This window comes from Dermacentor variabilis, chromosome 4 (genome assembly GCF_050947875.1).
Source record: "Dermacentor variabilis isolate Ectoservices chromosome 4, ASM5094787v1, whole genome shotgun sequence".
NCBI classification, from domain to species: domain Eukaryota; kingdom Metazoa; phylum Arthropoda; class Arachnida; order Ixodida; family Ixodidae; genus Dermacentor; species Dermacentor variabilis.
Window position 1 is genome coordinate 169,357,139 of NC_134571.1, and position 72,089 is coordinate 169,429,227.

Genomic DNA, 72,089 nt, shown 5'->3' on the forward strand with positions numbered 1-72,089 from the left:
CTGGTCAGTAATATTGTCTATCTCTCAGTACAATACACAGTCATCTGCATAAAGCTTAGCCATAACAGGAATATCATGCAGCATATCATTAATGAATAAAAGGAACAAGAGAGGCCCAAGGACCGAGCCCTGGGAAACACCAGAGTCTACCGGAAGTCGTTCAGAAGAATGATTATTAAAAACAACAAATTGTTCTCTGCTATCAAGGTATGCTGTGAGCCAATTAATTAGTCTGGAGTTTTTCAGTAGCTTGCTCAATTTGTAAAGTAGTTTTTTGTGAGAGACCCTGTCGAAAGCCTTTGAAAAGTCCATGAAAATAGCATCTATTTGTTTTCCATTGTTAATTGCTTTCGCAAAGTAGTGCACTGTTAAAACTAATTGGGTAATTGTAGAGTAGCCTTTTCTGTATCCGCGTTGATGCTTTGTTAGTACATTATTGTTTTCCAAGAATTCTGAGATATGATTATGGATTATGTGTCCCAAAAGTTTACATACTGTAGATGTTAAAGAAATTGGACGGTAGTTTTGAATGCAGTGCTTTTTTCCTGTTTTATGTAATGGCTTCATTCTGGCTGTCCTCCAGTCACTCGGTACTTGTTCCTCGCACAATGACCTTGTGAACAGAACGTGCAAGTACATTGATGTCCATTCTGCATACCGTTTTAAAAATGTGTTTGGAATGTTGTCCGGGCCATAAGATTTTTTAGTGTTGAATTGTAAAAGCATGTTGAGTATACCTGGTTCGCTTATTTGAACATCGGGTATAGGCGGCACACACATTGCGAAAGGTGGTATTACATCATTATCATTTGTATAGACGGACATAAAGTGTTTGTTAAACGCATTTGCTATTTCTTTGCTTTCGTGAACTGCCTTACTATCAACATGAAATAAATCACATTCGTTGGAGGTCGGAAAAATAGAACGCCAAAATTTCTCTGGAGCCGTGGTTATGAAACTTGGTAGCGATTCACCATAGTAGCGTTGTTTATCGGCATGCACTTTACTTTTGAGCTGAGAAGAAATGTCGTCCATCTTTTGTTTTACCGACTGCATGTTTTCGATTTTAAATTGTTTCTTTACACGTTTCAGTTTCCTTTGGAGCCTCAATTTCTCGCGGGTGATCCAGAGATTATTGCGATTTTTCTTATTAGTCGACAAGGGGACCAAACGACCAATGCACTCTTTAACTATTTTTTTAAACCTGCACCACAACGACACTACGTCTTCCATGCTACTTGAAAAGTCGTCGAAATTTAGCGAAAGTATATCAATAATTGATACATCATCGGCTCGAGAGAAGTTTCGGTAAGATGAACATACAGATACCTTATCTAACACGGTGTCTTTAACGATGAGTAGTAAAGCCTCGTGATCAGATATGCCAGGTACTATCTCGCAATTCGTTTTGGCACTAATGGATACGCTGACAAAAAAAGGTCAAGCATTCACTGAGAACTGCCTTGAATTTGTTGTTTTATTCCACAATTTGCAATAAGTCAAAAGCAAAAGCAATGTCCAGCATAGCTTCCCCTAGAGGGTCATGTTCTTTAAGTGAGAATGTTTGCCAGTCGACATTAGGCAAATTAAAATCTCCGGATAATATAATACGATTACCGGGTTTTACATTCGCATACAAAAATTGCCTAAGCGCGTCAAATACGGCAATGGTGGAATTAGGGGGTCGGTATATTGCTGCAATAACATATTTAACATTTGCATGGTAAGCTGTACAGAAAATACACTCTACATTGGGTATTTTCGGCATTAAAAAATTCGCAAGGATGATTTAAAAAGTATGCTAACACCCCCACCTCTACCATCACTGTCTTTTCGATACGAACTATAGCCAGAGGGAACGAACTCACTGTCAAAGATGGTGTCATTAAGCCAAGTCTCAGTCAAGACCGATATATCTGGGTTGTGCAAGACCAGAAGAGCCTCCAAGTGAGTGGTCTTGTTGAGTATACTCCTACAATTGACATTTCATACTTTCAGGGTTCGAGATGTCTTAGTCAAAAGTCAGTTTGAATGTTTTAAGCCTGTAGCGAGAACCCTTTGATACGTCCCAACCAAATAAGAGGTTATCAATGCTTAGTTTGTCGAAAATTAGCTTTACCTTGGCTCCGTCTGCTTTCTCTTTCTCGCAACTTTTCCACAGTTTACGTGTCCGCCGAACTCGCTTTGAATAGCCCTCGGCTATCGATATTCCGGAGCCTTTAAGCTTATGACATGATCGTAATATTGACATTTTTTCACGAAAGTCGAGAAGTTTCAGAATGACTGGTCGCACTCGGCCTGCTTGCTTTTTCCCCAGTGTATGGCATCGTTCGAAGCCACTCACCGTTAAACCAATTTTTTTCTGAAAAACATCATGGGTTAATTTCATTTCCAGTTCCTGACCAGACTCCATGCTATCTTCATCTATACGATAAATGATCAGGTTATTTCTTCTGCTTCTGTTTTCCAAGTCGTCCATCTGATTACTAACTGAAGTAAGCTGCCCTGAAGTTCTGATATTGCGGCTTCCATATCTTGTACCTTCGTGGCTAAGACTTTCAGGCTGGATAGCTGCCTCTCAATACCGTCAATCCGCTCAGTTAAAGAGGAAAGTTTGTCCTGTATTTCGTTCTGGGATACCTGCAGGTATTCCAAGGTTGAATTCATCTTGGTCTGGCCAGATAGTATTTCCACTAGCATCTCTTCTTCTTTCGGACCAGGATTTGATTCAATATCGCCGCAAGACAACAGATCTTTCGATAATGAAAAAAAAACAGAAGACAGAAAGCTCTGAACACCCAGTGGGCAGGACAGCAGCACTAAAAACGGTCGTCACTTCGGTAACAATGCTCACATTTAAAATCACTAACCTGCAGCGAAAAGCAAAAATGATTGCTCAGCATGTCACCGTGTCTGCTGCTGCCATGCCCACTGGCGAAGAACGGCTCCGACGGTACTCTTATAGTCGTTGGAAGTGCCACGTGACATGACGTCGCCGATGTCGACAAAGGTATAGTCGCTGATAGCCAGGGATGATCCGGTCCTGAGATGACACCGTCGTAGAGCAGTGTCACTGATACAGCATCAAATTCTTGAAAATGGTCGCCACGTGTTCTTTGATGAAAATCATGCGGCACCAGCAGAGCTCCGAGAAAGACCTGCAGCGCAAAGCAAAAAGGATTGCTCAGCATGTCGCCGTGTCTGCTGCTGCCATGCCCACTTTGATCGCTTAACGCCTCTTCTAGTTCCTGACTAGCTCTCCAAAGAAAATATTTGTTTGCTATTATGCATTTTAGTGGCTTAGCGAGCTATGGGGGGGGGGGGGTGCAGAGATTGAAGACTTATGTTGCGTGAACATTTCTTGCTTGCTATCATGTTCTCTTGTAGTGCAGTCAGAACTTCGAATAGGCGATATAAAATGAGGACCTTCTGGTGCTCAATTGGGTTCTTCCAAGACAATCATTATAGTTTTAGCTATCATTAAAGGCAATGTGTTTTTTACCTGCATTTAACCGATTGACGTTGCGGCGAAGACTTTGGTAAAACTTTCATTTGGTTTTGAGCGAGAGAAGTCAGGTAAGGAATGCAGTTTTGAACCACGAAAATGTTGTTGCTTCGGTAGCAGTGCTGGCCATGAGTCATGGAGCCCTAACAGGAAATGTACAGATTAGACTTGACATATGAATCTGCTATACCCTGCAGATGTAGCAAAGTGAAGCTAGTTCCATAAGCTTAACCATAGTTACCATGAAGCAGCTGGACCAACCTAACGAAAATAACGTAGCACAGATGAAATAGCTAAGTAAGATGTAAGGCAATCTCGTGGGCATTGTAAGGATGCAGTGTACATGAAGCTGGCCCGAACTAATGTGTTGCCTCTTACGAGTCGTTTTAAAGTTCTAAACTCTCAGCCTTGACTGCCAACATCATTCCATTTTCCTCAGCAACGGCTGAGCCGCTAGCGACGGCCGCTGCTGTGCACAGCTCTGAGTTGTTTGACTAGGCAATGATGAAATAAGAGTGAAGTACAGCCATAAAATGCGCGTCATAAAGATCATCTAAGGAGCATCTTCGTTATAAACATTTCTCTCATTTTTCAAGAGATCGAAGCATTTGGAAGAGTACATGAGATAAAATTTGCCAAATATTAAAGTCATGCCATAGCTATTACTAGTTATTTATTATTTTCCACACTACAGATCACATTCCAGACAGGGCTCCTGTGGCCCCACCATAGGCCGCAGTCGCCAGAGTAGAACGCCCCATTGTAAGCATTTCTTACTATCGAAATTACCTGGCGTGGTGTCAGCACGCACAGTCAAACAAACACTTCACACTCGATCTCCATGACCGCGGACACTCGCTGTCAAAACGCCGCGGTGAGGAACCGTGGCAGCAGCAGCGAGTGAAGTGACCTTCGTGATGTATATTGCTTCAATGCAAACACCGGGGAGTGCACGGCGCAAGCAAATCTATGAGCCGTCTGCCCACCTAGACTGTACTCCAAAGCAGATAGCTTTCAAAATAACAGCCCACGTGATCGCGCGCAGCTGAAGTATAACAGCCCCCTACCATCCGGAATACAGCTCGCCTCCTCCTCTTGCGCACGCGAGATTCAGCCGCCATCGGCGGCTCACCTCACACGCTTTCACTCGAAGACACAGCGTATGGCGCGCGAGGACGATGTTATTATGAGACGAGCCGAGCAAGTATATATCGCAAAGAGAACCTGTAGCAACTGCCAGAGGCGGTCAACCCAGCGCGCCTCCTCCTACCTTCTTCTTCCACGATGCTTCGCCTAGTTTCTACATCCCCGCTTTTCTTACCGTTAGCTAAATATTCCTCTAGGTGAGGTTACTTTCCCCAGCGCGCAATCCTTTTTACCTCCAGGCGCCATGAGCCGTCAAGGCAGGGAGGTGTGGCGCTGGCTAACACTCTCTGGTTTAGTTCTAGAAGACAAACATAACACAGAAAGTGGTTGATAAAACAGTGCCCCGGTAGCTCATTTGTTAAGAGCATCGCACGCGCAATTCGAAGACGTGGGATCGTGCCCCACCTGCGGCCTGCTGCTTTTTCATCCACTTTCATTTTCGTTAATTTATCATTTATTTTTTCCAATTAATACGTGAACGTCATTTAAGCTATGCTGTCCTTGCTGCCCTAGTCTGTTGGCTTCTTATTGTATGACTGTTAACATAAAGTGGCAGAAAGGGGAGCTGAAGAACAGAGCAGGGGCTGCCATTGAGCCAACGTGATTTCATTTTCCTCAGCAACACCTAAGCCGCCAGCAATGGCTGCCGTTTTTCACAGCTCTGTGTTGTTGTTTCTTTTTTGTTGGTGTTGTTTTTCGACTAGGCGCTCGTAAAATAAGCAGTACAGTATGGCCATAAAATACCCGTTGCAGAGACCAACTAAGGATTTTCTTCGTTATAAACATTTTTCCCGTCTTTCAAAAGTCGAAGTATCTGGAAGAGCACGTACGAAAAAATTTGACAAATTTTATTATCCTACTATAGCCATTACATAGAACAGCAGCTGCAGCATGAATGGTTGGCCAGCGTAGCCTTATTATTCCGTAGACCTCGGCATGAATAAAATGACACGATAGACAGCGATTTGCATCACTGTTAACAACCGCCGGGGTTAAGGGCCAGATGAAACACAGAGCAGGTGCTGCTATTGAGCCGCAACGTAAACCATAGCAAGTGCGTTAGATTTTCAAAACTAAAGCATAAAATTAAAATGTCATATTGGTCCGTATAAAGCACGTCAGACGTCCCTTGAACAGAGTGTTGCGCATCTACGCTGTCCTGCAATATTATTCTCATCTGTACACTTAGTGCTAGCAGCAAATAGAAGAATATGTGGTCGCTCCATACCGGCATGGCACTGGTTATTGCTACAGCATTACTTAGTTCCAGTGACGCCTTTCCTGATCACAATCCTGCACTCGGCGTCTATCAAGACGATGGGAAGGTGATGTCTTGTTTAGTGTTTTCTTACTCCGTGAAATGTAGCGGTCACAGACAGAGGAGTTCGTTTTGCGAGTACTAAAATAGATTTTATGAAGTTCGTAACTACAATGGGTAAACACCTAAGAGTTAAGAAAATTTTCTACCAAGAAGTTGTGTGTTCTGCTCCCTGCTTCACCAGTCGCAAAGTGTACGCGCATATGTATAATACCGTAGTAGTGAGAACGAGGTAGCGAATTTAGATTTTCGTCGCTGCAACCGTAACACCGGGCAGGCAGGCTACGAATAACGTGCGCTACCAAGCACATTTGTGCGAAGTTTCTCATTACTAGGTCCAAGTTATCTTTCATTGCTCACTCACCTTCCCTCAAGGTATAATATTCATGTGCTATCACTCCTGCGATATTCCATAGTCACTTACGAAGAAGTGAAAAAGCGCTCTAGTATGGTATGGTATGATGAACTTTATTTAATGTCCTGAAGATCAACCCTTAGGTTGACGCAGGCGGCTCCCACGTCGGGACAGTAAAGTTTAACTTTACCGCCGTATCATGGGCCTTCTGGACGGCCTGTACTTGATCGAAAAGACCTCCACTGTGTAGGACTCGCTGCCACCAGTCTCTCTCCTTGTCACAGTCTGTGAGAGTCACAGGACACTGCCAAAGCATGTGATCCAGAGTAATGATGCCATTACACTTCTCGCAATTGATTGGTATCTCTCTTTCAGGATATATCTTGTTAATAAAGTTTGGACTTGGATAAGTTCCTGTTAGCAACAATCTCAGAGTCACCGCTTGAGCTCTATTGAGCTTAGCGTGTGGCACTGGGAATTCCCTTCTGTTGATGTAATAATGCCTCGTGATTTCATTATATGTTAGTAATTGGTCCCTGTTCTCCTCCTGTATATTATTAAGGTTCTGGTCGCGTAGTGCACGGATAGTAAGTCCTCGTGCAGCTGCGTTAGCCATCTCGTTTAAATTCTTCCGAGATGGATCGACAGACCCCATGTGCGCAGGAAACCAGCGGATTTCGATCTCCTGGCTGTCCAACTCACCGATCAGCTGGGCAGCCCTTTTGGTTACAAAGCCATTGGTAAAGTGTCTAATAGCCATCTTAGAGTCACTGTAAATCTTCGTCCACTTATTATTCCTTAAAGCCAATGCTATCGCTACTTGTTCCGCGACATTCGTGTCTTTAGTCATGATTGTAATAGCATCCCGAGTGAGACCATCTGCATCTACTACTACTGCCGTAAAGGCTTTCTTTCCTCTGACCCACGCAGCATCTACAAATGCCGCATGTTCTCTGTCGTGTTCTATCTCTTGCAGGAGAGCTTTGGCCCTTGCCTTTCGTCTTTCCAGGTTGTGCACCGGGTGCATATTTCTGGGGAAAGGAGTCGTCTTGATTACCTTTCTTATGCTATCTTTTAGTTCTACTGTGCCTTCACCTGAAATTTTGGATTCGGTTGGGCACCATCCTACCTCTTCTAGTATTGCTCTACCTGGCCTTGTTCCAGAGAGCCTCTCTCTGTGGGCAATTTGCTGAGCTTCAATTATCTCGGCTATTGTGTTGTGGAGCCCGAGTTTCATTAATTTGTTATCCGGAGTGTTAATCCGTAACCCCACTGTTGTTTTGACTAGCCTTTTAATTAATCTGTTCAACTTGTTTATCTCTGTCTGTGTCCAAGTGAGCATCCCAGCTACATATGAGAAGTGACACAAGGCGAAAGCGTGGACCAGTCTCATGGCGCTCTCCTCTCCCAGCCCTCTGTGTCTGTTAGTGATTCTCCTTAGCAGTCTTATTACCTCCACAGTCTTACTTGTGATGTGTCGTATTGTTCTTCCATTTGCCCCGTTTGCCTCCAGGAATAACCCTAAGACTCTAATGGATTCTACTTGCTTAATAGATTCGCCTGCCTTCGTGGTGAGTACTAACCTGGGTTCTTCCTCGGGAACGTATCCCCTCGGTTTTCTACCCCTTCTTCTGTTCTTGAGTACAAGGAGTTCAGACTTATTAGCAGAGCATTTGAGTCCCATGCCTTCTAAAATAAACTCTACCTCATAAATGCTCTTCTGAAGTCTGCTTTCCGCATGTCCCATACTTCCTTCAGCGGTCCATATAGTCACATCGTCTGCATAAATGGTAAAGTGAATGCCCTCTATCCCTTTTAGTCCCTTTGCCACTTTTGACATGGCCAGGTTGAAAAGCATAGGTGACAAGACCGACCCTTGTGGCGTCCCTCTGTCACCCAGATCCATCTTCTTTGATTTAATATCCCCGAATCTAAGGTGAGCTGAACGATTGCCAAGAAAGGTTTTGTCCACTTCGTAGAGTTTTCTCCCCAATCCCAGTTCGGAAATCACTTCAAGTATTGCTCTATGCATAATTCTGTCAAAAGCTTTTTCGACATCCAACCCCAAGAGAGCTCGAGTGTTTTTTGGTTTAGCTAATAGCAGTTGATGTTTGATTAACAACATGGCATCTTGTGTGGACAAGCCTGATCTGAAACCAATCAGATTGTACGGTAGGATGTCATTGTCCTCCACATATTTCGTTAACCTGTTCAATATGACATGCTCCATTGTCTTCCCTAGACATGATGTTAACGAAATTGGCCTCAGATTATCCAAGTTGAGTTGCTTGCCCGGCTTTGGTATTAAGATAGTACTGGCCGTCCTCCATTCTTCTGGATATACCCCATTTTTCCATAGGTCATTAATGTATGTGGTCAGATATTTTATTGAATCGTCGTCCAAATTCTTAAGCAATCTGTTAGAGATGCCATCCGGGCCAGCTGCTGACCTACTATTCAGATGATACAGTGCCGTGCGTACCTCACTTTCGGTGAATTCCTGATCCATATATTTGCATTCTACCCCTAAGTAATCGGGATAACTCACATCCTGATCTTCTTTCCTGAGAGGCAAGTATTTAGAAGCCAATCGCTCCATTATGCTCTCTGCGCTTGCAGTCTGACTCTCCTGGTGTACCAGTTTCGCCACTGCCGTACGTCTATTCGATTTAGTGCCTTTTTCGTTGAGCAGATGCCTCAGCAGACTCCAATTGCCTCCACGTTTTATCCTTCCGTCTAGACATTTACACACCTCATCCCATTTTTGTTTCTGCAAATATCGTGCGTGTTCCTCTATACTCTTATTGAGCTGAGCAATTCGTTTTCTAAGTCTCCTGTTAAACTAAATTATAGAGAAACTGCCGAATGCTTTCTTGGCACATGCGACTATTGCGTGTGTTCTTGATTTGCTCACTCCCCCCCCCCCCCCCCACTCTCTCCTGCAGGCGTGTAGAGGCCATTTGCCTCTGGTTTCCTCTGTGCGCAGGCCTATTTTACCGAGGTCTGAATACATATGCTCAAATATATTCTACACTCGGCGTGTCTCTGAGACTGTGGGCTTCTTTAGGACATTGCAACCAAATATTCCATCAGCATTTGTCGTTAACACAACATTTGGCCGCAGAACCATGAGCGTGTGTGCATAGAAATGGAGCAACTCAAACATCTCAAGTTTGAAACATCTTAAATGTTTCTTTCAAAACAGTCCCTTAATTTTCAAGTGCTAGCTTTAAAAGAGAAGCGTTGCTTTTGTTGTCAGCACGTTTTTTCGCCTTACAACTTACAACACCTACGCTCGTATAGCGTCCGGCGGGATATGCCGGGTGATCATTTTCAAGTGTTATGGAATTTTTAAATATCTGCTGTTGCAGACGACACAATTCTAGTCCTTGATCTCGATTATTCTGAGACATTACATGCACGAGAACTCCAAACATATTCAACAATTAAGCAGAAATTTACTAATCCACATCTTTGTTTATTACTTGCCGACATATATTGCAATTTAAGAATTGTAGAATGACACCAATTTGGAGATATGCACCATCAAGCTCGCCATAAAAATCGTCTGTTGTCCGACACATTTTTATAACAAAACGCTCTTTATGCAATCAAGCGCAAAAGTAACTGGAACGTCCATGTGTACCGACCAAACTTTGTGAAATATTGTGCCGGAACTAATGTCATCCTGGAAATTCATTTCAAGCGGATATGTCTTGCAAGATTACCGGCTAGAGTGCTTAAATCGGATATGTGCCAAAAATGATTAAGGTAATCAGTGAACTTTAGATGATTACTTGAATATGTGTTGATAGGGTCCCCCTCTTCGAATATACCAGCTGGACGAATTAATGTGAGCATGAATGCCACTGAGTAGTCGTAAATATGATTATACGCGTGACTATGAACGTGAGTACAAGTTTGTGTGAGTTAGCGCAGCTATAAACGTGAGTACCAGTGACACCGCATGAACGACCATGGCACTACGGTTGATAGTGCGAATGGCGCTAAGTGCTCATGATTATCGACATAATTTTTAATCTGCCTGTGAGCACCAGTGTTAATGTGTGTGAATACACATGAGCGCAAATCAATAGTGTAATGGAATAATGGGCATTAGTGCACACTGAATGGATGTGGCTACAGATAGCCAGCCCCTGATAAGACTATCAGCCGCTTGTGAATCAGGCTGAGCGAACTCCATTGCTATCAGTGTCAGTGAAAGTGAAGACCAGGCCTTTATGTATTTGAGATAGAGTTTTCTGAATGAGTTTAATGACAGTGGGAAATAGGACTGTAAAGGGAAGTTTCTATTTGTACCATTCACATATTTTCTGGATACAGCATTATCAAAGATTCAACACAATGCTAGTTTAAACAATTCCCGACTTAGAAAGAAATTTTAACAAAAGATGAGATCCGTACATAAAGGACACCATCTCTTTAAAAAATCACTGGCTCGGTGCTCCCTGGTAATGAACTGCAGGTTTTGGTACGCAGTTCAACATGTGACTGCTTTACACTGCGGCCATGGGAGGTGAACTTATGCCTGCCCCCAGGCTGATGTAGCTCAAATATTGATCGTTGTCCTCCAGACGAACCAGCTCCATGGGTGCGCTATGCAAGTGCCTGCAGGGCCCTGCAAAAGACAAAAGGCTTGCTCATTTTATTTTATGTAATTGTCAGAGTCCACAAGACTACATGAAAGTATGCGCACTACGTGATGTGAATTTTACTGTATCATTAAGTGGTTTGCTCCAGACTCAAAATCTGCAGTGAGCACATTTAGGCGAACGGCTTATGCCCAGTAATTCAACGCTAGCAGATCTAAGCGGCTATAGTACGTAGCAGATTAGGCAGATACATTTTTTCGTAAAGTTTACGTTCATGCTGCAGTAGTGATCAGTACTTATGGAGCACCATGTAACGACAGAGAGGATACCGACACCAGTGTTGTCCTGATCGAACACTTCCTTTTTTGTTTTGTTTTCGTGAGCATCCCTGCTCGCCGACCGTTTCTTCCTCGTCTTTCCTGGTTGTGCGACGCATGGCGCTTCCAGCCACTCCTTTTCCGCACTAGGCCCAACATCCTACAGGCTCCTGGTGCGGTTGTTTGCCTCCAATGTGTACAACTGCTGAACAGCGCTTCTGACTTCCTGGCCATTTGGGAAGGCGATCTTGAAATATTTCTCGATTCCAACCCTGCTCGTAAAGGCCTCGAGCACTCTGCCAAGTTTCCACTGCATCGCCGGCACGTAGGAGGCCTTGACAATAACCAAACCCCAATGCGCAGTCGGCACAAAGGCAATTGCTGGCATTGATGAGCGGGGCGGAAGAATATTCTTTCTTCCATTGTTTCTATAATCGGTGCAGAAGCTTGTTTCTGAACTTCATCTGCCTTCGCAAATCATGCGTGGTGGAGCTAGGCAAACAGCCGGTGGCTCTTGCTGGCAGTCACACTATGCTCCTGCCGGATAAGAAGTGTGAGGTAATTAGCGCCTTTGCCTCCTCGGTGTCCTAACAGAGCTGGATTAGGGGGCGCCGTTGAAAATCTTCTCTGCCTGAACCAGCACTGTGAGCAATTTTTCGTAATTCAAGCTGCTTCGTTCAAGGCAGTGCTTCAGCTCATCCGCAATTCTCCATATCACGTGCTAAAAGAAACTACCCCACCACAGAGGTGGGTCGCCGATGAATTTCCACGTGACGCAGTCAACACTAGTGTGTCGTTGACGGTGTCGCTGAGCAGCAGTCACAGTTGTTCGGAACAGCTGCGCAGTGTCATGGTGTTATAAGAATAAACTGTAAATGCAATGCCACGCCTAGATCTAAAACAATGGAAAGCAAGAATGTATGCTCGAGCTGTCATGCTCGAGGTGATTTCTAGGTGCAGTGCTGGTGTCACCGCACAAGAGAAAACGGTGCTATAGGGCTTCTCAGACTGCTGCGTACAGCGGCAGTAAAGTGGGCCGCAATAGTCCATTCTCGCAACGCCGAAGGGTGACGTTCCTTCTATTCAGTCTTTCGGTAATGGTGCCACCGAGACCAACGCTGGAAGCAAACGTCGACGGCTACACAGCAAGCAAATCTGAATCACCTTATTAATATTTTCCTTCTCTTTAAGACCTAAACCGGAGGTCCAGAAGCGCAACTTGAGCTTTGTCGTGTAGGAGACGGAGATGTGTTGCAGATTCCAAGAGGCGTCTAAATACCTGGACACTTGGTAAGAGGATTGCGCGTTTATGCTCAGGCCCATCGAGTTCCTGCAGGCGAGCTCTAACTCTAAGAGACCCGCCCTGGTCAAAACCGGCCGTAAGGTCAGCATACTGAAACCTGATGACAACGGCAGGCCAGCGTGACATGCGGCCTACTCCGCTGCGAAGGCGGTTTTCTGAACTTCAGTGAGTACTACTCCACATTATTTATTATCAGTGACGTCAGCGGCCCAAATAGGGATGCCTAGTTTCGCAAAACATTGCCAATAAACCTTAATATCGCCATGGTCACCCTGATAAATCTGGAGAATGAGCTGTGGTTTTCGAGGTCCAGCAGTGGTGCCGATGGACGTATGGCTTGCTGTGAAACTGCGGCTGGGCATCCGGATGTAAGTTTGCTGTTGCGGTCATGCAGTATCAGCGCAGCGCAAGGTTTGAAAAGCCAGTTGCATATGGTTCGGCCAACCACGGAGGCCCAGTCCATCACTTCGTTTCTCGTGTTAGAACCACTGCTGCTACTCCGCGCTTCAGAAGTTCCGCCGGGTTGTCTGGTCTCACGCACTGCCGCCAAGTGTAGCCTTGGGTCAAAGTCTCAATCTCACTGGCATGATCCGTTAAGAAGGTCTGCAAACGGTTAGCGTTGCCGGAGACCCAATGTAATGCTGTCGTTGAATGAGTCCACAATGAGGTAACATACAGGAATTCTATAGCATTAACGAGAGGGTGCCAGGTCTTGTTGTGAAACTTAATAAGAGGTACAAAATGAAGGTGGTACAGGTCTACGCCCCTACATCCAGTCATGATGACCAGGAAGTCGAAAGCTTCTTTGAAGACGTGGAATCGGGGATGGGTAGAGTGAAAACAAAATACACTATACTAATGGGCGACTTTAAAGCCAAGGTAGGAAAGAAGCAGGCTGGAGACAAGGCAGTGGGAGAATATGGCATAGGCACTAGGAATAGCAGGGGAGAGTTATTAGTAGAGTTTGCCGAACAGAATAATATGCGGATAATGAATGCCTTCTTCTGCAAGCGGGATAGCCGAAAGTGGACGTGGAGGAGCCCGAACGCCGAGGCTAGAAATGAAATAGACTTCATACTCTGCGCTAACTCTGGCATCATACAAGATGTGGACGTGCTCAGCGAGGTGCGCTGCAGTGACCACAGGATGGCAAGAACTCGAATTAGCCTAGACCTGAGGAGCGAACGGAAGAAACTGGTACATAAGAAGCCGATCAATGAGTTAGCGGTAAGAGGGAAAATAGAGGAATTTCATACCAAGCTACAGAACAGGTATTCGGCTTTAACTCAGGAAGAGGACCTTAGTGTTGAAGCAATGAAAGACAATCTTGTGGGCATCATTAGGGAGTGTGCAATGGAAGTCGGTGGTAACTCCTTTAGGCAGGATACCAGTAAACTATCGCAGGAGACGAAAGATCTGATCAAGAAACGCCAATGTATGAAAGCCTCTAATATTACAGCTAGAATAGAACTGGCAGAAACTTCGAAGTTAATGAACAAGCGTAAGACAGCTGACATAAGGAGGAATAATATCGATCGAATTGAACATGCTCTCAGGAACGGAGGAAGCCTAAAAGCAGTGAAGAAGAAACTAGGAATTGGCAAGAATCAGGTGTATGCGTTAAGAGACAAAGCCGGCAATATAATTACTGATATGGATGAGATAGTTCAAGTGGCTGAGGAGTTCTATAGAAATTTATACAGTACCAGTGGCACCCACGACGATATTGGAAGAGAGAATAGTCTAGAGGAATTCGAAATCCCACAGGTAACGCCGGAAGAAGTAAAGAAAGCCTTGGGAGCTATGCAAAGGGGGAAGGCAGCTGGGGAGGATCAGGTAACAGCAGATTTGTTGAAGGATAGTGGGCAGATTGTTCTAGAGGAAATGACCACCCTGTATACGCAATGCCTCATGACTTCGAGCGTACCGGAATCTTGGAAGAACGCTAACATGATCCTAATCCATAAGAAAGGGGACGCCAAAGACTTGAAAAATTATAGACCGATTTAGCTTACTGTCCGTTGCCTACAAACTATTTACTAAGGTAATCGCAAATAGAATTAGGAACACCTTAGACTTCTGTCAAGCAAAGGACCAGGCAGGATTCCGTAAAGGCTACTCAACAATAGACCATATTCACACTATCAATTAGGTGATAGGGAAATGTGCGGAATATAACCAACCCTTATATATAGCTTTCATTGATTACGAGAAAGCGTTTGATTCTGTCGAAACCTCAGCAGTCATGGAGGCATTACGGAATCAGGGTGTAGACGACCCATATGTAAAAATACTGAAAGATATCTATAGCGGCTCCACAGCCACCGTAGTCCTCCATAAAGAAAAAAACAAAATCCCAATAAAGAAAGGCGTCAGGCAGGGAGATACGATCTCTCCAATGCTATTCACAGCCTGTTTACAGGAGGTATTCAGAGACCTGGGTTTGGGAAAAATTAGGGATAAGTGTTAATGGAGAATACCTTAGTAACTTGCGATTCGCTGATGATAGTGCCTTGCTTAGTAACTCAGGCGACCAACTGCAATGCATGCTCACTGACCTGGAGACGCAAAGCAGAAGAGTGGATCTAAAAATTAATCTGCAGAACACTAAAGTAATGTTAAACAGTTTCGGAAGAGAACAGCAATTTACAATAGGTAGCGAGGCACTGGAAATGGTAAGGGAATACATCTACTTAGGGCAGGTAGTGACCGCGGATCCGGATCATGAGACTGAAATAATCAGAAGAATTGGCTGGGGTGCGTTTGGCACGAATTCTAAGATCATGAACCGCAGGTTGCCATTATCCCTCAGGAGAAAAGTGTTTAATACCTGTGTCTTACCAGTACTCACCTACGGGGCAGAAACCTGGAGGCTTACGAAAGGGGTTCTACTTCAATTGAGGACGACGCAACGAGCTATGGAAAGAAGAATGATGGGTGTAACGTTAAGGGATAAGAAAAGAGCAGATTGGGTGAGAGAACAAACGCGAGTTAATGACATCTTGGTTGAAATTAAGAAAAATAAATGCGGGGGGGGGGGGGTGCATGGGCAGGACATGTAATGAGGAGGGAAGATAATCGATGGTCATTAAGGGTTACGGACTGGATTCCAAGGGAAGGGAAGCGTAGCAGGGGGCGGCAGAAAGTTAGGTGAGCGGATGAGATTAAGAAGTTTGCAGGGACGGCATGGCAACAATTAGTACATGACCGGGGTTGTTGGAGACGTATGGGAGAGGCCTTTGCCCTGCAGTGGGCGTAGCCAGGCTGATGATGATGATGATGATGACGACGACGACGATGATGATGATGATGACAATGAGGTGACACATCGTGATTCCTCGGGCATTTTCAAGACGTAATGCCATATTCTCGCCGCCAAAAGACAGGCAAGAAGCTCCAAACGTGGTAGAAAAATCCTCTTTAGTGGTGCAAGGCAAAACTTACTAATAAGTAGCTGGACGGTAAAACTGCCGTCGGCTGGGGATTGGCGTACAATCACTGCGACTCCATACACATGAGACCTGGCATCTGCGAACAAATGTATTGTCGCGCCTCTATGATCTTGCGACGCCTTGACAGGCAATGTAGGATGCGAATGGTAGATAGTACAGGCAGTTCCGACACATCGTTCTTCCAGAAGTCTTCAACTTCAGGTGGAAGACGCTCGTCCCAATCGATTCTCACCCACCCGCCGCTATGGAACAGGAGTCGAGCTATCCATTAGAAGGGATCGACGAAGCCCAATGGGCCGAATAGCCTGGCGAAGGTTTGTAAAACGGTCTTATTCGTCGATGGTTGAGTTGGAATGTATGAGACTAAGGTTTTCTTAGGGAGGTTCATGTAATATATTTTGTGGTTCAGAAGCAGTCTTGGGACGATGGACTTGCAGCTCTGCTCACTAACATTCCCAATTAAGAGGGCGTCGTTCAAGAACTGGGCGCAGAGGAAGCGGGAGTTCGAGTATCATTTTCTCAATTGCATACCTGCATCGGTAATGATGGCGTTCGCTTCCCGGTAAATTTCCAATGCCTCCTGCTTGGAAGACGCCCTAGGATTTTTCTCCATTTCATACGTTCATCGACAATAATGCCATTCGCTTCTCGGTAAATCTCCAATACCTCCTCTTTGGAAGACGCGCCTAAGATTAGGTCTCCCACGTAGAATGACCGTTGTAGGTGGGATCAAATGTCGGGGTGTGTTGTCTTCCATCTTTCAAGGTTGTACTGCAGGGTTGCTGACTGCAAGAACAAGCTAGAAAACGCTTTGAAAGGGGCCCGGGTCATACGCCACTCGACGATTGTCGAGACAGCATGCTCACAGGTCGGTAGTCAGTCAATCTTTCGGAAACCGAGTGTCTCTGTCTTCTGATCGGATGCATATCTATAGGAAGGCCTTGCGGATATCAGCGGTGAGAACGAACTTGCTCCAACTTGCATCTAAACTGCAGGAGTTGGGGACTAAACCTGATGCCTTTATCGAGCATGTCGTTTAAAGACGGTGGACTGTATTCATGCGAGGACGTATCGGATGCGACATCGGCATATGTAGTCACGGCTTCGCGCCAGACTACTGTATGATGAGACAGGAAGTAGACATACCTGTCCATAGGGTTCAGAAGGCACTACTCTCTCCGAATGGCCTCCCTTAATGCACTCGCTGATGGCGGCATTGCATTCCTGCAGAAGTTCTGAGTGTAGTTTGAACCATGAAGCTGACACAGGAGCCTGCTTTCAGCTACGGTCCGGTTCGCACATGACGTGAGACCTGGCATCTTGACCATCAGTGGTACTACATAACGTCCTGTGCTCTTGTGTACTACGCTGCGAAAACAGCTGCGTGCAGGGCGCTTGTTGATGTCGTGACCTTCATGTCGTGACGCGTCATCATCGATTCCCTTCATGACGTGCTTGATCTTTTCCGCTTCCGACCTGGCAACGTTCACGCGCCTGCACAAATCTAAAACATCTTCTATATAGCTGGTGAATGTCTCACCCGTGTCCTGTGCGCGTGTACACAAACGCTGCTTGGCTCGGAGTTTCCTGACGGCGGGTCGGTCAAATACTTCGTTAATCGACGTCTTGAACACCGACCACGTTCGGATATCCTTCTCGTGATTTCTGAACCAGCGACTGGCCACGCCCGCGAGGCAGAATGATACGTAAGCCAGTTTGTCCTAGTCATTCCATTTGCTGTGAGCGCTCACCCGTTCGTAGGACGACAGCCACTCTTCAACGTCGTTGTCGTCGGTTCCGCTGAAGATAGGAGGCTCACGCTGGCGAATGGTGCCAGCGCAAGGGACGGGTGGCGATGGAAGAGTCTGCTGGTCGGCGTCCGACATGGCGGAGGGTAGCGTCCGAGAACGGAGTTCCAGGGTGGTAGAATGGAACGTTACCCAGCACGGCTCCACCACTTATAAAGGAGATTTATTGGGGTTTGTAGCGAACGCCGGTTCTAGCATGCACCGAGCAGTGCCCGAGCTCGAGCCTCTGCCGCGCGCTTGATGGCGCCGATGCTGCTGACTCTGTGCGCACGCTGTTTATCTTCCTTACAATACATATAATTCTTCATTTCCAGCACAAGGCAGAGAAAGCTACTGCGAGAAATTTTTAAGGATAAAGGTCCATTGGCTACCGGCATCAAGCAGTAGCCTTACTGGCACGCGGCCACGGTTTACTGATCGCCACACTCTCGCTGTTTGGACCAACGCAGATTAAGAGCGCGTGCTGCTTACAGAAGCTGTTCTTACCTGCTTTTCTCGTCGTGTGGCTGCCTCCCGGTTTTGATCTCCAACAATAATAGTTGAGTGTGGAATTTATGTTTCTAGTCCTCCGAATATGTCGCATACTGCAGAAATGTGTTGTCTTAAACATCCGTCAGACTTACGCCACGCTTAAGGCGCTTTTACTCCGTTTATACGGTGGACCAGCAGTCACGCTCCACATTCATGTGATGCCGCAGAAGGGACACATGGTCTGCCAGGCATCGAAGTGACATCTGGAGATGAAGACCGTGTCTCAAATGTAGGAGAAAACACAAGGACATTGTCGAGGTAACAAAGGCAAGTTGACCATTTTATACCATGAAGCAGAGAGTCGATCATCCGTCCGAACGTGGTAGGGGCATTGCATAAAGCGAATGGCATAACTCGGAATTGGTAGAGGCCATCTGGAGTGTCGAAAGCGGTCTTTTCTTGGTCTTGCTCATCGACGAAAATCTGCCAATAACCAGATCGAAGGTCGATGGACGAAAAGTATTTGGCACTGTGAAGGCAATCTAGAGCGTCGTCGATTCGTGGTAAAGGGTAAACGCCCTTTTTAGTAATTCGGTTTAGGTGATGGTAATCAACGCAGAAACGACACGTGCCATCTTTATTGTTAGTGAGCACGACCGGCGATGCTCAAGGACTCGACGAGGACTCAACAATACCTCTGGTGAGCATGTTGTTTAGTTCCTGCTGAATAACTTGCCGCTCTGCCGTGGACACGTGATATGGTCGGCGGGTGAACGGGAGCAGCATCACCAATGTTTATCCGATGCTTAACAAAGGACCTCTGAACACGTGGTTGACTGTCAGTGTCAAATATGTCGCGGTAGGAAGCAAAAGGCGATGTAGGGCGGCTGCTTGGTGAGGTGCGAGGTCCGGAGCAACCATGGGAAGTAATGGGTCGTCGAGGTTCAAGGCATCCTGCGGGTATTCAGGAGGATCTGGAGACGCGTCGGCTGCAAACGCAGTGACGTGGTCGTCTATCACTGACCGGAGCGTGGTCACCGCTATGCCTTCAGGCAACACTTGCTTCGTGAAGCGAAAATTGATAACGGGGAGACATCAGATTAGCGGCAAGGGTTACGACGGAGTGTTGCACCGAGATGTCGCACGGAAAGAGGACATCATGAATAGGTGCGACGACATAGACGCCATCAGGCACGGTTGCCATTGAGGGCAATTCGACAAAGATTAGGGCTTTTGGAGGTAAGCGAAGAAACGCTATTAGGCACAGGGTGTCAGGTTGTTTGGGGCGACCGTCTGATAGAAAAGGAAGCTCGAGGCATAGCGTACCGGTGGAACAGTCGATGAGGGCAGAATGCGTCGTCAGAAAGTCGAGCCCGAAGATTAGGTCATGAGAGAAACTGGTCAGCACGGTGAACAGGAGTGGAACTTGGCAGCCAGCAGTTCCTATGCGAGCAGTGCATAGACCCCTGACGGCAACAGTGGCGCCATTGGCGATGCGTATGGCTCGAGTGTTGAAGGCGTAAGAACTTTTTTGAGGCGACGACATAGGTTAGCGCTCATTATGGACACTTGGGGCCCAGTATCAATTAATGCCGTCAACGGAACACTATCTACCTCTACTTCAATTAGGTTCGATCGTGTTGCTGAGGAGCATCAACGGAGGATTTGAACAGGACAAACAAACATGATGCAGCACTACCTCCCAGAGCTGCATGGCCTAGTTTTCCGTCCGTCCGGGATAGTCCATAATTGGTCGGCGACGAATAGCGGCCTGACGGGGGTGACGGGGACCGATGGCGCTGAGGTGAGTGTGAGCGAGCAGGACGACTGACATCGACGGATCCGCCAGGCGTAGGAGGCATGCGGCTAGGCGAGTAACGGCGCGTGTTGGCATATGGGCGAGGAGACGGGGAAAAGGAGCTCGAATACGGCGACGTCCAGGAGGTGCGGCAGTGGCGAGCGACGTGGCGAACGCGGAGGCAGCGGAAGCAAATGGGCTTGTCGTCCGGAGTTCTCCACTCGGCAGGGTTGCGGTATCTCAGAGGGGAATACAGATCGCCGTGTGGCGGAGCAGTCGGCACCGGTCGGGTGTCAGGTCGGGAGACGGAGTAGGCAGCAGGAAAACTTAGGTTTGCAAATTCTTGCCGTACAACTGCCTGAATGAGGCAGATCGCTGGGGCTGGTTGGTCAATGGCGGGTTCAAGTGGGTGATAATGGAGCGGCGCAGGACTTGCATCCTCGATTTCGCGGCGAACAATACATGTGGCGCGCTCATTTAAAGGTGGTGAAGCAGTAAGGTCAACGCAAGACGACGTCGCAGCCGTGTTAGGGAGCCGGGAGAGCTCTGGAATGACGCGGCGGCTTTTGGCGAGCTCAAAGCGGCGGAACTCCTTGACAGTGACGTCGATGGTGGACACATTGCTGAAGACCAACAAGTCGAAGGCGTCGTCCGCGATTCCTTTAAAAACGTAGCCGAATTTGTCGGCTTAGGCCATTTTCTCGTCGATATTCCGGCAAAGAGCGAGCACGTCTTGTATGTACGAGACACACGACTCAGTAGAAAAGTGAACTCAGGTAGCAAGCTCTTTTCTAGCAGCCAGCTGCAGGCCGGTGGGATTTTCAAAGAGGTCGACAATCTTCCGCCGAAGTAGAATAGGACATTGGCAAGCATAATGGTAGGGTCGCAGCGGTTCTTTTGGCTAACACGCTCATACAGGTTAAGCCACTCATCAACGTCAACATTATCTTGGCCGGAGAATATGCCAGGATCGTGGGGATATGTAACCGTAACGTACGTTGATGTCGGGGTTGCAGGAGTAGAAGGAAGCGAGATGTCGTCACCGGCAGTCATGGCCGAAAGCGGGACGGTGTGGCCACTGCGGAGCTCCTAGGCGAGGACGGGGAACGGCACTCTCCACCACAATGTTACGCGAAGGATGAGTCATTAAGACGAGCAACTATTTACAGGTTTTATATGCAGCAGCGGTTGCAGCGCTGACCGGTTAAATTCACAGCGCGAGCCCAGTTCATTCTTCCTCCTCTTTTCTCGAGTGATGGCGCCCACGCGCATCGTTCAAGAACGATCAGATATCACACGCGTGTAACAATATCATGACATGAGTGCCATGTAGGTTATGAAACAGCCGCCTACGTCTTACTGCTCTCATGGTCGTTTCGTTAATTTGGTATACACCACAATTGGGATAATATTGCTGCATCAGGCGGCGGAATTGGGGTCAGCGAGATGATTGGCGACGAGACAACGGCGAACGGACCTGGTGGCCACTTGGGGATGGCGAACAACGATACGGCATGGAGGGAGCGTCGTCGCCGGTGCTTTGGGGAGGCTCGCGGTGGGGCTGAAATCGGCCATGATCCATGGTAGGGCGACGATCGTATCCATAGGGTGCCTGATGCCAATACCACCAGCTATTACAATGGCGGGCCACGTGTCCAATACGACGGCCGTCGAAGCAAATGGAAGGGTCATCAGCAATCTTTTCACTCGGCTGGATTGAAAGTGCGGAACGGCGGCCTTTGACCTTGGGCATGCGAAAGTGAGGAACGGTGGTCGATCGGCTGGTAAAGCACTGCGACGCACGGAGTCCAGGCCAGCATTGGATAGCTTCTGATGAACGACACCATGAACTAGTGGCACCATCGGGGAGCGCTGGTCACAGGTACGGCCGCCCGTAGAAGCAGGAGACCCAGCGTCGGATGATCTTCTTCGAGTGTTCTACGGTGAACGGTGCCGACGGCTCAGGTACGTCCACGTTGCTGCCGTGTTCGGAAGTCGAGCGAAATGATGGGCAATGCGTCGACTTTTGGCGTCCTCAAAGCGCTTGCACCCTTGAATGATGGCATCGACGGTGTCGCAGTCTTTGCAGATTAGCAGATTCAAAACATCATCTGCTATGCCCTTTAACTCGTGGTCCACTTTCTCAGACTCCGTCATGCCGTCGTCGGCTTTGCGGCAAAGGGCAAGCGCGTCCTTTATATAAGTCAGGTATGATGTCGCTGTCTGCGCACGAGATTCCAGCTCCTTCTTTTCTGCTGCCTTTCTACCTGCAGACTTGCCGAACAGGGAACGCATCTTTTCCTTGCATGCATCCCAGCTCCCAATTTCGTCTCCGTTATTCTCAAACCACACCTTCGCTGTTCCTTTGAGGTAAAATAATATGTTTGCAAACATGATTGTCTCATCGCAGTGATTATTCTTACTTGCACGCTCGTACAAGAGTAAGCAGTCCTCGATGTCGACGTTGTCAGTCACGCAGAATGTGCCTGAGTATTTTAGCTGAGCCCGGACGACCGTTGCCGTTGTAGTCGCCTCGGTGGGCGCCACCCCTCTTCTGCCATCGTGGATAAAGCCAAACGTCGGCCGCTGCGGAGCTCCGTTGTACCGTGTGGCTACGCACCACCTGCACCAAATGCCACGCGGATGAGAGTAGCCAAAAGGGATAAGAAATTGTATTTATAAAATATATACAGAGAGATACGGCTGCAGGCTAGATGGTAGACCAACACGAGCGCTACTCTGATCGTCATCTTCGCCGTTTTTCTAGCGCATTCTTCCAAGTTCGGAAGGATGCGTGCTTCAGTGCGCGGGAATAGCGCGTAACAAGGAACACCCGCCAGAGAGAGCGCTGTCTCGGCGCTTAAGGAGCAGTAGGATTGTGTCCGGCAACATAAGGCTTAAGTCGGGAGATGTGCTCGATATCAGTGCCGGACTCGGCAGATGATCGACAGCCCAATGAAGCAATTTCGTACGTCACGTCAGTGATCTGGCGTAGGACCTTGTAGGGCCCGAAGTAGCGAGAAAGGCGCTTGGATGACAATCCAACGTGGCGGCAAGGTGTCTAGAGGAGGACAAACGAGCCTGGAAAGTAATTACCGACACTGTGATGACGATCATAGCGTGCATTCTAGGACAGCTAGGAAGCATAAAGACGATCCCTTGCAATCTGGCGAGCCGTCGCAGCCCGAGAAGCTGCACCGCGGCCGTATTCTGTAACAGGGTGCAGAAGGGATGGTAAAAGAATCTCGAATGGCAATGTGGGATGGCGGCCAGGGAAGAGATAAAAGGGGGAAAACCCAATGGTGTCATGGCATGACGAGTTCTAGGCAAATATCACATAAAGCAAGGTGCTGCCCCAATCACGGTGTTCTGAGGAAACATACATGGAGAGCATTGTGTTCAGCGTGCGGTTGAGGCACTCGGTAAGCCCATAGGTTTGCGGATGGTAGGTAGCGGTTAGCTTGTGACGTATGGAACACGAACGAAGAATGTCGTGGACGACTGGGGAGAGAAATGAGCGACCAAGGTCCGTCAGCTGCTGTCGAGGAGCGCCGTTGTGAAGAATAATGTCGTAAAGAACAAATTCCACAACGTCAGTGGCCCAACATCTTGGCAGTGCCCGCGTGGTACCGTATCGTGTCGCGTGGTTGGTAGCTACAGCAATCCACTTGTGCCCAGTCAGAGATGTTGCGAATGAGCCGATGAGATCAAGGCCAACGCGGTAGAACGGAACACCGGGAATGTCTATGGGCTGAAGAGAACCGGCTCGCAGCAAGGATGGATGCATGTGGCGCTGGCAGGACTCAAAAGCGGTAACGTTTCGGCGCACAGAGCGGTGGAGGCCTGGCCAAACGAACCTACGCCAAACGCGATCGTACATGCAAGTTGCTCCGAGATGTCAGCGGTCGAGACGTCATGAAGCTGTTTGAGAACAGTGGAACAGAGTGTTTCGAGAACAAGCAGCAGAAGCTCTGGGCCATCGGAGCTGGTGTTGCGTCTGTATAAGGGTCCGTCACGAAGCACGTATAATGCTAGGGACGGGGCAAAGTGATGAGAGCGTAGACGGTAGATAATTGACAGCGAATTCGCGTCGTGGAGCTGTTGACTGCGTATGTCGCTAAATGGCATATCACGAAGGTACAAGCGTCCAAATTGTGCACTCACAAGTCGGGAGGAACCTATGAATGATGGGATAGGTAGCCCACATTCTGGTGCAGTCTGCGAGAATTGTAAGTGACGTCACAGCTGTATTCTTGCAGTTTCAGTGCCGACCGACCAAGTATTCCAGTCGGATCTTTGAGAGCGGGCTACCAACAAAGTGCATAGTGGTCTGTGATGACCGAAAAGATGCGGCTGATCAAGTATGGTCGAAACTTGCCGATGGCCCAAACTAGTGCGAGGTACTCGCGCTCAGTGATAAAAAATTTGCACTCTGTAAGGGAAAGAACTCGACTGGCATAGGCGATGGCACGGTCTCGTCCTTGTTGCTGCTGGGCGAGGACAGCGTCGATTCCATGTCCACTGGCGTCGGTGCAAAGTTCAGTGGGGTCTGACAGGTCAAAATGGACCAAGATGGGTGGTGACGTAAGTAAAGTGGCGAGTGTGTGAAACACAGTCGCCTGTTCAGGGCCCCAAGAAAATGGTGTTTCCTTCTTCAAGAGTTGTGTGAGTGGACGGGCAATGTCCGCGGAGTTATTGAGAAATCGTTGAAAATAGAAGCACAAGCCGACAAAGATCCGTACGTATTAGGGGAACGTTGCATAGGGAAGTCTTGGACAACGCGTGTAATAAGCGATGTGGAGCAGCAGCAGCTTTTGCAAGATTCATTATTGCCCAAAAAAGAAGGGTTTATGTAGGCATGGTGCATCGCTTATCGGCACACTTGCGATGGATATAAACACGGAAGACATGCGCACAATATAGCCAATTCAGTCACATAACTCTGTTATCACATCCCTTCCCACCTAGTAGTGAATGCCATAACGAAGCACTGGTCGACGTACACGAGTAGACAGAGGGCATGCTTGCGGAACTTCTGGCATAGGCGATCTCTGAATTGCAGTTTGCATCGCTCTAAGTATAGGCAATCTCTGCACTGCAGCTTCAGTCGCTGGAAGCTTGAAGCAGGGGTTAGCGTGATGGAATATCGGCAGAGCATACCACACTCTCCTTACGTGGTTGCGATGACGTCGGTGTACTGAACCATCCGAAGTCTGTATTTTGTGACGTGACCCAAGCGACGCAGTATCCGTGCGGCCAGCCACTTCAGACCACGAGAGAAATTTCGCACATACACGGGGTCACCGTGTGGAAACTCCCTCGAGGATGACGGCTTGGTACATCCAGGGCGTTTCACGTCAGGGTGGAGTCTCGACAAGACAGAGAGGAAGCTCGTGCCCAGCATGAGTTCTGCTGGCGTCCTCCCGGTTTGCGAGTGGGGCGTGGTTGCTGCTTGAATAAAAAACAAGAAACTTTGCACGCCACTGTGCCTTGTCTGCTTTCGGAGCTCACACTTTAGCTCGCGAACCATGCACTCAGCTCTTCCATTGCTTTCGGGATGCTATCGCGCTGTGTACATGTAGCGCACGCCATTTTTGTTCAAGAGAGATTGCATTACATTGCTCGAGAAGGCTGTGCCGTTATCAGAAACAACTAACTCCGGCAATTCATATGAAGCAAGCATTCTTCACAGTTTTTTGATCAAAGCTGAGGAGTGAAGCGATGGCATTATCTCGATCTCGGCCAAGTTTGACAGCGCGTCCAGGACAACAAGAAAGAAAGCGCCCTTAACCGGCCCTGCAAAATCTACGTGAATTCTGCTCCATGGGCTTTCGGGTTTCGTCCAGAAATGCACAGGTGTTTTAGGTTCGCTTCGCCTGTTCTCTAGACCGAGTTTGCATCCATCCATCTGCGGCCACCACACATATGACTTGCCAGAGCTTTCATGGCTATTACCCCAGGGTGATTTGCATGCAGAATGGCAAAGACATTTTCTCTCAGTTCTTCTGGCAGTATGACTCTATTACCTAACAGAAGGCAGTCATGGTGAAAAGACAGCTCTCCTCACCTCACCTGATAGGCGGCATATTCTGGGTGCACACCTTGTTCTGGCCAGCCAGTTGCGATGCATTTCTTCACCCGCGACAGGCAAAGATCGCTCACAGTGGCTGATGCTACATCTGCTACACGCCCAGGAGGGTACTCCAATGCTTCCAGCAAAAGGACGTCACCAGGAGGCTCGGTGTCACTTCTGTCACCGGGTGTCGGTGACCTGCTTAGACAGTCAGCGTTTACGTGATCGTCCGTCGTTCTATATACAGTTCGTATTCGCAAGCAGATAACAAAAAAGACCACCGCAACATGCACGCTGAAAAAATAACGGCAATCCGCTTGTCTCGTTGAACGATACCGAGTAGTGGCTAATGATCTGTCAAGATGCGCAATTCTCGCCTACAGAAGCACTGGTGAAATTGACGGACGCCATAGACAATAGCTGGAGCCTCACGGTCAATCTGGGCGTAATTACGTTCCGCCTTAGTGAGTGTTCTTGAGGCATAAGCAACAGGTTGCTCGCGTTCTTGGGCATCGCTGTGAACTAATACAGATTCCACACCCACGGGTGATGCATCACAAGACAGGATTAAGGGTGCATCAGGGTTGAAATGCACTAAAAGTTACTCTGACGTCAGCAACGACTTTAGTCTTTCGAAAGCTCGTCACCCACCTTCCACGTACTGTCGCTGTCCAGTAGGCGGTAGAGCACTTCTGCAACTTCCAAGCGACCCTTTAGGAAGCGATTGTAAAAATTCACCATACCTAGAAAAGCTTGGCCGTCCTTCTTGTTCTTTGGTGCAGGTGCTTTGTGAATCGCCTCGACTTTAGCCTTTGACGGGTAGATGCCGTTTGAGTCTATCCGGTGTCCCAAGTACTACAGGTTCTCTTTGAAGAACAGACACTTGGCACCTTGTATACGCAGTCCCGCTTTTGACAGTCGGTTGAGAACCTCCATGAGGACTTCGTGGTGCTCCTCTGCCATTTCGCTGGCCACAAGGATGCTGTCGAGCTATGCCGCTACATGGCATAGACGTGCAAGCACTACATCAATTGGTCTTTCAAATAATCTGGGTGCTACCGACACACCAAACCGCAAACGTCGCAATTTGTACAGCCCCTTTACTGTATTTATTGTGAGCACTTCTGGTGAAGCTTCATCAACTGCAAGTTGCTGGTACGCTTGCGCCATGTCAATATTAGAAAAAAAATACGGCCTTTTCCCAACTTTGCGAAAAGTTCCTCGCTAGTAGGTAAAGGATAAACGTTGTTTCTTGCCGCTTGGTTGACTGTACTTTGCTAGTCGCCGCATATTCCTAATGACGCATCCTTTTTACGGACGATGACCACAGGGGTGGCCCACTCGGAGCACTGCGTCGGTTGCAGAACGGCTTGACGTTCCAGTTTTTCCAGTTCTGTGATGACGTCATCCTTGAGTGCGAACGCAATGCTGTGGCATTTTACAACCTTGGGCCGGGCGTCCTGCTTCATCTCGAAGTATAGTGGTGGCAGAGTGGCGCCTGGAAATGTTTCGCCAAAAACATCCGGAAACATTTTGATAAGGGCTTCTACTTTTTGTTCGATGCTGTTAAGCCCAGTGACATTAATGTTCAAGACCTTGAACCAATCCCGACCTAAAAGTGTGCTACCTTCGTTTCTACGAGTATCGGCAGCTGGAAGTCTTGTTCTTTGAATTTAACCGGAAGTGTGGCTGTTCCGACGACGTCCAATCCTTCCTTAGTCCAAGTTACGAGCTTGGTGTTCGCTTCTTCAAGCTTAATGTGCCTTGCCACTTTCAGTTTCATGAACGCATCTTGACTGATAATCGATCTAGCTGCTCCTGAGTCGACTTCCAAGGGCGCTATTTCACTACCTATACTTACGGCCACCATAAACTTGGGGCAACCGCTAGTCACTTGACTAATATTTATCATGTCATCATATTCAGTTTGCACCGAGTTTGGCATATTTTCCAACTGGTGGTTAACCTGACCTCTTTGTTTCTTCCGACACGCTTTGTCCAAGTGTCCTCTCACGGTACAATTGAAGCATACTGCGGTTTTAAACCTACAACAGTATGCAGCGTGGTTTCCCAAACACCGGAAACACTGACGTTTCAACTGCTCACTTGAAGTTTTTTTCATCTTGCCCATTATTATGATGCTTCATGTGTTGCCTGTCTTCTTTGGCTGTAAAATCTGGGAGTTCATAACGCAGGCCGCCCATAACCCTTTGATGTTTTCCAGCAGCCTCTGCCGTGACTGCTAGATCGTAGGCCGTCTTAAAAGCCAGGTCTTTCACGGCCAATAAACGTTGCTGCACAATACTGTCGGAGATTACAAAAACCAACCAGTCCCTCAGCATTACGTCAAGAGGAAGCTGGTTGTCATTGAACCCGCAGTTCTCGGTTAGCTTACGTAAAGCTGTAACGTAATCGGTGATAGATTCGGCGTCGTGCTGATCTCGTTTCGAGAAGACGTACCTTGAATATAGCTCGGATGGCTTCGGGTTGGTGGGGTTCTTCACGGCTTTCACGATGAAATGTAGTCAGCGTTCGGTGGTCGGAGGGGCTTTACGAGGGTAACTATTAGGGAGTATGTATCCTCCCCACAGCAGCTCAGCAATACTGCCCTCTTGTCTGCGTCTTCCTTGAGCTTGTTTGCAGTGCAGCATAGCTCCATACGCTCGACGTAATCCTCACGTGAAGAGTTGCCATTTAAGTGAGAATCGCTTATACGAACGCCAAAGGCCATCTTGTCGGCAACGCCCTCACCGCACGGGCGCAACCGTGCCTCGTCGCCAGTGTACTAACCGATGTGGACGCAGCAGCAGCTTTTGCACGATTCCTTTACTGCACAAAAAACAAGGGTTTATGCAGGCACTGTGGATCTCTTATCGGTGCACGTGCGATGAGTTTAAACACGGAAGACATGCGCACAAGATAGCCAATTCAGTCACATCACTCTGTTATCGCAACGCGAAATTTTTCTGGGTCAGCTTGCACGCCTTCAGCACTCACAAGGTGGCCAGGCATAGCGATTTCGCGGCGGCCAAAACGGCATTTGGCATATTTGAGGTGAAGGCTTGCTTGCCAGAAAACTTCAAAAACTGCTGAAAAGCGGCTAAGGTGGCTTTCAAATGTCGGTGAGGAGACGATCACATCGTCAAGGTAACAGAGGCATGTTGACCATATGTATCCACGAAGGAGGGAGTCCATTACCCTTTCAAATGTGGCTGGGGTGTTACATAGTTCAAAGGGCATTACCTTAAACTGGTAAAGTCCATCGGACGTAACAATATCAGAAGAGTATATGACGAAGATAAATGATCAGTCATTACATGAATATCATGACACGTGTGTTACGTAGATCATGAAACAGCCGCCTGCTTCTTGGTGCTCTCCAGGTCGCTTCCTTAACTTGGTACGTACCGAAATTCGCATAGTATGACAAGAGTGTATGACGAACATAAATAATAGGTCATGATATGAATGTCATCACATGCGTGTCATATATGTTATGAAACGTCTGCCTACATCTTGGTAAGTACCAAAATTGACTTAGTACGACAAGAGAGTAAGACAAACATAAATTATACGTCATGACATGATTGTCATAACGTGCGCATCGTGTAGGTCATGAAACAGCCACCTAAATCTTGATGCTCTCATGGATGTCTCGTTAAGTTGGTTGGCTCCCCGCATACTGCTTCGCATAACATCTATTCCCACAGCGCGGGGGGTCTGACGGCTTTTTCCTGCACCTCTAATTTGTCGATTATCTTCGCGAAATTTAGTAAGCTATTCCTCTCCTTCTGCGCCAGTGACATCGATGGACTTCCAGATCTATTCATTAGATCTTTCGAGTTGTTCGATATTCTGGCCAAACCACTTTTCACAGTTTTACAAACTTCTAGAGCACGAGACTTCAAGGGCTATCTGACTCGCCATTGCTTCTTATTAGAGCGTAAGCTGTTATGGGCTCATTTCAATAGCCGTTTAGAGAGAACGTCGCCGCCGCCACAAGTGTCCGACGCAGCTATTGCCAGGCTCCTTCCTACGCACTATGGGTGATTGGCCAAGAAATGGTTTGATTGTTCTCAGGGAAAAAAGAATATTAGGGAGGTGTATAGAACTGAATTATCGTCATCAACATCGGTATTATCGCCATCGAATCGCTCCACTTGTGACGTGATGTGACATGCGCACCGCGTAGCGTCCATTCGCGCAAACTTTGCATTGCAGTTACGTTGTATTCCTCCAGGTGTCTCTACTTGTAGGAGTAGCATGTTGCAGGTAGCTAGACCTGGTTAGGTCAAGCAGGCCAGGTGACTATTTGTCAGTGCCCCCTATCAAAGGGGCTTCCAATAAATCTTCATCAACAGCATCGTATCGTGCCGCGGGTCAGGGGATGTGGCATGTGCGCCGAGTAGTCTGGAATACCAGTGCTTACTCTTCAGTACACTTCATGGCGCCTCTTCGCAAGGTACTGACCACTGCTGAAGAAGCCAATCGGGGAGCTACATGCGTGCCAACCAGGCAACGTCGGGCTCAACAGACCACTGTTGCCCTAGCCTTAGCCCTAGCTCTAGCCCTAGCAACAGCCCTAGCCGTAGCTCACCATCGACGCCGTGTGGACAGTTCAGATCGTTCTGTGAAAACGACACAAAGAGACTTCGCCGCCAAAACCATCTAGTGTGTGCTGGCGAAGATGGAGCACCTATGGAGCCGCTCGTGCAGCTTACGCTGTGACTGTGCTAGGTGCACCGCACGGGCCTTTTACTTTTATAGGCAACGATTAAACCGGGCTCGCTTCCACGGCTTGTAGCGCCTATGAAGCCACTGTCAGCTGACAGCACGTCGCTCGCACAGCGGCTACGAGCCGTTGTGACGCTACCTCCTCTCACTCCACCTCTGTGAACCACATCGGCGTAAAAGCAGTGCTGCACAAAAATGAAAATGGCGTTCTCGCCTTATTGGCCAAGACGTCCTAGTTGACTTCAAGGAGGTTTCTTTGTTGTCTCTCTTCCATGGAAGGCCAGAGTGCCAGTATGCCGAGTGCTCTCGCATTTCTCACAATGCAGATTCGAGGTGCTAATGTCAGCCCCGTACTTAGGCACAACACACTTTTAGCAAGTCACCGGTCACCGAGCTGCTTTGGCTCCGCCTCTGGAACTTGTGCCACTTCTGAGGAGTTCGAATGTACGGCCATAGGCGCATCGTCATGCGCCCTGTGTATACGAGGGGGGGGGCATATCTATATTTTACGGACTCGGACTCTTTCAATATCGCCTGTGGCAGATAGCATAATTATTGTACGAGAATTAAATCGAAAAACATAATCCATTTTTTACCCTAATCCACTAACTGCCTTCTTAACTTGCGGCACGTTACGCAATTTCCTAATTGCAGTTAGTGAGTTTGCAAGACGTATCCACTTTGAATAAATCTTTAAGTTAACACAAGTTTCGAGATATTATTTCACAAAGAGTGGGAAAAAATACATGGGCGTTCCAGATACTTTTAGGCTTCAATGCATAAAATCGCGTTTTGTGCAAAGAAAATGTAAAAACAGTGCATTTTTACGGGGAGTTTCATAGCGTATATCTCCAAACCGCTGTGATTCTGGAAATTAGTTCCCAGTTCATATACCTGGCAAACTCACCGGACACAATTCATGAAATGACATACGTGTCTCCTAGTAAATATTCAAGATGTTAATTAGTAAACTTTAATTAACTGGTTGAATATCTGTTTCGATTTCTCGTACAAGTAATGTCTGCCTCTCTGAATAATCTAGAATAAGAACTATAATAACGGTATGTGATTCCTAAAAATTATGTAAAACTTCAATATGATGACCCCTTAAATTATAAAGTCACATTGAAGCCAACGGCTTTATAAATACAAACTTCACTGTTCCTTTATAAATACGTCTTTTGTTCATTTCGTTTACACAGACTACAGTTTCCAGTCGCCAAGAAATACTTCTTTTTCTTGGCGACTGGAAACTGTCCGAATCCCATCTTCGTCGCCACTGATATGTCGCACTAGGCTATAAACACTGACATCAGTCAGACATAACGCCGCAAGCACCGCAGCTTTATTGCAGCCTGCGTTCGTGTGTTCCGCTGCTCACGTGACATGATGACCATGGCAGTGCCGATGAAGGCACGATGAAGATGACGATGAAGTTGGCGATACAGCACTGCTTGAGATGTAAGTAATTATGCGCAAACACCATGCGACAGATTGTGTTGAATAATCGAGTGTCAGGCAAGTATTCAATAAAGTAAGGCTGACAGCTTAGGTGCCTGCAGCGTGCACTTTCAAAGTTGCCACTGTAGTACGCGGCCCGTATCCACAGGAAGGTGTGCCGCTTGCGATTCTTCTGTATAAGCGTGCGCGAACGGCAAAATTATACGGTAAGCTTGCGATATCTCAAAATCTGCAAATCTTCAAAATAAATAATGTAACCAGTTTCTGCTGCTAATTTTATCCCCGACTTTACGTACAGCTAAGATTACAACTCAAGAAACTTCGAGAGAATGTGGAAGTTGTGGCCAGCAATAGGGCATGCTGGGAAGGCAGTGCCAGCTTCTTGGCGGCACGTAGCCGGTACGAGAGAATTTCCCCAAGTCTGACTAGACGCTGGTGTCTTCCGTAGCGTTGAGCGTTGCTGCGGTCAGCGGGATGAGTCCCGACAAGATTGCCAGTTGAGCCCCGATAATATGGCGACAATCACGAGGAATCCTCTCTTTGTGCCTCATATTTAAGAGGTGGTCACCCGTCTACTTTCGAAACTTGAGGATTAGCGCTGCCATGCCCCTGGAGCGTCTTGTTTGTGTGTCCGCACACAAGCCGCCGGGACACTCCCAGCCCTACCAATACGGCGGTCACGAACTCTGCAGCACCGTATAAATGACCCTCAAAAACCGGATATTCAGTGGCCCACTTATAACGCCATCCAGACGATAAGGGCATAGGGGGTGGTTTCACAGGCTCGTGTATTTGGATACGTTCGCAACACTGCAACAGCCCTGTACTGACGTCGTCTTAGGCGTAGACATTATTACCTGATATCCTGCAACGATTCATATTTATTTCAATCACTCTGGCCAGGCGGTAGCGCACGCGCTCTCTACCACGTAGTGCTGGCTCTTGACAGGGGGCAACAAATACCACAGAATGATTTTCTTTTAAGTTCAATATTTCCTAAGTAAGGTACCTACAGTTCATAACATATCCCCAAGCAGGTCGATAGGACACGGCTCTTGTATTTAACGCGACAGCGTTAAGGAGCTCGTGTCGCAGAAAAGCCGGTGTCGTCGGCGTCGGTGTCGGTGTCAGCCACGAGTTCGATGCTTAAAAGCGGTACAAAAGCGCCTCTAGTGAATGCGGTGTTGCCTTAGAAACGAGCCGTAGAAAGTTATACTGCACTGTATATCGGTAATTATGAACATGTCTCTTACAGAAGTCGCAGTTACACGAGTAGCGAAGTGCGTTTCCGCTAATTTTCTTTTCATATAATTTATTGCGACTGTCAATAAAAAACACAATAAATTGTTGCTATTTGTGTATGAGGCCTGTCCGCAACAGAGGGCTCCAGTAATTGGGGTCGGAAACTTGTGGTTCTGATTGAGGATGTTTATGGATGATGCGACCATGGATTCAATAAAGGAGTTTCTGAAAAACATATGAATATTTAAAAATTCTCATGACATTTATTTATTTAATATTAGTGGCCAAAAATTGAATGCAATGGATTGTCGAGCGAAACCAGAATTTCTTCCTGCTTGAGAATTCGTGCGAGTGGGAGCCGCCACTGTAACCCTATTAAAGTGCAGAAACCCACTTTGTCTTCTCAACGTCGTGGCTCAAGATTCGACAGATTCATTACGGGAAAGCTGTTAAGGACTACTTTTCCCACTGTAGTATCTGCGTGTTGAATAAAATCCCGAAGATAGTGCAATGCCGAGCCGACCCGCGGCGGTGGTGCAGTTCGCAATTAAGAGGCCCACATACACAGCTTCACTAGTCATTCTCGTTCACAGTATGGAAGCGCACTGAATTTTGTGCTTGCTTTCTCTTTAGGTATTCTGTAGCATGGGACTGAATTTAGCATCCACAATCCTCCAAGTACATTGATTGCGCCATTTGCGCTTACAGTACACCTGCTATATAATTGTGAAAAATATTTTGCGTAAGTGATGAGTAGAAAGGGAATATTCAATATTACGAACATTTTTCTGAAGCGAGAATATTACTGGCCAGTTATTGGTTCTTATCCTCACCCTGCAAGAAGCACGAACAAAGGCGAAAATTATTCGGCAGCATCACCTCGACCGATATTATCTACGAAATGTATGTTGCTGTCGCAAGTGTATAAGAAATACGAACGTTGCTTATCAATGCGCGGTGGTGACCGAAGCAGCAAAATAAAATATACAATAATAGCTTTATTAAGAAAAACATTTCCTGAGGCGCACCTCCGATTAGAGGGGCTCAGAACCACTTTCTATCAAAACGGAGAAATGCATTTTATGGAAAACTGGCTATTTCAGAGATACTTGCCGCAGAAAAGCACTTCAGTGCGTTCAGCAGAGCCTGCGTTATTGGCAATGAAACGCGTCTTTCGCGTGATTCCACTCTTTGTCCAATGCCTTGCACTGCGATGACAACAGCGGAGCGGGGAGTGCCCACAATGATCCGCTTACTGAACGTCACTATGTCGCGCACCTTAAATTTCATTTTGGATGTTAACCTGGGTGCCACTACTTCCGGTGTTGATGCCCACGACGCATAAAATAAGGTTGTCCTCAGCAAGTCGCAGCCAGTGATTTCGTCGCGGTACCTTGCGGCGGCCGCGGTCTCTACGATACGAAGCAGACTGCAGCTAGACGCAACTGTAGGACTGTAGGACGTATGCGCAGCGTTTGCTTTGTGTACGACAGGGATTGGGCGCTCGCGCTCATATCCTTTAGTTTGGCCGTACTACGGACCGGCTTTGGCCTGCACCTGCTTGACCGACGGATAGAAGCCACATCGAACTTGCGCATTTTCGAGTGCTATCACTAAGTCTACCGAGGCGTCTAACCAGGAGCGGCCAAGAGTGAGCGCGCGCTGGCAAGCGCGCGTGTTGCCTGACCATCAATTTCGCATGTTTCGAGGCCAGCTCTTCAAAACTAGTCGAAACTAGCCAGACTCCACAGCTACAACTGCGATAAGCAGGAAGGCCGAAGTTTAATTCCTACGTAGGTAGCCGCAGCCAAGCGTGAGCAGGCGATAGCAGACTTTTTCCAGAAGTACGGATCATCGTAGAAATTAGAGAGCGCATTTTCGTTTACTTCACCCTGTTTATTAAACTGCGTCAGTAAACATACACAGTAACAGTAGAAAGAAGCGCACTGATCCAGATACCCTTCTTGATTGCCGTCAGCTATTGGCCAATAGCAGTGGCGTATTGGAATCCACTACAATACGAAATCAAACGTCTAGGAAATAGTGAGGAGCAGGCTTCTGTTGAATAGAAAGCGTTTAAGAGAATGGACAGTTCGCACTCCTCTTGCGAGCTTCATGCGCCGCGCATGGCTGCAAAACTTGGCTTAGACGTTCGCAGCAGCGTATGCTATCCGCGGATTATGTCTTTTCACCATGGCTGAGGCGTAATTCAGGGTCCCTTCAAGGACATCTTCCTAAATATGTTTGTTTGGGCGGTGCAAATGACGTCGCCGTTTATATATTACTCATCAACGTCGTGTAAACAAAACAAAGAAACAAAGTGTGTATTTCCTTCAGCACGGGGCTCAGGGCGTATGTAAATGACTCGCTTTCTCGGCTAACGTATTCGACAGATTTATAACGAGGAAAATTCGTCTTGTAACCAAGGAACTGTACGTTACATTGTCAGTTTTGATATCTTCGTTCTAGTAGGTAATGCACAAATGTGATTTCGTTGACCCAGTGAAAACGTACTTCTATGTTACTAAGTATCTCCTATTCTCTTGACGTCACAGTTTATATATTACTCGTCAACGTCGTGTAAACAAAACAAAGAAACAAACTGTATATTTCCTTCAGCATGGAATAACTAACTGCTCAGGGCGGATGTAAATGACTCGCTTTCTCAGCTAACGTATTCGACAGATTTATAATGGTGAAAATTCGTCTTGTAACCAAGGAACCGTACGTTACATTGTCAGTGTTGATGTCTTCTTTCTATTAGGTAATGCACAAATGTGATTTCGTTGTCCCAGTGAAAACGTACTTCTATGTTACTAAGTATCTCCTATTCTCTCCTTCCAGTGCATGAACTGGAGCGAACCCTGGTATGTAGTATACAGAAACTACAAAGTAGACCCGTTGCACGGCGATAGTACATATTGCGCCTATTCAACTGCAGTAATGAGTGACCCGGACAGCTCAGTCATATGGACAAAGGAACACGGGGAAACAACACGGTGAGTGATGGTAAAACTTCCTGACAGTAATGGAATAACTCTTCAGTGTCTGGCAGCCAATGTTTGGCATGGTGTTGTTTCTTTCTCTGGAAAATTACACCACTGCAAACTAAAGAAAATTGAAAGGGAGCTCATTTTCTTCCCGAACGGGATGCAGCAAGAAATCGCTAGCGCATCTTTGAAGAATCAAGGTAAATTATTCCTCCTGGTTAATCTGCCCTTTTCACTTAATTCTTATCCCAAGAGGTGTACCTAAAACGCTTCGCAGTACTATTGCGCCAACACGTTCCTCCTGGAGCTTCTCAGAGCTACATTCTTTTAAATCTGCTTAGTTTTGTATTAAGATGTGTTTGCACATACACGGTGCTCTTTTCACACAGTTACAAGAAAAATGCAATTATTGCTCTTCCTTCAACCAAACGGTTTGTTTTAAGATTAGATATGTATGAGGTGGCACTCACGCAAGTTTTTAAAACAACGTAGATTGCAACTACGATTGTTTTGCGTAATATTACTCGCTGCTTCGTGTTCGCGGATTCTCAAGAGAAACTATTTTACTGTATTCTCAGACGATACTTTGACACTTAAGCCTGGCTTTTGACTATACATACATACCTGCGTATAGATGTATACATGTCACTGTATCACACATCCTGAGCTCCGTGGGAGGCGGCATGGATAGATACAATGGATAAATATTATGAGCGTACCAAACGGGGAAGTGGCAAATACCGTAACGCTTGTCAATTTATAACGTTCTAATAAAATTCGCGTGGTATAAGTACTGCATGACATTGGCTGGAAGGCTTTTAATGAGAAAACGTTTTTTTTTTATGTGTGCACAATCAAAAAAATATACGTCCTCAATGGCAAAGTCGCCGCGGAAGGTTTACGCGGTGTTGACTTGGCGAAGTTTCATTTCAAAGCACTTTGTGCTCACACTGATTAAAAATGCGCAAGGCCATTGTTTGCTCCACACTAGTAGACTCTGTAAATCTGAATAGCGAGCTGTGCGCTTAGGGTAGGCAAATATAAATTACTTCTTAACATTCCGCTCTCTGTAAACTATGAGGGACGTTCCGAAAGTAAGTATTGTCATATTTGTTTTTCATGAAAAGGTGGTACGCCAGGTCAAACAAACAATCGCCACATGAATCCACGGTCGTAGCTGGTTCAACGACGGAAAGAGCGTCAGCGGAGGAGGAATGACGCATGCGCATAGCGCCGAAGAACAGAGAATAGCAGCGAGCCGGCGTGCCCAAAGTTATTCGTGTACGAGCCACGATGGCAGACAGACATGTTCTGACAACGTATGCGCCAATAGGAGGGCGTGCTATTATGCAATATGGATCGGCACCTATTCCCTGCATTGAACGGTGCACTCTCGGGACGCCGCTTCCAAAACAATGCTCAGGTGGCGCAAGCTGTGCGACAATTCTTTGCGTTGCAGAGCACCGAGTCTTACCAGAGTGGTTTCCTCAAACTGATTGCCCGCTACGACAAATGTCTCAATGTCGGTGGCGACTATGTAGAAAAATAGTGCGGAATAATGGTATATTATTTTTTGGAAATGAAGTTTCCCTGTGAACATGAATGACGAAGCTTACTTTCGGAAAGTCCATCATATAATCGTCGACTTAACGTGCCGACGGCAGAAAGACCGTTTTGTCGTCGATACGCGATGACAAGAGGCCGGGATCTTGATGATACTGTCACGTAGCAGTGACGGTGATGAAAGCAGCAAAACTGGGAATGACGAGACTAGTGCTTTATTGGGCGAACTTCTGCACTCAAAAACAGGCTACACTCAAAGAACGGCGACAGCGGCGAACACAGTCGGCGATCGTCGACAATCTGATCAGCAGGTGAAGCGCGTCGGCTTTTATACATCAGTCATCGAACGTTCCAGAGCAGTCGCTGGTGCCCACGTGTCCTCCAGAAAGTTACACACCATTCGCGTCGCGCATACATGAATCAGATTGCACAAGGTTCGATGACAACAAATAGCAAAAATAACCAGCGATCCTATTCGAGAAACTTCCGATACGTGCGGGCGCGTCCCACGCTGAGCAATAACATTTGTTAGAGGTGAAAAGTGGTCACACGAAAAAGACGAACAAGTACATCTGTCAATGCCCCCCTCTGGAAAATATCAAACCAAACAGGAGAGCTAAGAGAAAATGGACAATTCATAAACAAAAGCAACAAAACAACAAAGAAGCGATGTCCAAAGTAACACAGTCCAAAACAAAAGTCCAAAGTTCAGCTATGTAAAGTCCCAAAGCTCGTTAGCGCTGGCAGAACGCTCAAACCGCACAACATGGACTATATCATGTCGTGAGCGGCGCCGCTGTGAATGCGAAATGCCGTCCGGCATGACCTCATAGACGAGTGCGCCAATGCCCCGGATGATCTTGTAGGTCTGAAATAGCGGCGCAATAATTTCTCACTGAGTGTTCGTCGGCGTATCGGGGTCCAAATACAAACACGGTCGCCGGGCTGGTACTCGACGTAGCGTAGTCGAAGGTTGTAGTGTCAGCTGTCGGTCCTCTGCTGGTTCTTGATCCGCAGGCGGTCGAGCTGTCGGGCATCTTCGGCGCGCTGGAGATAGGTGGCGACGTCACGACACTCATGGTGGGTGACATGTAGCAGCATGACGTCGAGAGTCGTCGGGTTCCTGCCCTAAACTAGCTTGAACGGCGTGATCTGTGTTGCTTCTTGCACCGCCGCCTAGTAAGCGAAGGTTACGTAGGGCAGCACGGCATCCCAGGCCTTGTGTTCGACGTCGACGTACATTGCAAGCATGTCGGAGAGGGTTTTGTTCAGACGCTCCGTAAGACCATTCGTCTGCGGCTCGTAGGCAGTCGTCCTCTTGTGGCTTGTCTGGCTGTGTTGAAAGAATAGCTTGAGTGAGCTCCGCTGTAAAGGCCGTTCCTCTGTTGGCGATGAGGAATTCAGGGGAACCATGTCACAGCAGGATGTTCTCGACGAAAAATTTCGCCACTTCGGCTGCGCTGCCTTTTGGTAGAGCTTTAGTTTTAGCGAAGCGGGTTAGATAGTCCGTCGCTACGACGATCCACTTATTCCCGGATGTTGACGTCGGAAAGGGTCCCAAGTCCATCCCTATCTGCTGAAATGGTCGGCAAGGAGGCTCGATCGGCTGTAGTAATCCCGCTAGCCTTGTGGGTGGTGTCTTGCGTCGCTGACAGTCGCCGTATGTCTCGACGTAACGGGCGATGTCGGCGGTCAGGCGCGGCCATTAATATTTTTCCTATAACCCCGATAGCGTCCGCGAGAATCCGAAGTGTCCAGCGGCCGCCGGATCATCAAGTAGGGTGCGCACTACTTCTGGACGGAGTGTTGAGGGAACAACAAGAAGGTAGTTGTGCGGACGGGTGAGGTCTTCTTTAGTAGTAGGTTTTGAAGAGGAAAACATGGCAATCTTCGCTTAAATTCCCTACGGACCACACCAGTGTTCCCTTCCAAGTACTCGACGAGGGCTTTCAGCTCCAGATATGCTCGTTACTGTTGAGCGAAATCTTCTACGCCTATTATTCCAAGGAATCCGTCATCATCCTCGTCGTCTTACGGCGGCGGGTCAATGAGGGTGCGTGATAGGCAGTCGACATCAGAGTGTATTCGTTCGAACTTGAAGTTTACAGTGATGTCATAACCTTGCAGTCTGAGGCTCCATCCCGCCAACCATCCTGAAGGGTCTTCTAAGTTCGCTAGCAAACACAACGCGTGGTCGCCGCTGACGACTTTGAATGCACTGCCATATAGGTTAGGGATGAATAACGCTGTAGCTCAAATGTTGGCGATGCACTCCTTTTCGGTCGTAGAATAATTGCCTTCCGCTTTTGACAGTGACCAGCTAGCGTAAGCTGTTACACGTTCAAGCCCGTTTTTCCTCGGGACTAGGACGGCACTGTGGGCTAAGCTAGTGGCGTCAGTGTGGATCTCGGTGTCGGCATCCTCGTCGAAGTACCGTGAACAAGCACCGCAGACGACTGCATGCGTCGTTTGATTTCTTCAAATGCGTCGGCCGGCAGCGTTTCCCACTTGAATACTACATCACATCGAGTTAGATATCTCAGCGGCTTAGCGACGCGTGAAAAGTCCTTGACAAAGCGCCTGTAGTAGGCACGCATGCCAAGAAATCTACGCACTGCCTTCTTGTTGATGAGCTGCGGGAACTTGGCGATGGCGGCTGTCTTCTGTGGGTCGGGGTGGACTCCACATTTGCTGATGACGTGGTTTAGGAACCGAAGCTCATCGTAAGCAAAGGGGCACTTTTCCGGCTCCAGAGTGAGCCCTGATGACTTGATGGCCTGCAGTACTGTCGAAAGCCGCCTAAGGTGATCGTCAAAATTTCCGGTGAAGGCGACGACGTTTTCCAAGTAAAGAAGACAGGTATGCCACTTCAATCCTGCTAAAACCGTGTGCATGACGCGGTGGAACGTTGCTGGCGCCGAGCTCAGGCCAGATGGCATAACCTTGAGCTCATAGAGCCCGTCTGGCGTGATGAAGGCGGTCTTTTCGCTATCTCTCTTGCCGACTTCCATTTGCCGGTAGCCATACTTAAGGTCCACTGACGAGAAGTATTTTGCGTTGCAGAGCCGGTCGAATGCGCAGTCTATCCGTGTGAGGGGGTATGTGTCGTTCTCGTGATCTTGTTCAGTCGAGGACAACCGACTCAGAAACCTAGGGTCACGTCCTTCTTCTTAACCAAGACTACAGGAGATACCCACGGGCTTTTCGACGACTGGATGATGTTGTCGTGCAGAATTTCATCGACATGTTGCCTAATAGCTTGACGTTCTCGTGTCGAAACTCGATAAGGGATCTGGTGGAGTGGCCGAGCGAACTTTTCCCTAATTATGCGATGCTTTGCGACTGCTGTTTGTCGAATCCTCGATGACGTCGGAAAAAGCAGTATTTGTGTCATCAGAGCAGACTTCTGAGCTGTTGCTGCTTAATGATGGGGAGAATTCGATTTATGTCGAAGTCTGGTTCGATAACTCTCGTCGCCGGGTTGATGCGGCAGAATCCGAGAGGGCCAACGCATTGCTGATTTCGACAATTTCCTCAAAGTACGCGATCGTCGTGCCCTTGTTGACGTGCTTGAACTCCTGGCTGAAGGTTGTCAGCAACACTTTCTCTTTCCCTCCGTGCAGTCGAGCGATCTCTGTCGCGATGCAAATTTAACGCCTGAGCAATAGACGTTGGTCGCCCTCGATGACGCGTTCTACGTCTGCGGGTGTTTCGGCGCCAACAGAAATAACAATGCTTGAGCGAGGAGGGATGCACCCTTGATCTTCGATCACTCCCAAGGCGTGGTGAATAGAGAGCTTTCCGGCGGTATCGCTTGATCTACCGACAGCGTTGTCGAATTCGACTTCAGGTCATTGATTGCGCCGTGTTGGTACAGGAAGCCCATACAGAGAATGACGTCTCGTGAACACTGTTGGAGGATAATGAAGGTGGCAGGGTAAGTCCAGTCATCAACGGTAATTCTTGCCGTGCAGATTCCAGCCGGCATTATGAGGTCTGCCCCAGCAGTGCGAATTCGAGGGCCTTCCCATGCTGTCTTAACTTTCTTCTACTGCGCTCCGATGGATCCACTGATGACGGAGTAGTCGGCTCCTGTATCGACTAAGGCGGTAACTGCGTGGCCGTCGAGAAGCACGTCAAGGTCGGTGGTTCTTTGTCTGTCGTTGCAGTTAGGTCTTCGCATCAGATCACGGCTGCGTCGTGTTGAACTGAAGCTGGAACGTCGCGTCGTCAAGTCATCTTTCGTCGGTGTAGTCTTGGTTTCTTGACTTCATCTGGGCGGCGGCGTGTCGTTGATATCTCGCAGAGAAAAGCTTTTCGGCGTCTTCGTCGGCAGCGGATCTTCGTCAGTTTCACGAACAGCAACCGCACCTCCATCGGTTGCTGCTCTTAGTTTTCCGAATATGAGCTCGCAGACCGGCCCCGGGCTGGGACAGTGTATGCTTGGCGTTGCGGCGACAGGAAGTGGCCTGGTGAGGGCGAATGGGACAGTCGTCGAGAACTCCACTGAGTGGCGGCGAGGCAGCCGGCAATGTCACGAGGGCCTCTCCAAGCTGTGGACGCGGCGCGTTGATGGTGAACCCTCTCTGTCCCAAGTAGCGGTATGGGCATCGGCGGTACAAATGGCCAGCTTCTCCGCAGTGTTAACAGAGTGGGCGGTGGTCGGGGGCTCGCCAAATGTCCGTCTTCCTCGCTTAGCTGCGCTGGGTGACGGGTAGGCGCGCTGGGGGCAGCGGTGATGGACGATGGCATTGCGGTGTTACAGGCTCTGGCGCGGGCGCAGAGGGAATCTTGACGGCGGGTGACGGCGGGTGACGGCGGGTGACGGCGGCCTAGGCCATCGCTTCTGCACGGGAGGTGGTGATTCGGGCTGCACTTCGGAAACGCTCAGTGACCGTCGAAGTTCGTCCCTGACCATGTCAGGGATCGAGAACACCTGAGGCTACGACGAAAGTAACAATTTGCGCAGCTCCTCGCTCACATTGGCCGTGATGGTCTCTTGGAGGTCACCTGAGTCCAGTGCTTGGATACCGCACAGCGGCGTGAGCACGTGGCGGTTATATTGCCTAATGCGCATTTTCAGTTTTCTCAATCGTCACTGCCTCTATCAAGAACTCAGCTACGGTCTTCGGTGGGTTGCGGATCAGTACGGCGAAAAGTTCTTGCTTTGCGTCTCGCATCAAGAAGCGGACTTTTTTCCTTTCGGACGATTCTGGGTCGTCATGCGGAAAAGACGGGTCATCTCTTCCGTGAAGATGGCGATGATCTCACTGGGTAGTCGCCCTCAGGTTTCCAGCAGAACTTCGGTCCTTTCTTTGGAACAACGCTCATGAAGGCCCTCGGGAGAGTACCGTGGGACTGGTCCCACGTTGTAAGTATGGACTCGCGGTTCTCGAGCCAACTCCTTGCGGCATCTTCCCAGGAGAAGTACAGATGGCGTACCTTATCCTCAGAGGTTCATTTGTTGAAGGTCGAGATCCTTTTGAAGGTTTCGAGCCAGGTTTCCGGATCCTCCGACGTAGCTCCATGGAAGGTAGGGGACTCTCTCGGTTGTTGAAGCACAATCGGTGACGCTGAGGCTGCCATTGTGGTTATTGAGCTGGCCACAGTCTTCCTAGTCGTATCAGGCAGAAGTCTGTGCTCCGGGGGCAGTCCTTGCAGTCTGCGGCTAGCTGGCTTTTCTTGCGCGACGTTGGTGTTCTCCTCGGGCTTCGGGCTTAGATTGCGGCTTTGCTGACGCAATCAGTGCATGAACGCACTAGCACCTCCACCAGATGTCATGTAGTAGGGGCGGTGAATAAAGCAGCAAAGCTGGGGATGACGAAACTCGCGTTTTATTGGGCGAACTTGCGCCCTCAAACACAGACCACACTCAAATAACGGCGACAGCCGCGAACACAGTCACGATCGAAGTCACGATTTGGTCAGAAGGTGAAGCAATGTATATGTGAACTGGTAGCGAAGCTTCCATAGAAGCCCACATGTCAAGAAAATGACGGCTCGTTCCAACCGTCGCCATCTACATATCGTGGGGACAACTAACAGCAAACCAATATAAACAATAAAAATGTAATGTTACAACCGGAAATGGCAGTAACATCAAGATATTATGCTGCGTGGTGCGAATGTGTGAATTTCTCGAGCGTCCGGCATTTCGACCACAACGCCAGAAATTATGTCCCTTTTGAGGCTCAGGCGAGCTTGCGACTCGCCTCAACTAAAACGCCAGCGTGTCCTTGAACTATAGGAGTGGCGTATGTCTTAATGTGAACACAATTAGGCTGTTATTGACGGCAATTACTACAGTAGCTTCCTTACGAAAGTGAGCGAACAGAATGTAAATAAGACTGCCAAAGAGGTTTCAAAAGCAACTTCACTTTTATTCGTCTAAAATAATGTAACCAATATACCTGACAAAACAAAACATGTTTCAATGGATGAAAAGTGCTATGGCCAGCTGACAGTCATTAATATATGGCAAGATATGCGGATCCTTTTAGCAGAACCATTCCTAATCCCTTGTCATACCATGCATTCATATGGAACTGTTTTCAGACAAGACAACATTGTCCCACATTATTATTTAGAAAACATTCGGCTTACTAATTTTGCTGTCCGTCGGACACTCAGAGCTTGTGTTACGGAGAGTAAGCGAACATAGCGCGACGTTTCTTCGTGGAGCGTTCCGCATTTATCGTCACGACGAGACAACACGTCGGATGGCGCAGCGCGAACTTGCACGTTAACAAAAAATCTGCCCTCACGCCTTTCCCCAATGAATTCCGCTCGCTAGGTCACGCAAAATTTTAAGTGAAGCGCACGCGGCACTTTGAACAAACAAGCAATAAATAACTGGGATACCGCCGCGTTCAAGTGAGCAATGCCGTTCTGCACGACATAATAGCCTGTTTGCACAGTCTTTTCATATCTTGCGCCCGAATCATTCGTTCGAAGGGGTCACCAAGAACGAACTAACAAATTGTGAAATGGAAAAAAAATTACATTTGTTGTATTAGTACAGCAAACATATTTGAAACGGAACATTTACTCGTATGGCAGTATTCTGATTTTAAATTTTCGAAATTTTGTTTTCACATACATAGGTTTTATAGTATCAGTATTTGTCCCCCCTCACTTAGTCGCGCTTCAACCATGCACCACTAACTGATATCTTTGGCAGTAGGTTTTGGCACGCATTTCGTTCCAAGCTTCGCGACCTATTTAGATGGACCTTGGGTGAAGCGCGTCTCCTCTTATAGATCAGTCATCGGAGGTTCCAGAGTAATCGCTTGTGCCCGCGTGTCTTCCAGAAAGTTCCTCACCATTCGCGTCTCGCATACGGGAAATCAGATTACACAAGATTCGGTGACAACAGACAGCAAAAAGAACCATCGATAACATTCGAGAAACTTCCGATAGGTGCGGGCACGCCCCGCGCAGAGCGGTAACATTTGTTAGACGGTGAAAGCGGTCACACGAAAAAGACGAACAATTACACGTGTCGAGGGAATATTTGAGCATAGAAGGGCAGAACCTATGGAAAGTGCACAGTCAGCACAGCTTCGCGACTCAAATGTAGTGATAGATACCGAGCTTCTTTTTTTGTTTAGTTACTCTGCTGATGAAAGAGCAGAGTAAAATATTCTTACCATGCAATCTGGGACATATTTGAGAGCATAGGTTCCACATTTCTGAAGATTCCATATTATTTCATAACGCACAATCATAATCTATTTTGGTTTCTCGAATGTATGCCAATTTTTTTAACAATCCGACCTGAGGTAGCCAGTGGTTTCGTGTGATATAGCCGAGGCTATGGTTGGCGTGTTTAGCAATGTTATGTGGGTGAGCAGGGCTGACGTAGAATATTACATAAGAGTACGCCAAGGCACCTATGCGAAGGAAGGAAGGAAGGAAGGAAGGAAAACTTTATTTGGTCCTGTAGTGATAAATAACCACTAAGCGGGCCGCTCCCACGTCGGGACCGGAAGGCCAAGTCTCACGGCCACGTCGTGAGCCTGCTGGAGAGCCCAGAATTGTTTATCCAGGTCCGGGCTGCGAAGTGCAGCCTCCCACCTGGATGCATCCTTGATCGCCGAGTCTTCAATTCACTCGCAAGACCAGAGCACGTGTTCGAGCGTGGCTAAAGCACCACAATCTTGGCAATAAGCTCTGTTGGCGTTTACGTTGGAAGCAGTTAGAAGCGCTAATGGAACTGCTCGACAGAAACAGCTTCGCTGGAAACTTGGCTGTGATCCCATAAAGAAGCACAAAGGCTTTTGTGTTATTATATTGGAAGAGTGTATATATATATATATATATATATATATATATATATATATATATATATATATATATATATATATATATATATATATATATATATATATATATATATATATGCGCAGGAGGCGGCTTCTGCAAACCACACAGCTGCGCTCATTGTAGACGTTAATCTGACATTCACGACCGTTGAGCGAAACCGTCTTCTTGCCCTAATCAATCCGTACCGAGGCTGTTTCTCATCTGCGTCAAGAGTTGGTCAAACGCCACTTATCGAACGCCGCATCATCACTGTTGTTGACGACAGACCCATTCGACAGAACCCTTATCGTGTGACCCCAAAGGAACGCGAAGCAGTACAAAAACAAGCGAAGACGATGCTGGAAATTGGCGTTATTCGACCATCTAATAGTCCTTGGGCATCACCTGAACATTTAGTGAAAAACAAGGACGGTAGCCTATGATTCTGCGTCGACTATCGGAAGCCAATCAGGTCGCAAGGAAAGATGTTTATCCGCTGCGACGTACTGATGATTCCTTGGGTGAGTTACCAAACGCGTGCTACTTTTCGCTAATTAACTTCAAAAGCGGTTATTGACAGATCGAAGTAGATGAGAAAAACGTCTAACGGACACTGTGCTCTCGGGACTCAAATGGCAAACATGCCTGGTGTACCTGGATAACGTGATTGTCTTTTCCGCAACGTTCGACGAACACTTACGAAGGCTGAAAACTCTTGTTGAAGCAATAAGTTCTGGCGGTCTCGCTTTGAAGCCCGAGAAGTGCCATTTTGGTTTTCATAAGCTCCAGTTGCTCGGTAACGTCGTCATTAGAGACTTTTAGCTTGTACGCTATTCCGGTAAACGGGAGCGGTTTGGGCGGATTACCGGATGGTCGGGGCGTAAACGTGAGCGGCCGGAGCGGTGAAGCCGCCTGGTGTTGTAGAGCTTAACCAGACAAACGCATAGCTAAAACTGCAGTAACTCACCATATCCTGCTTCGCCACTCGTGCAAATTTTTGGCAGCGGCATAATTGTGAACATGATTACGCCACTGTCGAAAATTTACGCCAGCAGCTAAGCAGAATATAGTAATTAGCTCTGTATTTGTGTGGTTGAGCTATGCGCCACCAGCTGGCGCCACCAATCTGGCAGCTCACGTTGACGCCCCCGCTAAACCGGAAAACCGCCCGCGCTTGCCCGAATACCGGACACGCTAAAGGTCTCTAATAGCCAACGAGTCCGACCAATCCGGATAAAATTCCTGCCGTCGCTAACTCCCCGACCACATCGGGCAAAAAAAGCCGTGCTACGTTTTCTGTGACGCTGTGCATATTACTGGCGATTTATTGCGAATTTCTGACGCATTACATGGCCGTTAACGCAGCTCACTAAAGAAGATATCCCTCTTATTTTTGGCGAAGACCAGCAGTGGGCATTTCCCGAGCTCCGCCAAGGCATTTAATTTCATTTTCATTTTATTTCCTTAAAGACCCCGTAGTAGGTGTATTACATAAGGGGTGGGAATACAACATATGCAAACAATGTTATAATGTATTCAATTCTGTAGATAAAAAGTTGTTACATCTTGAACAATGCCCCCAAGCGCCTCCCATGCTCGCACACTTAGATGAAGCCGCCCCGACGATATTGCAGACAGACACTAGTAATGTCGGTCTAGGGACAGTGCTCGTGCAATGACAGGACGACAGCGAAAAGATGATTGCTTACGCCAATAGGACACTCTCCCGAGCCGAGGCTAACCACTCCATCAAACAATGGTATGGGTAGTTCTGAAATTTCGTCCGTATTTGTACGGTCGGTGTTTCACCGTCGTTAACGATCACCATTCGCTCTGCTGGCGCATTAATTTGAAAAATCTTTCCGACCGGCTCGCACGCTGGAGTCTTCCACTCTAAGAGTTCGGCTTTATTGTCGCATACAAGTCGGAAATACTGCACGCAGACGCCGACTGCCTTTCTCGGTCTCCTTTTGAGCCGGCAGCACAAGATGATAACAACACGGTCTTTCCGGGACTCGTGGACACTGCCCATCTTTCACGCCAGCAACGGGATTACATTGGATTGCTGCCGCTTATTGATTACCTGGAAGGTCGAACCAACACCGTGCCGAGGCTATTTGCGAGAGGGCTGGCATCGCACTCCTTGCGCCGCAACGTCCTCCACAAGAACGTCTCACCTAGCGACAGCAACAACTTACTCGCGGTTCCCTCATCACTTCGACATGACACAATACACGCCTGCCACAAGGAGCCGACCTCTAGGCGCTTGGACTACACTCGCACATTGGCACGGATTCGGCAGAATTACTATTGGCCGACACTTACTGCGGTCGTTAAATGTTAGTTTTAGACATGTCTGGATTGCCACCGTCGCAAACTGACATCCGTCAAACCAGCCGGCCTACTGCACCCTGTTCAAGTACCGGCCACACCATTTGCACAAGTAGGCATGGATTTCCTGGGCCCCTTCCAAACGTCTACTACCAGCAATAGGTGGATAATCGTAGCCATGGTTTAGCTCACTAGTTATGCCGAGACATTTGCTCTGCAACATGCAACAGAAGATGAAGAGACGCGATTTTTTCTCGAATCTATCGGTTTAAGGCATGGCGCTCCCGCAGGAGTTGTCACGGACAGAGGTACTGCGTTCATGGTCAAGTTATCGGATATTGTTCTACGTGTAAGTGGTACTCCCAACAGGAAGTACTGCCAACAGGAAGAAAACGGCGTATCACCCCCAAACAAACGAACTAACGAAACGTCTCAATAGGACACTGGCTGATATGATAAGCATGTACGTAGATGTAGAGCATAGGAACTGGGACGAGGTTTTACCTTATGTCACCTTCGCGTACAATTCGGCTCGTCAAGAGACGCCTCGCAAGACGCCCTTCAGTCTCGTATACGCCCTTGACGTTACGACAACATTAGACGCAATGCTCCCTCATGGATTTGACGACAACGAGACGGGTGCTGAAGAGATCACACAACGAGCAGAGGCAGCTAGGCAGCTTGCGCGTCTGCGAATCCAGGAACAACAGGACTGTGACGCCAGACGCTACAATCTTCGACACAGACCCCTAACATGCAACATCGGCGACAAACTGGGGCTCTGTACACCTATTCGTCAGCGTAGGCTCCCTGGAAAGCTCCTGCGCAAATACTTCGGGCTCTACATAGTTCTGCGATGCATCATTGACGTCAACTACGAAGTCGTTCCAGACGGCTCTCACTGTTCAAAGCGCCGATGACATTTACCTGAGGTCGTTCACGTGCTCCGTACGAAGCCGTACTATGAAGGCTGACAACACTTCGCAGTTTTTTTATCGCTGCGTTCCAAGCCTCTATGATCGAGACGATGATGTTTCTTAAAGGGGAAGCAAATGATCACAAATGCATTTGGCACAGCTATATTGCCGTAGGTATGAGTCAGTGGGGACGAGGTTGAAGTAGCGCGGGTTTTTAGGTTTTTGTCTCTGAAAGTAGATGTTTATGTTTATGCGGTCGATATCGCATTTTTTACATCTGCAAAATGTACATTCACTACAACAGTCATTGCAGAATTACATAGGAATGCTGGAGACATGGCTAAAAGGGTTATGTATGTCGTTAAATATTAGCAAAAGTGCAGTATTAGTATTTCCATTAAGTGCACAGGTGCATATATCTTTACAATAGCGACAGGAAATCAGTCCTCAAATTGATGAAGTCTTGTACCTTGGTGCAATTTACCATGGCAAGCTCACCTGGGGCAGTCACATTGAACATATTAAAACAAAGGCAGAACGTGCCGTAGCTATGCTCCGCAGGCTCAGCCGTTGTCGCTCTGGACTACGCAGGCATGCCTTACTGACGATATATAAAATGTATGCTCGGCCCATATTAGAATTCGGATGAGTAATATCTTCCGGTGGCCCCGCCTACAAAATTCAACCTCTCATACTTTTCGAAAGAGAAGCTCTACGATCATGCCTCGTGCTACCTAGATTTGTTGCCAACCCTGTTTTATATCAGGAAGGTCATATACCCACCCTAGATTGCAGATTCCGCTTGCTTACGGTTCAGAATTTTTTTTTAATTTATTACTGTTTAAAAAGACGTACGCAATATGCATTTTTCACTGAACCATCTGAGTTTCTTCAAGTATCATGGTCGAGATTCCACAGCCCTCAGATAATATTTGTACAAGCACAGTTACAAAAACTGCATGTGTCCATACGCCAAGTTTGCCATTCAAATAATTCCTTTACAGACACCAAAATTGACTTCGTGGACATATTTCCAAGTCATGCTTAACTATTTCCAAGGCGAGATTTATTTCATATCTTACACGGCCACTTACACCAGCTAACCGTCGACAATGTACTAGCTACTGACTCTTCTGTGTGCAATGCGACGGCAGGAGTGGGAATCTTCTTTGAATCCCTTAAATGGTCTTACTCCCTTCGCCTTCCCGAATTCACACCCATGTTTCAGGCAGAATTATTAGCGATTATAGTAGCATTACGAAAACGCCCCTAAAATGACCCATTAGCAGTTATTGTGACCGACTCGCTATCTGCATGTACAGCGCTTACTACACCTTTAAATTGAAGAATTCAAAGAACATTTCGTTCGATGGTACCTCTGTGCTTACGGAATGTATGTTTGCTTTCGGTAACAGGACATCATGGGCTGCATTTGAATGAAATGGCTAATTCACTCGCACGAGCATCCCTGAACGGCCCTATCATTTCTGTATTGCCGACATCAGCTTATCTCAGCGCGGCTAGGTACAGAAATTTCTCTATATCTCAAAACTCTGCAATATCCATGCTAACACCTTCTTCAGGATTGCGCCATCTTGGATTCCCATAGAATAATAATTGGTGTCCTTCAAGGCAACTGGAAGTTTCTTTTACAATATTGAGATGTCGTATACCTCTTTTAAATCTTTACTTACATGGGTCTTGTCTCGCTATGTCCGCTCCATGTTCCTTTTGCAGTGCACCTAAAAGTATTGAGCATTATTTACTCTTGTGTCGCCGCTTTATAAGGCAAAGAAAACTACTAGAATACTCATTTATCAAACTTGGGCTATCGCTAACCTTGCCAACCATTCTTTCTTTTGGGGTGATTTCATTGGGATCCATCCGCAGGGGTGCTTTTCTTGCAGTTTACAGTATTATTAGAGAGACTAACAGAGTACCTTGCTGAATTTTTAAAATTATCAATAATTTCTAAGATTTCATTCCTTCACGCTAACTTATTTTATGAAAATTCTTAACAATATTTTTATTACATTTCAAAATTACATTTCTATAGTCCCACGCTCCATTATTTAAATCTAGTTTCGCTGTACTTCTAAGCATACGGAAAACCACCTGCTTCTTGGTCAATCCGCGTGAGTAGGTATGCGTCACCCTCATCAAAGTCATCATCATCATCACGTGTATTTTTGTTGATCGTGCTGCTCCGCATCCTCGTCAATCCCACGTCGTTATCATATATATATATATACTTATATATATATACATATATATACATATACAGGGCGTCGCAGCTCACTTGAACCAAGATTTTGAAAAACCCTATGCGTTGACCAGAAAAGAAATCGCGTTCGCGTTTCTCTAAAGTGACAGTACCATTTTTTGCTCGTATTTTTTGAGTAATTAGCCGACATAAATCAATCAAGTTTTTAAATATAGCTTGAAACGTTGAGGCGTCAATAGGAAAGTTGTGGGGCTGGCACCCAAGCACTTCCAATGAGATAGACTTACCGTGGCCGTCTTTATTCTAGAAAAACGAAAGCCCGCAGAGTTTAAAAAATACCATGTGACAGCGCGCTGTGTGCTCCCGAATGCGCCGGGATTACAGCGCTCTCATGAGTGATCTATAAAAACATCGCCAGCGCCGCACCTTCCCTTCACTTACGAGAAAGGGCTTCAACCTTTACTCGGCTTTGACATTACCGGCAGCGGCTGGCGACGGCACTCCGAAAAAGCTCTTTGACAGCAGCCGCTCGTGCCTATCGGCGAAGAACGCGCCGTCATCAGCCGTTTATTCCGATATGACGAGAAGAGCAATTTTTTTGCAGCGTTCAAGTCAATGCGGAATAGAAAATACACACAGAAAACATGCATCATACATCTGGAACCTGTGCGAGAGAGAGCGTGATTTGTTACAACGCCGTTTTCTTCCAACTGTCTATTACTGTCTAGCCGCGCAACCGTTTCGAAGAATTTGTTTGCAGTGCCTAAAGCATGCCGTACTCAAACGAGCAGAAGGCGAACATGGTCTCATCCTTGGGAGCGGCACGGGGCGACAAGAGGAAATCTGCCAAAGTATACCAAAATTGGCAATGTGGGGGAAGACCTTGCGCGAACACAATTATAAGGAGTTACTTGACGCTGAAAGAAACAGGTAGCTTCAAGAAGAGGCGGCACAGAAAGTGGACTATCAGTGAAGAGGCTGAAGGAGACATTTTGGCTTTCATGACTGCGAACCCTCATTCCAGCGTGCCTGATGTGAGTGGTGAGGTCGGCATTTCAGTCTTCAGTGTCAAGAGTTCTTAGGAAGGCTGAAATGCGTCCGTATCACCTCCAACTGCATCAAGAGCTGCAAGAAAGAAACTTTCAATGGAGGCTCGATTTCTGAAATTGGATCCTTGAGAACAGTGACGAAATACAGGAGTTTGCTGACAAAGCGTTCTGGACAAATGAGGCAACCTTCTACAGAAATTCTCAAATCAACATCCATAATGCGCATCACTGTAGTGATACGAACCCGCATTGGGTGGCGCAGACCAGACACCAGTACCAATGGTCATTCAGTGTGTGGTGCGGTATCTTTGACGCAAGAATAATTAACCCCATATTTTTTTTTACCACACGCTCACTGCTCAGCGGTACGTCAACGACATCTTGGAAGGCCCAGCCAAAGATTTTCGCTGGGATCTTCCTCTTGAGTTTATAAAGCTAACTTGGTATCAGCACGACAGTGCACCAGCTCGCAGCAGCAGCCTTTCCCGAGCCTGGCTTGACGAAGCCTTCAAATGCCAGTGGGTCGGGCGGCATGGACAAGTGGCATGGCCGGCAAGGTGACGGTACTTGACCCCTCTTGACTTCTTCTCGTGGGAACATGTGAAAGACCGAGTGCACCGCAAACCTACAACTACACCAGAAGCGCTAAAGGCAGAGATCGCTGAGGCCCGCAGCGAGATACCGTCTCGCGTCATCAAAACAGCTACCTCGGACGTGCTGAAAAGGTGCCAATACTGCATTATGGCAGAGGGCGACTTGTTTGAACACATTCTTTAGACAGACATCACAGCGACTAAATCTCTACAACCCATATCCATGAAAAGAGCCATCTGTGTACAACTTTAGTACGACTTGGGAAAGGCACGTAAGTAATATGAAATTACAAATTCTATGCCGACAAGGAATGGACAGGAAGCTAAAAAGCAATCTTCCGTGTCAGTTTACAATTCTTCCTTTTGTGACATCCAGCGTAATTCATACGACGTTATCAAGCTTGTTATAATGCGTGTTGGCTTCTTGGGGTCTTGCTCCCAAATTCGAAATCATAAGCTTGTCATTTTTCCTCCGTATGCACTCTTCAAGCGTGAGAGTGCTATTATCGCTGCAGAAACGGGAGCCGCGCGGTATTTCAACTACCGCCCAAACCCACTGGCGTTTATCTCGGAACCAAGCATAACGCGAAGCTCTGTCATTGGCAGCACGAAAGGCGCGAAGTGAGCGATGTTTTTTACAAAGCACGGTTGAGAGCGCTGTAATCGTGGCGCATTCGGACGCACAGAGCGCACTTTCACGTGGTATTTTTTAAACTCCACGGGCTTTCGTTTCACCCGAATCAAAACGGCCACGCTAAGTCTATCTCGTTGGAAGTGCCTGGGTTAGGCAATATTTGTGGAGCTCCACAACTTTCCTAGTTACGATTGAACGTTTCAAGTTATAATTAAACAGTTAATTAATTTATTTCGGCTAATTACTCAAAAGAAGACGAGCAAAAAATGGTACTGTAAGTTTAGATGAACGCTAACAACATCCACGCGATTTCTGTTCTGAAGAACGCATAGGTTTTTTTCAAAATCTTGGTCCAAGTTAGCTGGGACAACCTGTATATATTTCAGCTCCATATATGACCCGCCCCGGTGGCTGTATTTCGAAGTGGGCAAACTGCAAGAACACCCGCGCTCCGTGCATTGGGGGCACTTGCATTGGTGGTCAAAATTAGTACGGAGTCCTCCACTATGGCGTGCCTCATAATCAAATCGTGGTTCCGGTTCTTAAAACCGCCGAATTCAACTCAATTCAAACCCTATATTAAATATAATTAGAGAAGAAGAGCACGTCTGTGATGCATATTGCAGCATCAGCAATGGCACTGCCATATCGCTTTGAAATGTTTCGGCGCACACGGCTGTGACATCTAACTTATTTGCGAAAACCGTTATATTATTGAAGAAGCATGCATTTACTGATTTTCTTTTTGAAGCAACGTGCAGAGCATATCCCACAATAAATACTATCATGTTCTAACTTCAACATTATGTATCACGCCGGTTCTGTGGGAAACTCATGGAACAGAACGTTGGCGTATACACACACCAGTGGGTACTGCGGTACCCCAAATAAAGAAGAAAATAACCAAAGGATACATACTGAACGGAATCTTCGCGATAGCACTTATCTCCGCCAGACATTTCATCCAAAATACCGAAAGGATCCATGGTCAGATGTCCACCAAATGGTAGATTCAGTAAAGAGACACTAAAGACAAATACTAAGTCGACGCGTACTGTTTGAATACCATTCCAGAAACCGCGCAACGCTTATTGCATGACAAGAAAATACGTAGCTTACGAGAAAATTGCGTCTGAAGGGTATGAATACCTTTTTAGGAATTCAAATCTCCCGCCACCGAACCGTTGGGCGGGGGGGGGTCGTTGCATGCCATGCTTTGCTGCGGTCGGTAAGTAAACGGCGCCCGACCGACGGCGGTACCGAGCCAAGACAGACAAAGAAAAGGCGGCGCAATCACCGCTGCAGCTACTTTTTGGTGCAGTGATGGAGACAGTTTGGGCATCCCGCGACATGACATCCATGTTGAATTCTTCGCTACTTGCAGTTTGTGCGAGTTTTACGAGCCAGCAAAACAAGCGCAGCACTACGCGATAGCTACTGAAACACGAAAGCGTGTGGGGCGCAGAGTAGATCGAAAACAAAGCCGGAGTGCAACCGGACCCAGGCAAGGTCCATGCTGTTACGCACTTCCCTGTACCAAAGTGTGTCAAGGATGTGCGCAGCTTCATCGGCCTTTGCTCATACTTCCGCCGTTTCGTGAAAAATTTCGCGGCCATAGCACAACCACTAACCGAGCTTTTGAAAAAAGCCGCCCCTTTCCAGTGGGGCGATAACGAGGCCTCTGCATTCTCGCTTCTAATCGACCTTCTCACAACGCCTCCCGTTCTGGCCCATTTCGATCCTTCTGCGCCTACCGAAGTCCGTACTGACGCCAGCGGTCACGGAATTGGCGCAGTACTGACACAACGCCAGCGGGGCCACAACCGTGTTATCGCTTACGCCAGCAGGCTCCTCTCGCCCACGGAGCGCAACTCTTCCATCACTGAGCGTGAGTGTATGGCCCTAGTTTGGGCGGTTGCGGAGTTCCGCCCATACTTATATGGCCGACCCTTTTCCGTTGTCACAGACCATCACGCGCTTTGCTGGTTATGCTCATTGAAACACCCTACAGGAAGACTTGGTCGCTGGGCCTTACGCCTCCAAGAATATTCGTTCTCTGTCACCTACAAATCTGGCCGAATACACAAGGACGCTGACTGCCTGTCTCGCTACCCGGTAGACGAGCCTGACGACGCCGACAGTAGTACCGCCGACGGCATTTTCTCTGTGTCTGCCTTCGCTAACATCGCCGATGAGCAGTACCGAGACCTATCGCTGCGAGTACTCATCGAGCGTCTGCGCTCTACACCTACCGACGCATCCGTTCGCTGATATGTCCTCCAGGGCGGCATTCTGTACCGAAGGAACTTCGTCCCTGATACGCCCTGATCTTCTTCTTGTCGTGCCGAAACATTTACGACAGACTGTGCTCTTTGAGATGCATGACGCACCCACTGCAGGACATCTTGGGGTAATCTGCACATACGACCGCGTCCGCCACCGCTTCTATTGGCCTGGTCTCGCTCGCTCCGTCCGACGCTATCTTGCTGCCTGTGATCCCTGCCAGCGTCAGTAAACACCTCAGGTGCTACCTTCCGGTCATCTCCAGCCGATCACCGTCCCTGTGGAACCGTTCTTTCGTGTTGGCTTAGACCTCATCGGTCCCTTTCCCACGTCATCTTCTGGGGAACAAATGGGTAGCCATCGCAACTGATTACGCCACCCGATACGCTATCACACGGGCTCTCCCTGCCAGTTGCGCCACTGACGTCGCGGACTTTCTCTTGCGGGACATTATCTTAGTGCATGGCGCCCCGCGACAGCTGCTTACTGACCGTGGTCGTAACTTCCTCTAGAAGGTTATCTCCGACATTGTGCGTTCCTGCTCCATTCAACACAAGCTGACTACCTCATACCCTCCTCAAACCAATGGTCTGACAGAGCGGTTAAACCGCACTCTTACCGATATGCTGTCCAAGTACGCTTCCAAGGACCACCGCGACTGGGACATTGCCCTTCCTTACGTAACATTTGCGTACAATTCTTCCCGTGACGACACCGCTGGATTTTCTCCATTTTATCTACTGTACGGTCGCGAACCTACCTTGCCCCTAGACACGGCACTTCCTCCTGCTGCGATCTCAACAAGCGGGTGTGCGCGCGACGCCATCGCCCTCGCCGACCATGCACGCCAGCTTGCCCGTGCTCGACTGACGGACTCGCAAACCACGCAGCAGCGTCAGTACAGCGTCCGCCACCGTGACGTAGTTTTCGCCTGGTGCACTCGTGCTCCTGTGGTCGCCCTCTCGTCACGTCGGACTTTCAGAAAAGCTCCTTTCGCGATACACAGGGCCCTACCGCGTGCTGCGCCAGGTGACGCCTGTGACGTACGAAATTGCTCCTGTGAGCTCAACCTCGTCATCTACTCTGGCATGTAGTGATGTCGTGCACGTCAGTAGGCTCAAGACCTACCACACTGCTTCAGAGTCCGGCCTTTAGTCCCTCCGGAAAGCGCTTTTGCCGCCGGGGGTAGTGCTACGGGATAGTATTTCCAATGACGAAGAGCCGAGCAGTAAGAAGACGACGACGACGACTGGAAGCTAGCGCGGGCTGTTGCCTCTTGACCAACTGCGGCGTATTGCCTTGTAAATATACTTGTAAATAGCTTTTCGTCGGTGTCATCCTATGTAACAATATATTGCGAAAGCCGTGAGCTCGTTATAGATAATGTGAAGGCTAACCTCAAAGTACATGGATTATTTGAGCTCTTCGTAATAGGATATGTATGCAAATGCTCCGGAGGGATATCTGTTTTACGAGTTGCACAAGATTCAGCACTCAACCCAGACGTAACTACAAACGCCACCAAAATTGACCTAAACAGATATGGGCAGAGCACTATGAGAAGTATGCGCGAACTTTAATGAGTGTGGATCAATTAGAGTATTACTGCCTTTGCAATAAATTTCGTTTGCAAGTGCTTCAGACCGTTATGAGTGTCTGTGGAGAAGCACGAAATTGAGCAAGTGCAAAACCACGAACGCCACCGAGGTCTAATTCAGCGAAAATGGCGAGACGACTGTCGCAAATCTTTAAGAGAAGGTAAATGCGTGTGGGTCAGGTGCAACCTTTGAAAACGATTTCTTAAGTGTTCGAAAGTGTGATACAGCCCTTATCACCCACGCTTGCCAATGTCTGCAAATCACTATACGAGGCACTAGGCACCTACCCAGGATTATTTTTCGGGGTTGGGGGGAGGGGGGCGGGCAAATACAAGGTCACCTTTCTAATGCAATAAGGGGGTACCTTTACTAGTAATAGTGTGCATAATGTCCACCGTTCGCCATAAAGACGCCTAAACCCACAAAAGAGAAATGAAATAAGGTGCCTCTCACAGGTGCGCCTGTAAGATACATCCCTCCTTTACTTGATAAACAAGGAACCCCGGCAAATGGACTCGGGCAGGAAGCACGCTTCCCAGAAGAAGTAAACAAGCGAAAGTGTAAAATAAAGACTTGTGGTACATTTTTTGAATTAGCTGTGAGATAAATATGGAGAAATATATATTTGCGGAGCAATCACAGTTCTTTTGAGTCCCTCGTTTTCGGCTCTACCAAGTGCCAAAAAGTGCTAAAACCGACTCGTATTTTTATTTGAGATGTTGCATAACGATCCATGGCCGCCAGTCCCATACAATCGCTTAGAGCGCCGAACTCTGCGATTCTAGATGTACTGTGCCCACCGCGGAAGGTTAGAAAAAGACCAACATAAGAACTGCATAGAAATGGCAACGTCAGGCGGCTCGACTGATTACTCCAGAAACATCATTCGAAACACACGGAATCGTTCTCCACTTCCGGCGGCATTTTTTCTACCGCCTTTTTAAATGAAAAGACGTTCCATAAATATTTTTCCAAACAACGGTTAAATTTGTGAATTTTAGCTTTTCCTTCCTGTTCGGCTGTTGCCTCGGAAGTCTCTCTCTCAGTAGACCGCTTAATTTCTTAACTCCTGGTGACTCATTTCCAGTTGCCAATTTTGCACGAAAAGTGCTGTACAATCAGAGAAAAACCACATGAGGTAACGGATGACATTCATATTACTTATGGGTTTAAGTGTAATTGCAGGGTTTGATGGTGGACGCTGTTTATATTATATTATATTATTATATTTTCCCCCTTATCTGATTTATACCACGAGTATGTGGTTCTGAGGACCTGCCAGCGTCGCGGCGAGCCGTCATTCGAGGAAATAATGAAGCAAAAGGAAAAGCTAAACGCAACTGGAGTTTTCTCCGGCCGCATACATACCAGCTGTCTACGAACTGAATCGCTTTCCTGGTTCCTGGATCAGCCTAAACCAAGGTTGAACTAACGAAGCAACAGCAATGTGCGTGACCGTTGCAAGAGAAGGTGACAACTGAACTCATCTCGAGTTAATCGCACGGGCACCGAATTGATGTGGAAACTGGCCTTCACACCCCAGAAGAAGCCAATAACTATCGTCATCCAAAAGGGGTGAAAAGGGCAGCAAAAAAGTGACCGCTGGATAGCTGTCAAGTCTCAAGTTTGATTTGTCAATGCTTCAAAAATGGGCGTGAGGAGTGGTGGCTTGGGCGGGGGGAAACGTATCCGCCACCTAATTTTGGGGAGGGGGAGGGGCATGGGCCTACCTTGGGTACGGGCCTGCGAGGTATGAAGTTTACATTTCATGGAACATCGGCTCGTGTTGAATGCCATGGGCCACGGATCTTTAGTGTTCCCGGCCTAATTAGAAGCGTTGCAAGCAATTACAGAAGGCTCCTTTTTGTTCTTTTATTATGGTTTATTCGAGGTTCGTAGTACATTTCCCTGGTGTCTTTGGTGAACTGAACAAGCTACCTCGTTTATATATGTTAAAATTAGACCCAGGTTATGTGTGAAATGTAGGCGAAGCTCAAAGTGCTGGGTCTAATTACGGTATTTGCAGGAGCTTACGACAACAAGCGATGCAAAGTTTTATGAATCTATGTTACGAAAAATGTAGAATTAATCCTGCTGCCTTCAAAGAACTGTGAAACCAATTCACCTATTGAGCAAAAAATTGGGGGGGGGGGGGGGCAGTGTTCTGGCGAAGTAAAATGTGCATGAAGAACTACTGAAATTGTAAAAGTTCCTTAGCAAGTGCTAGAGAACGATATGTGCGGGCAAGGTCTCATACGGACCAGTCATAAGCGTGTAGCATCTTGAAGTGTGTGAGTTCATTACTTCAAACTGGGGGGGGGGGGGGAGGATTTCTTATTGCAACCGGTCAATAGAAACCGCTTCGCTGGAAATGGGCTTGTGAATCAGTTGCCTTTATTTTTTTTTTCTTCGACTTACGGTAACGGCGAGCTGAGACGACAAAATGGCTTGGCGACGATGTCCTATTCATAGTACAGATGCAGCAAACTCAGTGTTCCAGCTCGGGCTGAAGTAAAGTTTAATGAGGTTAGCATTATTATGATACTTCACACACTTCTTCCACAGCTGTCTATCGATGTCTGTAACCATATTCTCGCCAACTTGGGTCACTGGGTAGTCCATTACCTAAGGATTAAAGAATTCTGCTCCCGTGTCGAGGGAACTAGGGCACCGTCGGGGCGGCTTGGTTCACATGGTGTGTAGAACGGCGTGTGTGCCGCTCTTCGGCGACAACAAATTATTTACGTTCCTCCACCCTTCAACAAATGTTGCGGGGATGTGAAATATGCCAGGATAAAATGGCAGTCTCCCCGGAAAATCTACGAGCGCGGTGGTCGGCCGTGCTTCTCAGCTCAGAACTCGAAGACCAGCTTTGGGCTGTCCAGCGAGCCAAGGATGCCGCATGGGAGCAGCAGCTCCCAGCGGCGATCTAGGCGGCCCCAGGCCCGGGCCTCCCAATCGCCGGATTCCATATAAAGTTATCACATCACATCCTCCTGCGGTGGCCAGAGTCAAGCCCACTCTACAAATATTCAGACAACCTTGTCTGAATTTGCAGTCACACACACACACACACACACACGCACAAGCACACACACACACACACACACACACACACACACACACACACACACACACACACACACACACACACACACACACACACGCACACACACACACACACACACACACACACACACACACACACACACACACACACACACACACACATCACGCGGGGACTTCGCTGCAGCGGCGACAGATAGCGCGTCGTGTCCGGAGGCAAGCGCGAGAAAGCGTCCTGGCTGCATATGTGGCGGATACGTGGTGCGTTTCGGCGGTTGCAGAACGGCGCGTCGATGAATTGATTTAAAGGGACACTATAGGCACTTACTAGGTCAACGTGGACTGCGTAAATGTCATTCCAGAAACTTCGCGACACTTTTTTCATGCCAAGAAAAGACTTAATTTACGACAAAATTGCATCTGAAGGGTCCGAATACCTTTTTCGAATTTCAAATGTCTCGCCACCAAACCGGGGAAGTGGTGACGTTGCATACGCCATGACCACCCTTTGCTGCCGTCGGTGAGTAAAACGGCCCCCGACTGGCGGCGGCACCAAGCCAACACAGGTAAAGTCAGAACGGCGGATTCGCCGCTGCAGCTGCTTTTTGTCCAATGACGTATAGACCGTGCGGACATCCGGCGACTTCGCATGGAAGCTGAATTCTCTGCTACTCGCACTTTGTGCGAGTTTCGTGAGCCAGCAAAACTAGCGCAGCACTTCGCCACAACTAAACTACTAAAACACGAAAGCGCAGGTGGTGCGGAGTCGAGCGGAAACGAAACCTTTCCACCGCTCGCGTCGTTGTCAAAGGTACTTTCAATGAGTTCTTTTTTCTAAAAGGAAAATAAAATTGGATAGGTAGCATTTTATTTCGTCTTATAGTACAATGCAAGGATGTTTTTTGCATTGAGTGGTTGAGTGCTAGTGAGAAAATTTAATTGAGGAGTGCTTTCGTCATCGGGCAAGTGCCAAAAGTCCCGGAAGAGTCTCTAATCATGTCCTGCATTTACCTCAATTTCTCGAGTAATAAGGCTCTCTTCGCGATCATATTGACGCCTTAGAGATTCTCGGACACTAATCTATCACTTTAGCATGACTTAATATTTGCCTTTAGTGTCCCTTAGTGTCCCGCAGTACCTTTGACACTCATCAACAGATGGATTTCGCCATGCACACAAACACACACACACACAGATATATATATATATATATATATATATATATGTGTGTGTGTGTGTGTGTGTGTGTGAACGGGCTTGTCACTATTTAAGTAGGCCCCTTCCGTACAAGATAACTAGGTGGCACTGCAGTTATCATGTATACAAGAGAAATACAATAACTTAGGGCTGCCATTCTGACCATTCGACGGTAAGAAATTTTTTTCCTTGTAAAGCCGCGCATTCTTATTCGCGATGTTTCCGTGGCAAACCTTAGTGTTTTAAACACAATACGCGAGTGGACAGCGATCGGCGCGCCCTGCGTCTATCGATTTCTTCAGAGTAGCAGATTTCATGGCGTATTTCATGCTTATCATGTTTGAATAAAATGTTGAAATTCTTCTTATCGTCTTAGGTTTCTCAGAAATGCCCTTCTGTCGTCACCTGGGTATACGTCGAAAAACTTGGTTCACGTCCAGAGTGCAGAGCCCGGAAAGGAACCCAACGAAGGCAAGTTCGATGACGTATGCACAAAAAGTACACCTCCAGTGCAGGAGGAGGTTCAGTGCTTTAATATAATTATAACCTGACAAGGACATCAGTATCTACATTGATATAAAAATTATGGTTACTTTGATATTGCACAGTGTGGGTACGCCGGCCCACTGATGATGTTAAAATTTGTTTGGCTCATAGAGACGTTGGAATATATTTCGGGAGCTACTTTCCTTCTCTGATTGGCAAATTACGGAAGCTGTGTCTAGAAAAAATCTTTATAAACTCTGGGGAAAGGAATGTGCACGGCACATCACTCTATCTGTGATTTTACAGATTTGCTTTTATTGCACATAGATTTCTGACTTGTTGCTTTGTCATACAGTAAGGAAATAAACAATATTTCTCTCGCAATCGTACCTTGCTTTTTTTCGTGCTGGTAACGCTGACTTAATTTCAAAGCTCATCTGGAGAATAAAAATTCTGATATTGAGGGCGTGTATATCTAGAACCGAGTCGTCGTATCATATAAATTTTATACCATTTGCTTTTTCCATAGATGTTCGTAATGATCTTCTCGTGGATGTATTGGTATCTTCCAATCCGAGTATATAATTGCTCGCCTTGCTCAAGTTACAGCAAAGGAAGGATCCAAAATGCGTTATTGGCCTTGGAGCAAGCGTGACTTAAAAGCAAATTTCGTCTCAAACGAGGAGTTATCGATAAGTCCGAATAAGTGTATTTTTTGTCCGTGACAAATTGATGGTGGTTTATAATCAACGTGTTTGTGAGATACCTTTTGTTTCTGCTCAATGAAAGCGTTACTGAATCTGGCCCATTGGACTTAATAGGCAAGCACTGTTTCTTTCATTATTTATTGAAGAATAGATCTGGAGTGCTACTTCATCGGAACGGGTAGTTACTAAATTTCTTACTACCCAGTCATCTTTTACCGAAGCAATTGGTACCGTAATATTTTTTGCTAGATCACCAATAAAAAACAACATAGCCTAAGAGCGTTTCAGTGTTCTTCCTGGATGAAAGTCTGAAAGAAACGTTCGCAACGTTTGTTTGCGGCAATATTAGATATCAGAGAATGAAATTACGGTAGTGTCACCACAAAACTAATTATAGGAAAATGTGACACAAAGGAGAGCGACATTCCAGTCACGGTAATTCGTCGAAACGTACATGAACAGCATGTGTCTGAGGGCCCTGTTGGACCAGTTGATGCCTGTTCTTTGTCGCTCATTGTGTAGTCATTAGTAGCGACACTTTGACCGTAATAGATGGGCTGCAAATTAGAAGTTCAGGTCTTGTGGTAATTTTTCAGTTGGTGTGGCGTTTTTTTTTTTTTTTTGTGAGAGCAATCTTGGGAGTTTCGTTCTCAGCCCGGCGGCCGCCTTCCGGTGTACGTGGAAAAGCGCTTTTCTGATCACAAATCATCTTTGGTTCAAATTCATCGCGATCCTACACTGTGGCTAATCTCACAGCCGAGATGTAAGCTTTCGCGCATAAAGCCGCACCAGGTACATTTAATGAGTGGCATTGTTTGGCTAGGTGCCCGGGGTCAATTTCTGCTCCGTTCTGTGAGTCCTACCGTTCCGTCTCAGAAAAAATCCATTTCGCCATCTGGACTTGAACAGGTGAATTTCTGTGAATACACAAACTTCTGCACCTTTACCGCCACCTGTACGAACCTGCGACACTGTATTTTGTAAACCAGCATGGCATTAATGGTTAATACATATATTTGCCTAAACATCGTTTTTCCGGCATTAAACGGCTTCGTGACTTCATAATCTCGGCATTTTAAACAAATTACTGTTTTAAATATACTTAAGTCAACACCATTAAAATTGCCTGACGGCGGGGTTAAAACACATGGTGCCTTGTACAGACGCTGAATATCGAAATAATAAAGTTACGGACTTTTTTCTTTAATTACGCAATGAACGCATAACCGTCAACTGGCGTATAGAACGCCCTTATTAATTATTGCTCGCGGGAAAGCAAGCGAGTTGAGATGCTTAGGGCGAAATGCGAAAACAAACTTGTACTTAGATTTGGGTGCACATTAAAGAACCCCCCGGTGGAAGTCCGAACTTCCGGAATCCTCCACTACGGTGTGCCTCATTATCAGGTCTCGGTTTTGGCAGTGAAAACCTATAATTTACTTTTTTTCTATAATAATTGTATTAGGAAGTGGCAATGATATTTACTTTCAAGCAAGTATTGCAAATCATGCTTGACGATTGCGAAACAGGGAAGAGCATGGTGCAACTAATGTTCGAGACACACCGCTTGCCAATGCAAAAGGAAAATAGATTTTTCTGGTTGGAAAAAGCTTTATATATAGAACACCAAGTGATTAGAGTTGTGAGGGAAATTTGATATTTGTACTCAGCTACGATGCAACTTAGCCGATGCGAAATTTTGTTAATGAGTCTTGCGATCGTGCTTCCTTTCAAAAGCTCCGTAGACTCTCGTTTACTCGCCCACCGCGATGTTTTACGACTGAGTCAGATCTTATTCCTGCCCACTAGTGCTGTTACTATAGCTGAAAATTGTTTCATAAAAAATTTAATGCTTGGATTTTACGTGGCAAAACCACCATAATATAGTGAACAGTTCTATAAATGCACAAACAAGCGACCACAGAGAGAGAGCACACGAGGACGGGCCCAGACTTGCAACTAATCTTTATTCCACAAAGACTACATATAAATACATCGCAGAAATAAACCACTGCGCGTGGGCGGAGAAACCATAATCACCCAAAATTTTCTGTTCAAGCAACACGCAACCTAACCTCGTTCATCAATAAACCTCATCTCATTGTTGTACTGATAAAGTGAGGTTTTGCTGACACAATCCTCTCCCTTCTTTCTGATGTGATACGCCTCGCGTAACTTTCTCGCTCGGCTATCTCGGCACCCGCACAATATCTTAGCTTCTTTCAGGATCGGCCTACACGGCAGGCCAAGCAATGAGATGGAATGAACGTAGTTAGGCTGCATGTGGCCTGAACAGAAAATTTTTTGGTGATTATGGTTTCTCCGCGCACGCGCAGCGGTGTATTTCTGAGATGTGCTTCTATGTGATCTTTGTGGAATAAAGATTAGTCGAAAGTTCTGCGCCGGTCCTTGAGTTCTCTCTCACTCTCTCTGTGTGGTCGCTTGCTTGCGCATTTATAAAGCTGTTTGCTAATATGCACCAAGTCGCCCAACAAGAGTTCTTCTAATCTACATATGATGATGAGACAAGCCGTAACGAAGGACTCCGGATTCGTGTTGACCACCTGTGCTTCTTTAACGCGTACTTTAACTTAAGTATACGTGAGCGTTTTCTAATCTCACTCCCATCGAAATGTGGCCACCGCAGCCGGGATCGCAAGAGCACTTTAAGGTTCCGCTGGTGGCCGAAATTATTCCGGAGTCTCAAACGATGGCGAGCTTCATAATGAAGTGGTGATTTTGGCACGTAAAACCCCAGTGTTACGGTATTCGATTGCCTTGCTAATGCTGTCATTTGCATAACTAAAATTTGAAAAAAAAAGACACATGGTAATTGGAGAGCGCCGTGCTATGCGAGACGCAGTCAGAGCGCGAGAAAATACATCAAAATGAAGATGTCTGAAGTCGGAGCGTAGCAGACTATAAATACAGGTCCACCGACGTCATCGGGCGCCTTTCGGAGCACCGCCAGCGGTCGCGCACGAAGCTAATAAAGTCTCATAGGGAATAATATTTAATTTGTGAAAGACTAAATAGGGTTGGCACGGGTGGCTTTTGAAAAGATAAACAATACGTTATAAAATGACAATTAGGGTGGAATTTAGCGAGTTGCATAGCACTAGTGAATTTTAACAGTTTAACAAGAAATAATAAAAATGGCGAAAGTGAACGGTGAGGTCCAACTAAAGTCAGCAAGACATTGCAAAATGCACACGGGAAAATAATATTGCTGGCTTGGGATTTCAAGCCACATGCTCTTTCCTTCAAAGCAAAGGAATGTCAACTGGCTAAGATGTTTAAGTGAAACCTGCACCTTCTTTGAATGGCCACATAACCAGCATGCGAGGATAGACGCTCGAATGCTGTAGATTTGCTGGAATCAACATTAACTCCATCGCTATGTCAAATACGTGCTCGAAACCGGTGCGAATACTGTGCCACATCTTTAGTGAACTGAGAGTGAACTAAGTGAACTGGGTTTGCTATTGTATATGCCTCGAATTGCGAGGACAGTTCAAGCCCCCGGCTTCGCGCGGCATGGGGGCGTGTGGAGGAAGAGAGTGCAAGCGCTCGGCGCAGCATCACTCGCGACTCGCAAAAACAATCGACAATCCCTCCACCGCAGTCGCACAGTCATTGCTCGTGTTCCGGCATTCTAGTACGATTTGAAAATTTTCACGCCACTCCTTTCAATCTCTATAAAACGATTAATGGGCTCCTAATTAGGCTCCCCTAATCGATTCAGTCGATTAAATTAAAGGTGCGCATCGATGACGGATAATCGTTTTGTAGGATATTTTCAATCGATGAATCGTTCATTGATATTACCAACCCTAATGGAGCGCTCATGGGAAGACTTCAAATAATGCTATACAGGGTGGTATCAGCTGGACAAGTCTTGAAGTGAGAGAACCTCACAGTAAAATTGATTATGAAGAACGACTGTGGAATATGAAAGAAAGTACATGGGCTGGGAGAAGGTTCGTATATTTGCACAGGAAGAAGCTACAGAAATTCTATTAAGCGTAAGCCTTCTTTGGCTCGTCTGTAACTTCGTTTTTGCGAAGTTTCGTTCATTTGCCTTTCTACCTTATGCACGTCTGCCCCTAGCCTTTCCGGTAGCCAAGGATGCGGTAGCTTTAGTACACAATTTCCAGATTTTCTCGCCGCATCCAGTTCCTTCAATACAATCATACCAATCGCACACTAGCTGCCGCCGTAGCGCGTGAGGCGTTGCGTGAAGGGAGAGCGCTTCGCCGCTACGCCATGTCACCCTCACTGTCGCTCTCGAAAGCCTGTGTTGTGCGCGTGTGCCTTGTGATTGCGCCGCGGCAAAGCCGAACCAAAACGCGCCAAGTGTTTCAACGTGCTGCCTTTCCCGCGAGGTGTTTGTAATTTGAAGGACGCTCAGCAGCGTTCATTTGCACATGGGACTACCACAATATCTCAGGTAGGCCCACAACCAAATTTTGCTTGGCCAACCCCTGAATTTCAATTTCTCCCTCTCCCAAATGTCAACTTGGCCCATCGCCAAATATAACATGGCCCCCTCTCAAACTTAAAGCTTGCCTACCCCCAAATTTACTTTGGCCTACCCCAGATATCAAATTGCCTCACCCCCAAATTCAAGTTGGCCCACGTTCAAGTTTCACGTTGGCCCACTCCCTAAATTAAGTTGGGAAACATTAAGTTGACCCATAGCCTAATTTAACTTGGCCCGCTCCCAAATTAAAGTTAGCCGACCCGCAGATTTCAACTTGGTTCATCCCCAGATTTCAAGTTGGCCAATCCCACTTTTATATTTGGCCCACGACCAAACTTCAAGTTGGCCCAACCCCAAATTTTAATTTGGCCCCCCGCCTTATTTAAGTATAGCCACAGCACATTTCAAGTTGGCCGCCGTCAAATTTCAAGTTGGCCCACTAGCAAATTTCAAGTTGGCCCAGACCCAAATTTTTGTTGGCCCATCTACACGCTTCAAGTTGACCCAACCAAAAATTTCAAGTTGAGTTACCGCAAATTTCAGTTCGCCCACGCCTACTGTAAGCTTCCCCATGCATTTCCTAAACAGCGCTATGTATCTCTAAGGCTATACTCTGTATTTTATTTGTTTGCTCTAAATTGTTCCTCATCATTTAAAAGCTACCGATCATATATATTTACACTATCATAACCAATAAATGTCTTAACATCACAAATTAGGGAATTTTTACAGGTACAAGGCATTACACTTTTCGCTTGGCAAGGGCTGTGGAGCTCGCCAAGGAAAGCTTATGCTTTAAAGGCTACATTGTTAACCATTGTTCGCCTCGGCTGTGACTTTGTTTTACGGCGAAGCTGTATATGGCTTGACGATTCATCCGTCCGTCTGTCTGTCGCTTGTATGCCAAAAATTGCCCTGGCGCAACCCCATGCGCATGAACGAATAAAAAAGAGAGGTACGGGATTGGCTGCGCTAGTACTGACGTCGCTGCTCTCCGTCGACGCCGAGCGCGTTCGCAGCAGTTTCTTTCCGGCTCCGAAGTGGGTAGGCCACGCTTCATACGTACTCCTGAGGAGCAGGCAGCTCTCGATTAGCAAGGTCGTGAACAGAACCGGGAACGAGTCGTCTGCGCCATGCCAATGCTGTAGCCCAGGCACAAGGACAGGCTCGCGCAGCCGATCGCAAGCAGCAGCTGAGTACCGAGGATCTCGCAGCCTGCCTAGCCGCCGTTTAATTAACTGTCGATATTAGCCTAGTGATAAACACCGGGGACGCACGTTTCAGCTGCACTGGTTAACCATCTGTGCGGAGTGCTTGGGCGGGGATTTTTCAAGCGAAGCTTTCTATTGGGACACAAGTTTCGGTGGTGGCCTGGACAGGCGAAAACCTAGTTGCTCCCATAGCAGAGCAGCTATGGGAAAGGGCGATTTGATGAGTTGACGGATGTGCCGGCGCCGGAGCGTGAGTCATTAACAAGGATTACAGCTACATAGGCGCGGGCTGACGCCACGCGTCCAACCAATCAGAGCTGTTTCGCTTCCGCCACCGAGGTAAAGGGCACGAAAAAGAGGTCACGCGTGCAGCGCCGGCTTCGTTTCCGTTCAAGTCAGTCTCCGAAAACGGGTGACGAGTAGCGGCAAGAACTCGCTTGTGAAAGGGCTCGCGGTCGGCACTCTGATCCAGCAGGCAATCTAAACGCAGGCAATCCGACAGCAACGAGATCCCGACCTGAGGAAGAGTGAAGGCGAAGCAATCCGGCACCGTTACCTGCGTGTTACTAAGGCGTGATAAAGGTCAAGTGCAAGCAAAACAAGCTTCGTTTACGTGCGTTTTGCGGTAGTGGAAGGGGTGCATTATTGCGTAACTTGCCTTTTCTTGCTTATGCGCGTTTACCCCCCCCCCCCATGGCCTTTTTAATGCCAAGAAAGTGCATAGGCTTCGGTAGACAATTCTCAGGTTTTCTCGCCGCATCTGACCCCTTCAATTCGATTGTACCAATTGAGCAGGAAAGCCAAGCACGGGCGCGCCTCGACGCAGCACAGCAGCGGAATGGGAACACCAGCTGCCACCGTCGCGCGTGAGGCATTGCGTGAGGGGAGAGTGCATTGTCGCGATGCTGTGACACACTCGCTGTCGCTCTCGCAAACCTGTTCTGCGCGCGTTCCGTGTCCATAAAAGCTCTCTCCTGCGTGCTGACTGCGCCTTAGTAAGGCCCAATGGAAACGTGGCCAAGCGTCTCGACGCGCTCACTTTCCTGCGAGATGTCCATAACTCAAAGGACGCTCAGCGGCTTTTATTTAGACACTGGGCCACCCCAATACCTCAGGTAGGCCCACACTCAAAGTTGACCCACTTCCAAACTTACGAATTTTTGTGCAGATACAAGGGCATTGCACTTTTCGCGCTACAGGGATGGAGAGCTCGCCAGAGAAAGCTTAGGATTACAACATTGATTGACAGTGGAAGAAAAGAACAAGGAAACTTACCAGCCAGTATGCGACCGGTATGGTGAGCAACATGGCAACAACGACACCAAGCTGAAAGTAAGAGATGCTGAGATAATCTCATAAGTGGCGGCAATGGAAAAGAATCCTGCTATGAATAGCTACTTAGGAGGAGAAAACGAAATCAGTAAAGAAACAATTTATGACAACCCAAAGTGAAGCTCATTTTCGAAGCAGCATCAGGATGCCTTAGAGCATGCAATTATAAAGCGAGATACAACAAGGAAGAACGGGCAAGTGCTTGCTATGGTAAAGCTAGGGAAACGATGGCGTATGTTTTATTACTATCTGCCCAGTGATCTATTTAGGCACCTATGGCCTCCATGAAGCATTTGGCTTCAGCGAGAGCAGGGGTAAAGTTAAGATCTCCGCAACAAAGATTAGGAAGAGGCGATTAGATAACTGGTGGAAGCAGGGAAACGACAAAAAGAGCAGGCGTACCAAAACGAAGTTACCAATAAGGGTTTTAAAAATTTTGTGATGATAATTCTTCGATAGTTTTAGAGCGCAGCTCTTTGGCGCCCGTTCCTGCGTTTCGCGGCGCCGTCATCCCACGCCGTAACCAAGGCCATCATCCGTGCGCTGCTTTAGCTGCACGCACTCCTGCTGCCATCTCTCGCGCGCGGCGCGAGCCTTGCACTCCCCTTGTCCACGAAAGCCGGATCATGTGTTCTCGCCTATCCTTTCGCCCCTGTCCTCCGCGCAGCACCGTTGCGTTGACTCACCGCTACTGTCTAAAGCCCCTTGAAAATTGCTGCCGTCTATTCCGCCCTCGCTGTCCCTTCTCCCGCTGTCGCGGCACTGCCGCGGTGCCGGCGGCGGCGCTCCTTGCCGCCTCGCGTGTGATCCACGGCTGCCCGTTCCTCCGTCTCCGCGTCGCGTAGCTGTATGGCTCTCAGCCGTGTCTCTCGCTTCCGCGTTTGCGGGGCGCCTTCCTCAGTGGCATTTGTCGCCTCTGGCAGTGCTAGCGCCTGGCTGCCCTACTCTCGCTTCCACTCTTGTCCTATACCTCTCCTTACCTGGCGCAGTGCCGTTGCGGTAACTGGAAATACAGTTATAGCGTTTCGTCCCCTAACTTCTATTCCCCACCCCAACCTTGTGCGGCCACATTGAGGCCTGTCTGTAAGTGAATGAGTGTGCGAGCTCTACTCAATACCCCTGTTCTCCACCCGTTTCCTCATCCCACCTCACAAGTGACATTAAATCATCATTGCTAATCTCGCCTCCCGCCCTCTCAGCGGCGGTGACCCGCCATAAGATGGTGCGATCGCGCGTCGCCGGAGCGCCGGCTCTATAGCGACAGATCGCGGTCTGCGCTGCCCAATCCGGAAAGCAGAACCGCCTCCGTTCGGCACTGCGTGTTCTGTATGCGGTTGCCTGTTGTTAAAATAAGGCAGCAGCTACGCTCCAAGATCTCATTACTAAGAAGCGTAATCGCCGGCCAATTTCTTTTCGTTTTCTTTTTTCTCTTTCCTTTAACGTAGCTACGACATTAGGCCATATTATACCAAGATCTCGATGGCATGAACCACTTCCCCATTTCAATTTGGATACTCACAGCATC

General features: G+C 47.4%; 1 long non-coding RNA gene across 1 annotated transcript; it reads right to left on the minus strand.

The window, feature by feature from the left end:
* Positions 1 to 10,788: 10,788 nt before the first annotated feature.
* Positions 10,789 to 52,291, minus strand: LOC142578061 (uncharacterized). Its single transcript, XR_012827150.1, has 3 exons — positions 52,213 to 52,291; positions 51,396 to 51,443; positions 10,789 to 10,963 (listed from the first exon to the last, which is right to left on the minus strand). It is a non-coding gene; the product is annotated as an uncharacterized LOC142578061 (long non-coding RNA).
* Positions 52,292 to 72,089: the final 19,798 nt, after the last annotated feature.